General features: G+C 38.6%; 1 protein-coding gene across 2 annotated transcripts; it reads right to left on the bottom strand.

The window, feature by feature from the left end:
• Positions 1-22,725: 22,725 nt before the first annotated feature.
• LOC133651710 (actin-related protein 2/3 complex subunit 1A-A-like) lies at positions 22,726-68,977 on the bottom strand. 2 transcript variants are annotated; one of them, XM_062049752.1, is made up of 12 exons: positions 68,709-68,813; positions 67,820-67,859; positions 67,614-67,717; positions 57,836-57,940; positions 57,627-57,765; positions 56,487-56,570; positions 55,560-55,667; positions 43,424-43,630; positions 43,246-43,321; positions 29,488-29,681; positions 24,190-24,277; positions 22,726-22,916 (listed from the first exon to the last, which is right to left on the bottom strand). In XM_062049752.1, the coding sequence occupies exons 3-12, from the start codon at positions 67,675-67,677 to the stop codon at positions 22,911-22,913; spliced, it is 1,071 nt and encodes a 356-aa protein (XP_061905736.1). In that variant the 5' UTR covers positions 67,678-67,717; positions 67,820-67,859; positions 68,709-68,813; the 3' UTR covers positions 22,726-22,910. The 2 variants fall into 2 exon arrangements, with proteins under 2 accessions (XP_061905736.1, XP_061905735.1); XM_062049751.1 differs by lacking the exon at positions 67,820-67,859 and having other exon boundaries at positions 68,709-68,977.
• Positions 68,978-72,089: the final 3,112 nt, after the last annotated feature.

The raw sequence follows: 72,089 nt of genomic DNA, 5'->3' as shown, positions 1-72,089 counted from the left end.
CAACTATCACTCCAGTGTTCTAATGGTACAATGTGTTTGCTCATTGGTTCAGAAGGCTAATTGATGATTAGAAAACCCTTGTGCAATCATGTTTAGCTTGTTACAGGAGCTACAAAACTGACCTTCCTTTGAGCAGATTGAGTTTCTGGAGCATCACATTTGTGGGGTCAATTAAACGCTCAAAATGGCCAGAAAAAAAAACTTTCATCTGAAACTCGACAGACTATTCTTGTTCTTAGAAATGAAGGCTATTCCACAAAATTGTTTGGGTGACCCCAAACTTTTGAACGGTAGTATATATATATATATATATATATATATATATATATATATATATATATATATAAATACACCAATAATTACATGTATAATATATATATATAAATACACCAATAATTACATGTATAATATATATATATAAATACATTATTAATACATTAATAATTATATGTATATTTGCAATTAATAACATGAATTAATACATGTAAATTTCCAATTATAAACATGAAATATAACAGGTACATTTACAATTAAAAACATGAATTATCATACGTATATTTACAATTAATAATATGGATTATTACATGTATATTTACAATTAAAAACATTAATTATTACATGTATATTTACAATTAATAACATGGATTATTATATGTATATTTACAATTAATAACATGAACTATTACATTTATATTTACAATTAATAACACTAATTATTACATGTATATTTACAATTGATAACATGAAATATTACACGTATATTTACAATTAATAACATGAATAATTACATGTATATTTACAATTAATATTGATTAATCAAACATGTGTGTTGTTGTGTGGACATGTCCAAGTGGGTCCTGGACCACAACTTTGATGTGGACATCCTAGTTGTATTCATTCATTCATGTATTTATTTATTTATTTCTTAAATTTATTTTTTGTTTGTTTATTTATTCATCTATTTGTTTTTAAATGTATTAATTTAATTATTCATTCATTTATTTATTTATGTATTTAAATGTTTAAATGTATTTACTTATGTTTAAATGTATTTATTCATGTTTAAATGTAATTATATATGTTTAAATGTAATTATATATGTTTAAATGTATTTTGTATATGTTTAAATGTATTTACTTATGTTTAAATGTATTTATATATGTTTAAATGTATTTATATATGTTTAAATGTATTTATTTATGTTTAAATGTATTTATATATGTTTAAATGTATTTATTTATGTTTAAATGTGTTTATATATGTTTACATTTTTTTATATATGTTTAAATGTATTTATATATGTTTAAATGTATTTACTTATGTTTAAATATATTTATATATGTTTAAATGTATTCATATATGTTTAAATGTATTTATTTATGTTTAAATTTATTTATATATGTTTAAATGTATTTACTTATGTTCAAATGTATGCACAAGAAGGATTTGATGTTTATTGACAGATTATTTAAATTATGCAACATTACTAAGTGTACAGACACACACACACACACACACACACACACACACACACACACACACGCACACACACACACACACACACACACACACACACACACACACACACACACACGTTACAGTGCGTGTTGTACATAATAATATTAATGATATGTAGATTAATCTGCATGGACTTCCATTGCAAGCAATAATGACTGTGGTATGAAAGTAGCAATGTTTGCTGTGAGTACAGTATAATACTTGCTGTGAGTACAGTATAATATTTGCTGTGTACAGTATAATATTTGCTGTGTACAGTATAATACTTGCTGTGAGTACAGTATAATATTTGCTGTGTACAGTATAATATTTGCTGTGTACAGTATAATACTTGCTGTGAGTACAGTATAATATTTGCTGTGTACAGTATAATACTTGCTGTAAGTACAGTATAAAGTTTGCTGTGAGTACAGTATAATATTTTCTGTAAGTACAGTATAACATTATCTGTGAGTACAGTATAATATTTGCTGAGTACAGTATAATATTATCAGAGTAAAGTTAAATTTCTGAATACAGTATAATATTATCTGTGAGTACAGTATAATATTTGCTGAGTACAGTATAATATTACCTGTGAGTACAGTATAATATTTTCTGAGTACAGTATAATATTATCTGTGAGTACAGTGTAATATTTATCTGAGTACAGTGTAATATTATCTGTGAGTACAGTATAATATTATATGAGTACAGTATAATATTAAATGAGTACAGTACAATATTTTATTTACAGTAGTGTGAGTGTGTGAGTGTGCACTTGCATGTGCACTAACAAAAGCATGCAGGAGAAAAAAAAGAGACGACAGGAAGTAACGCATGATGCTAGGTCACATGACCATGATGCTAGGTCACATGACCGGTGTAGGATGCCGGGTCACATGAGCAGGTGGTCACATGATCAGGTGAGGGTATGTAGCGTAACAAGCGGGGTGGGAAAGTTTATTTTTGACAGGCTGGGAGGGTTTGTAGAAGTTGTGCTGCTATGACTAGATGGACTAAGAGGTGCTCCTCACATCTATGAGAGGTGCAGGTGCTCCTCACATGTATGAGAGGTGCAGGTGCTCCTCACATGTATGAGAGGTGCAGGTGATCCTCACATGTATGAGAGGTGCAGGTGCTCCTCACATGTATGAGAGGTGCAGGTGCTCCTCACATGTATGAGAGGTGCAGGTGCTCCTCACATGTATGAGAGGTGCAGGTGCTCCTCACATGTATGAGAGGTGCAGGTGCTCCTCACATGTATGAGAGGTGCAGGTGATCCTCACATGTATGTACACCACAACTATGTGCTCTTCAATGTTGGAATGTGAAGAACAAACATGAATAAATCCATCTTCTTCCATCAATGTTTCTGCTACTCTTCTTAAAGTCTGAAAATCTTCTTCTTCCTCAAGACACTCAACTTTTTCTTCTTCTTCTTCTTCTTCTTCTTCTTCTTCTTCTCCTTCTCCTTTTTCTCCTTCTCCCATTCCTCATCCTTCTCCTTGTTCTTCTCCTTCTACTTCTTCTTCTTCTTGACCTTCTCCTTTTCCTTCTTCTCCTTTTTGTTCTTCTTCTTTTTATTCTTCTCCTATTCCTCCTTCTTTATCTTCTTCTTCTCCTATTCCCCCTTCTTCTACTTCTCCTTCTCCTTCTTCTTCTTCTTCTTCTAGTTCTCCTTCTTCTCCTTCTACTTCTTCTTCTTGTCTTTCTTCTTCACCTTTTCCTTTTCCTTCTTCTCCTTTTTCTTCTTCTTCTTTTTATTCTTCTCATATTCCTCCTTCTTTTTCTTTTTCTTCTTCTTCTCCTACTCCTTCTTCTTCTCCTCCTTTTTCTTTTTCTTCTTCTTCTTTTTCATCTTATTCTTCTCCTATTCCTCCTCCTTCTTCTACTACTCCTTCTTCTTTCTCTCCTACTTCTCCTTCTTCTTCTCCTTTTTCTCCGTCTTTTTCATCTTCTTCTTCTTCTTTGTCTTCTTTTTCTTCTTCTACTCCTTCTTCTCCTTCTCCTTTTTCTTTTTCTTCCTCTTTTTCATCTTATTCTTCTCCTATCCTTCCTCCTTCTTCTACTTCTCCTTCTTCTTCTCCTTCTTCATCTTCTTCTTCTTCTTCTTCTTCTCCTTCTTTTTCGTCTTCTTCTAAATCTTCTCATCTTCCTTCTTCTTCTTCTTCTTCTCCTTCTTTTTCGTCTTCTTCTAAATCTTCTCATCTTCCTTCTTCTTCTTCTTCTTCTTCTTCTTCTTCTTTTTCATCTTCTTCTTCTTCTTCTACTTCCCCTTCTCCTTCTTTTTCTTCTCTTTCTTCTTCTCCTTCTTGTGTTCTTCATGTTGTGATGACAGCATGTAACTTTTATTTCCCACATCTTGTTTTAAATAAATCCTTAAAATGCACTTCGATCAAGAAACTTGTGTGACTTCTATGACTGATGCAAACACACAACAACACACAACCATAACAACACGCAACAAGAACAACACAACAAATCAACAATGCAACACAACAATACAACAACACAACTATACAACAACAATACAACACAATACAACAACACAACAATAACACAACAACACATTAGCAACAAAACAAGGCAGAGTAGACCCTGGACAAGGAAGGTGGTGTACATCCTGGACAAGGAAGGTGGAGTACACTCTGGACAAGGAAGGCGACGTACACCTGGACAAGAAAGGCGGGGTACACCCTGGACAAGGAAGGTGGGGTACATCCTGGACAAGGAAGGCGGGGTACACCCTGGACAAGGAAGGTGGCGTACACCCTGGACACGGAATGTGTGATTACACCCTGGACAAGGAAGGTGGCGTACACCTGGACAAGGAATCTGGGGTACACCCTGGACAAGGAAGGTGGTCTACACCTGGACAAGGAATCTGGGGTACACCCTGGACAAGGAAGGTGGTCTACACCTGGACAAGGAAGCTGGGGTACACCCTGGACAAGGAAGGTGGTCTACACCTGGACAAGGAAGCTGGGGTACACCCTGGACAAGTGTCCACCTCACAGCAGGGCCAACACAGATAGACAACATTCACACTCACATTCACACATTAGGGACCATTTAGTGTTGCCAATCAGCCTATCAGGTGCATGTCTTTGGAGGTGAGAGGTGCCTATCCCCAAGTGCATGTCTTTGGAGGTGGGAGGGGCCTATCCCCAGGTGCATGTCTTTGGAGGTGGGAGGGAACGCCCGCAGAAAGACCCCGAGCCCGGGGATCGAGCCCGGGGATCGAACCCAGAACCTTCTTATAATCCTGGAGTGAATTTAACAGTTCCCTGAGCCCTGGCTAGGATAGACTGTGTACAAAACAAAGCATGCCTGATATCTGACCTTGTTATGGAGAAGGGTATCGACAGCCTGTGTCTTACAGAAACATGGCAAAAACCAGGCGTATTCTCAGTTTTGAACGAGTCCTGCCCTCATGGCTTTGCCGACACTGAGAGGGCACGCACCACTGGCAAAGGTGAGTGTTACTGCTACCCTTGCTTCAAAAAAGGTTCGAAAAAATACAAATAAAGATAGCAGAGTAGTCCTGAGGAGGAGGTATTTGACTCACTAAATTCCTTAATAAGCACTCACGAAGATATGTCGAGATTCCAAATGATCATAATTTATTTTCACAAACAAAAAATATTCTCCGTGGTTGACTTCATAATAATCAAAATTAATTATTTAGCGTTAAATAAACTGTTTCACTCCTCACTCCTTCAACATGATAGACAGGCAAAAAGGAGAACCCAGCTGCCCTGTCTTCTTAATTATAGGAGGAGGAAGTGGGTCACCAGGAGGACCGTGAGCAGCTGAAAACAATCAGTCAATCATAATTAATCTAAAACATCCAATAATTCATCAACATTATCATTGGCATTATTTGATTTAATTGTCAAAACAATTAATAAATAAATAATATAGATAGGCTCCAACAGTGAGGAACTGGCCTTAAGACAAGGTATGGTATGGTATGGTATGCTCTTTGTTGTCATTGCACAAATACAACAAACATTTTCACCACAAACCGGTTCAAGATTAGACAAACATTGTTCAGGAACAGAACAGGAACGCCGATGGGTTGCCACTTACGACTCCCCATAAAAGGAGAAGGCAGACGCTGGGTGAGTAAAACTTGATAGTCGATAAGCACACATACACATGTTGACCCAGAAGCCACAAGACTTGCAACAGGAGTGGAGGGGGCAGGCATCCGGCCAGAAGCTGCCAGTCACTACAGCGCTACTCCGTTGTCCGTCATACCACGTGGGGTGAAGCAATGGCAAAGGAGTGGGGTGGGTGTGGGGGGTATGTGTGCATAGGTAGCCATGGTCCATGGTGTTAAGAGTGTAGGCTTGGAGTCGCCGTGCAAGCGATGGGAAAGGAACAAAGTTTACCTTTCCAGGTGTTGTTGACAGGGAAAGAGTTTGTTTCATCTTCGCTGCCCTGTCTTCGAGGGGAATCTTGAAGTAATGACCTTGCCAGGTCGCAGACGGGGAAAACAACCAAGATTAGAACGGTTGTGTTAGAGCAAGTGAAAACCAATTTAAACTTCTTCGTTTTAGTTGTCTGTTTCTGGTCTATTTCCGGTCCTGAAATGTATCTAAAATCACACAATTCTGAGTGTCCAGAGTTCTGCTTGCATCCTCCAATCATTTGTGGCAGCTTTGGGGTGCTTTGAATGGCTGCCAGCACATACTTGCCAACCCTCACAAATTTTCCGGGAGACTCACGAATGTCAGTGCCTCTCCCGAAAATCTCCCAGGACAACCATTCTCCTGAATTTCTCCCGATTTCCAGCCGGACTTAAGGCACGCCTCCTCCAGGTCCGTGCGGACCTGAGTGAGGACAGCCTGTCGTCACGTCCGCTTGGCCAACCAAAAAGTAACCACAGAACAATAGTGTTCTGTGGATACTTTTTGGTAGGCCAGCTGTTTACGTTGTATTGCGCACCCTGACTGCAAGTGTGGGAGTCGGTTCGGAAGTATGAAGTAAAGAGACGTAATTTCGTCACCTCGCCTGGTTATTGACTCCAATTCAGAATATTACATTGCCCATACCTACGCTCCTTCAAAGGCTGTGCTACTGACTGCAAAGCATTGCACTTTCAAATACAACAATGAGTAGAGGAGTGTTATGTGTGTGTACATGTGTTAATAAATGAACACTGAAATTTAAGTATTTATTGTATATATATATATATATATATATATATATATATATATATATATATATATATATATATATATATATATATATATACATATATATATATATATATATATATATATATATATATATATATATATATATATATATATATATATATATATATATATATATATATAATAAAATACATATATATATATATAATAAAATACATATATATATGTATATATATATATATATATATATATAGCTAGAATTCACTGAAAGTCAAGTATTTATTTTATATATATATATATATATATATATATATATATATATATATATATATATATATATATATATATATATATATATATATATATATATATATATATATATAAAACAAATACTTGAATTTCAGTGAATTCTAGCTATAAATATACTCCTTCCCCTTAAACCTGAACATAATCCCTCTGACCACTTTGCAGCAAGATCTCTGGACCTCCTAGACTGTCTTGAGTTCACAGCAGCATGTGGAGGTTCCGTCCCATAGCAAAGGCCGTATTTTGATCTTGTCATCACTGACACTGTTCTGATCTCAAAACCCCAATTGTATGACTATGGTGTCTCAGATCACAGAGTTATCTCCATAACCTCCCCCCAAACAACATCTCAAAGCCACAACACTGTCTAACATCCATCCATTTTCTTCCGCTTATCCGGGTTCGGGTCGCGGAGGCAGCAGCCTAAGCAAAGAAGCCCAGACTTCCCTCTCCCCAGCCACTTTGTCCAGCTCCTCCTGGGGGATCCAAGGCGTTCCCAGGCAAGCTGGGAGACATAGTCTTCCCAACATGTCATGGGTCTTCACCGTGGCTTCCTACCGGTCGGACCTACCCTAAACACATCCCCAAGGAGGCGTCTGGGTGGCATCCTGACCAGATGCCCAAACCTTCTCATCTGGCTCCGCTCCATGTGGAGGAGCAGCGGCTTTACGCTGAGCTCCTCCCGAATGACAGATATTCTCACCCTATCTCTAAGGGAGAGCCCCGCCACCCAAAGGCGGAATCTCCTTTCGACCGCTTGTACCCGTGATCTTGTCCTTTCGGTCATAACCCAAAGGACATGACCATAGGTGAGGATGGGAACGAAGATTGACCGGTACATTGAGAGCTTTGCCGTTCGGCTCAGCTCCTTCTTCACCACAACGGATCGATACAGGGTCCGCGTCACTGCAGACGCCGCCCAATCTGCCTGTGGATCTCACGATCCACTCTTCCCTCACTTGTGAACAAGAGTTTGAGATACTTAAACTGCTCAACTTGGGGCAAAATTTCCTCCCCAACCCGGAGATGGCATGTCACCCTTTTCCGGGTGAGAACTATGGACACTTTCACTAAATCAGCGCGATGGTGCACCTGTAAGCTTCGGCAGATGGACGTGGTCTAGAACGTCGTACAGTGAAAAGCAGTTTAACTGTTGACAATCTGGTGCATAGGGAACATCAAAGCTTCTAGTCAGGAACACGAAGTATTGCAGATCATAAAAGCATTCTAACGCAATGAACAACAACTTCTTCCACAGTGAATACATGGATCCAACCAAAAACCAATGCTTGCAATAATGAATCCGAGCAGGAGTGAAATTACTTCATGGCATTCTTCACTTCAAAGGCAGACAACATCTGCTCCTCCCTCTCTGCTCCTGGACATCATCAGCTGAGGTTCAGGTCCAGAAGGTGGCTTCAGCTCTGAGTTGACCAATACTACCAATAACCAAGTGGAGGGTATTGTCCAGAAGATGAGACCTTCATCTCGTCCTTTGGACCCTCTTCTTAACCCCTGGTTAAATCCAATGTTTCTTCACATATATTGGACATAAATACAGGTTGTAAGATAGCATTTAGCATGCTAGCTAATAGCCACAAATTAGCATCAACATTTGTGTCTAGTGTCTAAAAGCTACCAAGTTGTTTAGCAACATTTATGCTAGTGAGTATTGTTGTTGCTATTTTTAATAATGTTTTTGTTGTTGTGAACACTTTCCTGCAGCACCCTCTAGTGGACACTCCTGTAACTGAACAGGAACTCTCAGTGTTTATTAAAGAGACAGTACACTTTAGTACCATGGAGTGGACACTCCTGTAACTGAACAGGAACTCTCAGTGTTTATTAAAGAGACAGTACACTTTAGTACCCTCTAGTGGACACTCCTGTAACTGAACAGGAACTCGCAGCGTTTATTAAAGAGACAGTACACTTTAGTACCCTCAAGTGGACACTCCTGTAACTGAACAGGAACTGTCAGTGTTTATTAAAGAGACAGTACACTTTAGTACCCTCTAGTGGACACTCCTGTAACTGAACAGGAACTGTCAGTGTTTATTAAAGAGACAGTACACTTTAGTACCCTCAAGTGGACACTCCTCTAACTGAACAGGAACTCTCAATGTTTATTAAAGAGACAGTACACTTTAGTACCCTCTAGTGGACACTCCTGTAACTGAACAGGAACTCTCAGTGTTTATTAAAGAGACAGTGCACTTTAGTACCATCTAGTGGACACTTCTGTAATTGAACAGGATGTGTCAGTGTTTATTAAAGAGACAGTACACTTTAGTACCCTCTAGTGGACACTCCTGTAACTGAACAGGAACTGTCAGTGTTTATTAAAGGCCTACTGAAACCCACTACTACCAACCACGCAGTCTGATAGTTTATATATCAATGATGAAATCTTAACATTGCAACACATGCCAATACGGCCGGGTTAACTTATAAAGTGCAATTTTAAAATTCCCGCCACACTTCCGGTTGAAAAACTCCTTTGGATATGATTTATGCGCGTGACGTCACGAAAGCAACGGAAGTGGTTGGACCCCATCGGACCCGATAGAAAAGCCTCTTGTTTTCTTCGACAAAATTCCACAGTATTCTGGACATCTGTGTTGGTGAATCTTTTGCAATTTGTTTAATGAACAATGGAGACTGCAAAGAAGAACGTTGTAGGTGGGATCGATCGGTGTCTTAGCGGCTAAGTACAATACTGTAATATCTGTGATATTTGCATTAGTGTACTGTGTCTTTAAGGGTTTGGGGAACGCGCATGCGCGAGTGAGTTGGCAGAGAACTTGAGTGTGTGTGAGCGTGACTTTTGGCTAACAGCAGCTCGTGTATGTGTGTGCGTTACTTTTTGAACTACAACCAGTTACCGCTTGTTAATAAAGCGATTGAGCAATTTGTTTAATGGACAATGGAGACTGCAAATAAGAAAGTTGTAGGTGCGATCGGTGGAGCGGCAGACTACAGCAACACCAACACCAGGAGGTTGTGTTGTGTTTTGAGCAGGATAACAGACGCACTACGGTGAGTCTAGCTTTGGATTCCAAACATTTGATCGCTTGCCCATACGTGCGTGTCGATATGTGCATGTGACGTACGTAACTTTGGGGAAATATATGTTTCTTGCCGACTCTGATGGCGGCCGGGGTGTCGTCAAAAGCGTACAACGCCCGCCGCCGCATCTAAGTTAGCTACGCAGCTAGGTTAGCTTCTGTTTTTTTAGCTTCGCCAAGCAGAATATTATTAATCGTGTATTTACATGTTCATGGTTTAATAGTATTATTGATCTTCTGTCTATCCATCCAGTCAGGGTTTTTTTTTTATTTAGTTTCTATCTGTTTTTGAGACTGCTATGCTATCACGTTGGCTACGCAGCTAGGTTAGCTTCTGTTTTTTTTAGCTTCGCCAAGCGGAATATTATTAATCGTGTATTTACATGTTCATGGTTTAATATTATTATTGATCTTCTGTCTATCCATCCAGTCAGGGTTTTTTTTAAATTTAGTTTCTATCTGCATTTGAGATTGCTATGCTATCGCGTTGGCTACGCAGCTAGGTTAGCTTCTGTTTTTTTAGCTTCGCCAAGCGGAATATTATTAATCGTGTATTTACATGTTCATGGTTTAATAGTATTATTGATCTTCTGTCTATCCATCCAGTCAGGTTTTTTTTTAATTTAGTTTCTATCTGCAATTGAGACTGCTGCTATCAAGTTGGCTACGTAGCTAGGTTAGCTTCTATTTTTTTAGCTTTGCAAAGCTGAATTATTAATCGTGTATTTACATGTTCAGTCACTGTGAATGTACATTTCGCGTTCTCGACTCTCATTTTCAAGAGGATATAGTATCTGAGATGGTTTAAAATACAAATCTGTGATACACAATAGAAAAAGGAGAGAGTGTGGAATCCAATGAGCCAGCTTGTACCTAAGTTACGGTCAGAGCGAAAAAAGATACGTCCATCACTGCCTCTCAAGTCCTTCGCTGTAACGTTCCTCATCTACGAATCTTTCATCCTCGTTCAAATTAATGGGGTAATCGTCACTTTCTCGGTCCGAATCTCTCTCGCTCCATTGTAAACAACGGGGAATTGTGAGCAGCACTACCGCTTGTGACGTCACGCTACTTCCGGTACAGGCAAGGCTTTTTTTTTTATCAGCGAGCAAAAGTTGCGAACTTTATCGTCGATTTTCTCTACTAAATCCTTTCAGCAAAAATATGGCAATATCGCGAAATGATCAAGTATGACACATAGAATGGATCTGCTATTCCCGTTTAAATAAAAAAAAATTCATTTCAGTAGGCCTTTAAAGAGACAGTACACTTTAGTACCCTCTAGTGGACACTCCTGTAACTGACTATCGCCCCATAGATCTTCTGTGCCAGTGCATTGAGCAAGTCAAATACTGGATGTGCCAAAATTTCCTACAACTAAATGAAGATAAAACTGAGATAATTGTTTTTGGTGCTAAAAAAGAAAGGTTTAAAGTCATCCAACACCTTCAATCACTGTCCCTGAAAACCTCAAATAAAGCCAGAAATCTTGGGGTTATTTTAGATTTTGATTTACATTTCGACAGTCACATCAAATCAGTAACAAAATCGGCCTACTATCACCTCAAAAATGTAAAAAGACTTAGAGGGCTCATGTCAGCTCAAGACTTTGAAAAACTTGTACATGCCTTTATTACCAGTAGGCTAGACTATTGTAATGGTCTACTTGCAGGTCTTCCCAAAAAAACTGTCAGGCAGCTACAGCTTGTTCAGAACGCTGCTGCTAGAGTTCTAACAAAGACCAAAAAATGTGAGCACATTACACCAATTCTTAAATCCTTACATTGGCTCCCTGTACATCAGAGAATATATTTCAAAATCCTCCTGCTCACATATAAATCACTACATGGTCTAGGGCCCAAGTATATCACTGATATGCTCCCACTATATAAGCCCTCTAGATCACTAAGATCTTCTGAGACCAATCTGTTAGCGGTTCCAAGAGTAAACTCAAATCAAGGGAGATCATCATTCAGTCACTATGCAACAAATAGCTGGAATAAACTTCTTGAAGATGTCAGACTCTCCCCAACTCTCACTACTTTTAAAACTAGACTGAAGACTTTTATGTTCACCTTAGCTTTCAGCTAAATCTTTTAATCTTTTAACTTTTAACGTCTGCACTGTTTTTATTTTTATTGTCTGCATTTTAATTTTGCTTTTATTTTCTTTCATTTCACTTTGTTGTCTGTGAAGCACTTTGAGTCTGCCTTGTGTATGAAAAGCGCTATACAAATAAAGTTGCCTTGCCTTGCCTTGCCTTGAACAGGAACTGTCAGTGTTTATTAAAGAGACAGTACACTTTAGTACCCTCTAGTGGACACTCCTGTAACTGAACAGGAACTGTCAGTGTTCATTAAAGAGACAGTACACTTTAGTACCCTCTAGTGGACACTCCTGTAACTGAACAGGAACTGTCAGTGTTTATTAAAGAGACAGTACACTTTAGTACCCTCTAGTGGACACTCCTGTAATTGAACAGGATGTGTCAGTGTTTATTAAAGAGACAGTATACTTTAGTACCCTCTAGTGAAGTGAAGTGAAGTGAATTATATTTACATAGCGCTTTTCTCTAGTGACTCAAAGCGCTTTTACATAGTGAAACCCATTATCTAAGTTACATTTAAACCAGTGTGGGTGGCACTGGGAGCAGGTGGGTAAAGTGTCTTGCCCAAGGACACAACGGCAGTGACTAGGATTGCGGAAGCGGGGATTGAACCTGGAACCCTCAAGTTGCTGGCACGGCCACTCTACCAACCGAGCTATACCGCCCCTCTATATACCCTCTAGTGGACACTGCTGTAACTGAACAGGAACTGTCAGTGTTCATTAAAGAGACAGTACACTTAAAATAATTCATATTCATGATTGTGTTTAGTAAAGAGCAGGATAGTCAATGATTACGTGATTTGTTTGTGTAACGAAGAAGTGGAGCAAAGTCCTGCCAGGAGGACAAATAAATGTGTGTATTAATACTCAACAACACTTAAATTAAGTAGTTTTTATACTCATGTATATGAATATGTTGAATGCAATAAAACAGGATGAATGAACTAAACAATGAAATAAGCGCAAATTAAATCAGAGTAGGAAAAGGAAAATGATTATTATGACTGGTATGAACCCAGAATAAATAATTTTAACTTATTTCATGAAAGACGTTGAAACATGGAAAAGAGAAATTGCCCAATCCAAAATTGGACCACTGGACAGCATATCAAATACATCTCACAAATCAAAGTCTGCCACTGGATCAAAAGCCTCTAGATCTTCCTCAGTATCCTCAGAAGTCAAAAAAGCCAAAGCGGAACAGGCTGCTGCAATGACTCGAGCTGCTGCACTGAAGGAAAAACTCACCTTGCAACTGGAGGAAACAAAACTTAAAGCAAAGATGGAGCAAATGGAGTTGGAAGCAGACCTCGCAGCATCAACTGCTAAAATACAAATCCTTCGAAGTGATTTAATTCATAAAAGTAATGAGGTGGCTCAGGAACCCATGACTGAGTATTATGATTTTCACCATGAAAGAGAAACTATGGAGAGCAATGTGGACTCTATGGAGTTCGGTGCAATACCCAAAAACCCACTTCACTAAACCATCTCAAGTCTCCACAGACCTTTACTTAAAAGGAACACCAACACATCAGAAGATCTAAATAAACGTCAAAACAAAAACGCAACTGAAAAACACAAGACCCAGAGTGTAAATCAGACTCAAATAATAAATCACTCTGCACAAGACAATGTGGTTATTAATGCTGCTCAGGATAACTTGGAAACGGTTATTCAAAGACAAAATGACATTGCAGAACTAATTGTCTCACAGCAAAAACTGTCTCTACTACCAGCAAGAGAGATTTCTGTGTTTGATGGTAACCCACTGGCATATCAGTCTTTTATCCATGCATTTGAACACTTGATTGAAGACAAGACTGATAATAATCAAGACCGACTCTACTACCTTGAGCAGTTTACCTCTGGTTTGCCAAGAGACTTGGTCCGCAGCTGTTTGCACATGGAAGCCAGTAGGGGCTATAATGAAGCTGTTGTGGTTGGAGGGAGTTGTGACGGCACAGTTCCACAAGGGGGCAGTAAAGCTCTATGCTTTATTATATATATATATATATATATATATATATATATATATATATATATATATATATATATATATATATATATATATATATATATATATAAATATAATAATTAAACATCAATAATACAAACTAAGGAAGTGGAGTGTGGACTAATATCCAAGAGTGTGTGGTGTAGACTAGGTGTGGGAATTACTTGAGTGTTTTACCGTAGTGTTGAATCGAGAGCGGGGACAAGGCAGAGGAAGGTCCGTGAGACAAGTGGGAGGTCCGTGAGGCTGAGAGAGAGGCGTCAAGAGGGCCGTGTCCAAGCTGGAGTTCGAGATCCAAGAGGCAGTCCCGGAAGCAGGGGGAGGAACGAGGAATGACGAGACACACAGCAACGTCAATATGGGAATGGAGGTCAGCAGTAGGATCGACAAGGTGGACAAGAGACAATTAAAATGACGGGGGAACAAAAACAGAGACAGAGACCAAGATTGCTTAAGGCACGATGATCGCTTACTGTTCGCCAACAGAAGATTATGTTCCGGCAAGGATCCTTGGGTCCACTGATCTTTATTCAGCTCGCACTCATCAGTCCTAGGTGTGCTGATTGCCGGTGATTGATTGCAGCTGTTCGCTGCCGCTGGTCTGGGGCACGCTTTGCGCGCTCTTGGAGCTGCGCTCGGTGCAGTGCACAGATGAATGCGCACTGACGCGCGCCCGGACTGTGACAGAAGCAAGGCGCCTCTTAAAAGAACACTTTGGAAATTAGATGAAAATTTTGAGAGCTTACTTGGGAAAAGCCTTGAATTGGGAAGCGATTAAAGCTGAGAATGGATAAATGCTGCATGCATATGGATTGTAGGATGCTGTAAAGTAATGCAAGATTTACAGTATTTGGAGGAACTTGATATCCCATCGAACCTAAGGCTAATTGCATCCAAACTACCCTACAAACTCAGAGACAAGTGGCGAAGCACAGTTTATGAGACACAACAGAGAACTGGCAGGAGAATCAGATTTAACAACTTTGTAGATTTTTTGGGAAAAACATGCCAAGATTTTGGATCCGTTGTTTGGAGACATTCAGGACCAAATAACAACAGAAAGGCCTCTCCCAAGAAGCAAAAGTGAACTAAAACCAATCAGAGGCAGAAACAGCAGCTTTGCTACTTCAGTAGCTGTGAATACAGAGCCAGCAGGATGCACTGTAAAACAATCATCTGTTCCACAACAACCTGCTCAAACCACACCCAGTGTTAGCATCCAATTATGTGGATATTGTCATGGCAAACATGCTCTGACTGACTGCTCACAATTCAAAACACAGTCACATGACAAAAAGGTTGAATTTTTAAGAAGGCAAGGATATTGTTTTGGTTGATGAAGCAAAGCCTACTGCTGAGACAGAAGAAACCCCTGTAAGCAGTGCTCTTGTTTCAGCCGGTGATGCAACCGGGGCCAGGAAAGACTGTGCACTTGCAATCGTTCCAGTTAGAGTTAAAGCGGGGAAAGGGAACAGGTATGTTCAGACCTATGCCTTCCTTGATCCAGGCAGCACAGCAACATTTTGCACGGAGAATCTAATGAACAAACTGAATGTGAAAGGACGCAAAACACAAATTATTTTGCGAACAATGGGACAGGAAAAGCCTGCGAAGACCTATGAGGTCAGAGGACTGGAGGTTGGAGACTTGAAAGGGTTCACATACACTATATTGCCAAAAGTATTTGGCGTCCTGCCTTTACTCACATATGAACTTGAAGTGCCATCCCATGGAATTGTCCAAAATGTTTTGGTATCCTGGAGCATTCAAAGTTCCTTTCACTGGAACTAAGGACAATCTCTGAAAGAGTTATGTGGAAAATGTTCCACCTCAGCAGCTTCACAGAGAGGATGGACGGATGTGGTATATCCCGCATCATGGCGTTCGCCACAAGCGGAAGCTCAAACTGAGGGCGGTGTTCGTTTGCACGTCCTCATTTCAAGTAACATCTCTGAACAAGGAGCTACTCCAAGGGCCAGACTTAACGAACACCCTCATTGGAGTGCTATTTAGGTTTCGCCAGGAACAAATTGCAGTGATGGCAGACATTGAGGCAATGTTTTACTAAGTAAATGTTGATAAAAAGGACAGAGACTTCCTGAGGTTTTTGTGGTGGCCAGAGGGTGACATCAGCAAACCGCTTAAAGTTTACAGGATGAAAGTTCACCTCTTTGGCGCCGGATCGTCCCCAAGCATTGTCAACAGAGGATGAAGCTATGAAGCTCATTACAGATCTCACTGAAGCCTGCAGCCAGGGAGGCTTCACATTGACAACATGGGTCATTATTATACTCATGTATATGAATATGTTATTATGTTTATGTTAGTATATTATTATACTTATGTTAGTATATTATTATACTTATATATATGAATATGTTATTATGTTTATGTTAGTATATTATTATACTTATGTTAGTATATTATTATACTTATGTATATGAATATATTATTATACTTATGTATATGAATATATTATTATACTTATGTTAGTATATTATTATACTTATGTATATAAATATATTATTATACTTATGTTAGTATATTATTATACTCATGTATATGAATATGTTATTATGTTTATGTTAGTATATTGTTATACTTATGTTAGTATATTATTATACTTATATATATGAATATGTTATTATGTTTATGTTAGTATATTATTATACTTATGTTAGTATATTATTATAATTATGTATATGAATATATTATTACACTTATGTATATGAATATATTATTATACTTATGTTAGTATATTATTATACTTATGTATATAAATATATTATTATACTTATGTTAGTATATTATTATACTCATGTATATGAATATGTTATTATGTTTATGTTAGTATATTATTATAGTTATGTTAGTACATTATTATACTTATGTATATGAATATATTATTATACTTATTTTAGTATATTATTATACTTATGTATATGAAAATATTATTATACTTATGTATATGAATATATTATTATACTTATGTTAGTATATTATTATACTTAAGTATATGAATATATTTTTATACTTATGTGTGTTAGTATATTATTATACTCATTTATAGAAATATTATTATACTTCCATCCGTCCATCCATTTTCTACCGCTTATTCCCTTCGGGGTTGCTGGAGCCTATCTCAGCTACAATCGGGCGGAAGGCGGGGTACACCCTGGACAAGTAGCCACCTCATCGCAGGGCCAACACAGATAGACAGACAACATTCACACTCACATTCACACACTAGGGCCAATTAGTGTTGCCAATCAACCTATCCCCAGGTGCATGTCTTTGGAGGTGGGAGGAAGCCGGAGTACCCGGAGGGAACCCACGCAGTCACGGGGAGGACATGCAAACTCCACACAGAAAGATCCCGAGGCCGGGATTGAACTCACGACTACTCAGGACCTTCGTATTGTGAGGCCGACGCACTAACCCCTCTGCCACCGCACTGCCTATTATTATACTTATGTTAATATATTATTATACTTATGTTAATGTATTATTATACTTATTTTAGTATATCATTATACTTATGTATATAAATATATTGTTATACTTATGTTAGTATATTATTATACTTATGTTAGTATATTATTATACTCATATATATGAATATATTATTATACTTATGTTAGTATATTATTATACTTATGTATATGAATATGTTATTATGTTTATGTTAGTATAGTATTATACTTATGCATATGCATATGTTATTACACTTATGTATATTAATTTATTAGTATACTTATGTTAGTATATTATTATACTTATGTATGTGAATATATTATTTTACTTATGTTAGTATATTATTATACTTATGTGTATGAATATATTATCATACTTATGCTAGTATATTATTATACTTATGTATATAAATATTATTAAAATTATGTATTTATTTATTATTTATGTATATGAATATATTTTTATACTTGTGTGTTAGTATATTATTATACTCATGTATATAAATATTATTAAAATTGTGTTAATATATTATTATACTTATGTTAGTATATTATTATACTTATGTTAGTATATTATTATTATACTTAATATAGGAATATATTATTATACTTAATATAGGAATATATTATTATACTTATGTTAGTATATTATTATACTTATGTATATGAATGTATTATTATACTTATGTTAGTATATTATCATACTCATATATATGAATATATTATTATGCTTATGATACTATATTATTATGTTTATGTTAGTATATTATTATACTTATGTTAGTATATTATTATACTTATGTATTTTAATATGTTATTATACTTTTGTATTATACTTATGTATATGAATATATTATCATACTTATGTTAGTATATTAGTATACTTATATATATGAGTATATTATCATACTTATGTTAGTATATTATTATACTTATGTGTATGAATATATTATGATACTTATGTTAGTATATTATTATACTAATGTATATAAATATTATTATACTTATGTATATACATATTATTATACTTATATTATGCTTCTCCAGATTCTCTGAACCCTTTGATGATATTAAGGACCGTAGATGGTGAAATCCCTAAATTCCTTGCAATAGCTGGTTGAGAAAGGTTTTTCTTAAACAGTTCAACAATTTGCTCACGCATTTGTTGACAAAGTGGTGACTCTCGCCCCATCCTTGTTTGTGAATGACTGAGCATTTCATGGAATCTACTTTTATACCCAATCATGGCACCCACCTGTTCCCAATTTGCCTGTTCACCTGTGAGATGTTCCAAATAAGTGTTTGATGAGCATTCCTCAACTTTATCAGTAATTATTGCCACCTTTCCCAACTTCTTTGTCACGTGTTGCTGGCATCAAATTCTAAAGTTAATGATTATTTGCAAAAACGTTTGAACATCAAATATTCAACTGAATATGGGTTGAATATGATTTGCAAATCATTGTATTCCGTTTATATTTACATCTAACACAATTTCCCAACTCATATGGAAACGGGGTTTGTAAAACAAAGTCAACCCTGCTCGTGACAATGTCCTTCCTTGGTGGTCCTGCGAACCCGCACGACAGCTGGAGACTGTCACATTTGGCGCCCAACCGGGAAGGACCACCAGAGGCGGGGGAGGAAGATCCCCTGTGGGCTATCATAGCCTCGCTCACGAAGCTCGCGGCAAGCAGCCGACCGCAAAGTCGGCTCTTGCAAGCATAGGCGGACCAGATTGGGGGGAGGGGGGGGGGGAGCGGCGAGTGGCCCCCCCGAACGAGTAGAAGAAGAAGCACGGGAGGAAAACCATAGGTGTGCTCAACAAGGAAAAGATACAGAAGAAGAACAAGAAAAAGACAAAGAAGAAGGAAAAGACAAAGAAGAAGAAGAAGACAAACAAGAAGAAGAAAAAGACAAAGAAAAAGACAAAGAAGACAAAGACAAAGAAAAAGACAAAGGTAAACAAAGTACAGAAGAAGAAGAAAAGGATACAGAAAAAGAAGGAAAAGATACAGAAGAAGAAAGAAAAGGTACAGATGAAGAAAAAGAAAAGGACACAGAAGAAGAAAAGGACACAGAGGAGGAGAAGACCGGGGCCACAGGGGGACCTGGCCGTCCCCACTTCCCGCTCCCTCGAAATGGGGGCTCGGGGGGAGTAGGCTCAGCCGGTCGGAAGCCCGGCTTACGTACGGCGATGGAGGACTGTGGGGAGGCGGGGCCGGCAGTCCGGCAACGAGGCAAAGCACACTCCAAGATGGCAGCGAGAAGGCGTGGCCGGCGGACCCGCGTCCAAATGGACTGCAGGTGCGTGGATCGGGCAGCTTGGCACAATCAGGTAATCTCCTCTCTGTGTATAAAAGCGTGACAGCCGAGAGAGACAGAGAGAGAGTTGGAGAGCCAGCAGTGGATGCAGAGCGGAAGCGACCGAGAGCGAGACGGAGATGACGTGGAAGGCTGAACGGAGAGAAGAGTCAGCAGCAAGACACGCAGCTGAGCGAGAAGCGGATGCTGAGCGCAAGAGGCAGAGAGCAAGAGGGAGCCGACGACGCGGAAGGCTGAAAAGCAGAAGCGGAGGAGGGAACAGGTGGAGCCGGAGCTGAAAAGCGACCGACACTGAGGTTTATTGAATTAAAAAAACAAAGTCAACCCTGCTCGTGACAATGTCCTTTCTTGGTGGTCCTGCAAACCCGCACGACAGCTGGAGACTGTCACAACAGCCACACCACATCTTTCAGCCTACAGCACTTACTTTCTCAAAGTGGAGAAGCATGAGGTGAGACGCACGCTGAGGGCAGTGAAGCCGAGGAAAGAAAGAAAAATACTACTACATTTCTTCCTGACAAATACTACTACACCTCTTCCTGACAAATACTACTACACCTCTTCCTGACAAATACTACTACACTTCTTCCTGACAAATAGTACTACACTTCTTCCTGACAAATACTACTACACTTCTTCCTGACAAATACTACTACACTTCTTCCTGACAAATAGTACTACACTTCTTCCTGAAAAATACTACTACACTTCTTCCTGACAAATACTACTACACTTCTTCCTGACAAATAGTACTGTACTTCTTCCTGACAAATACTACTACACTTCTTCCTGACAAATACTACTGCACACACGCACACGCACACACACACACACACACACACACACACACACACATGAACATGCATATTATATTATAGTATTACTACTGCTATAGTATTATAGTATTAATATTATGAATATAATATTATAGCTGTAATAGTACTACTACTCTTGTAACTGTACTTTACTACAGTGTAACTGTAACTGTACTATCATTCTACTGTAATACTACTCTATTGTAACTGTACTTTACTACATTGGAACTGTATTGTACTGTAACTGCACTATAATTCTACTGTAGCACTACTCTATTGTAACTGTACTTTACTACAGTGTAACTGTAACTGTACTATCATTCTACTGTAACTGTACTATCATTCTACTGTAGTACTACTCTATTGTAACTGTACTTTACTACAGTGTAAATGTTTTGTACTGTAACTGTATTATCATTCTACTGTAGCACTACTCTATTGTAACTGCATTTTACTACAGTGTAACTAACTGTACTATCATTCTACTCTAGTACTACTCTATTGTAACTGTACTTTACTACAGTGTATGTGTACTATCATTCTACTGTAGTAATACTTTATTGTAACTGTACTTTACCACAGTGTATTTGTACTATCATTCTACTGTAGTACTACTCTATTGTAACTGTACTTTATTACAGTGTAAATGTATTGTACTGTAACTGTACTATCATTCTACTGTAGTATTATTCTATTGTAACTGTACTTTACTACAGTATAACTGTAACTGTACCATCATTCTACTGTAGTACTACACTATTTTAACTGTATTTTACTACAGTGTAAATTTATTGTACTGTAACTGTACTATCATTCTACTGAGTACTACTCTACTGTAACAGTACTTTACTACAGTATAACTATAAATGTACTATAATTCTACTGTAGTACTACTCTATTGTAACTGTACTTTACTACAATGTAACTGTATTGTACTGTAACTGTAATATCATTCGACTGTAGTACTATTCTATTGTAACTGTACTTATTACAGTATAACTAACTGTACCATCATTCTACTGTAGTACTACACTATTTTAACTGTACTTTACTACAGTGTAAATGTATTGTACTGTAACTGTACTATCATTCTACTGTAGTACTACTCTACTGTAACAGTACTTTACTACAGTATAACTATAACTGTACTATAAGTCTACTGTAGTACTACTCTATTGTAACTGTACTTTACTACAGTGTAACTGTATTGTACTGTAGCTGTGCTATTCTACTGTAGTACTACTCTATTGTAACCGTACTTACAGTATAACTGTAACTGTACTATCATTCTACTGTAGTACTATTGTACTGTAACTGTACTGTACCACAATATAACTGTCATTGTACTGTACTGTTAATAATTATTTTACATCATGTCGATTAATCCAAATGCCATGAGTGGATCTACACCTGACATCCACTGTAATTATACCAAGTACAAGAGCGCATCTAATCGATACTACTATGATTACATTGATATTTTTTGGCATCACAAAATGTTCTTTCATTTTTAATATGTATATAATATGAATACAAGAAATACGTCCCTGGGCACATGAGGACTTTGAATATGACCAATGTATGATCCTGTAACTACTTGGTATCGGATCGATACCTAAATGTGTGGTATCATCCAAAACTAATGTAAAGTCTCAAAGAAGAGAATAACAAGTGATTATTACATTTTAACAGAAGTGTAGATAGAACATGTTAAAACAGAAAGTAAGCAGATATTAACAGTAAATGAACAAGTAGATTAACAATCAATTTTTACAGTTTGTCCTTTTTACAAATATTGAAGTACTTCAAATGTGTATTATTTATGTAGTAATAACTTGAACTATTTCTACAACTAAATATACATATATTGAAGTACTTCAAATGTGTATTACTCTTATCAGACTACTAATACTTCAAATACTACCAAGAATACTGCATGTTGTTTCAAATGTAGTTTTTATTGACAATTTGTGATCACATTTTACTTCATCAAAGCCAATTGTGTACCGCAGTTGTAATCCACAGCAAGGTACTGTAGTACTGTAGCACTGTAGTACTGTAGTACTGTAGTACTCTGGTGTTGGAGTATTGCAGTATTCATTTGTCGAAGCAGGACCACCACTGTCTTTATTTCAGGGCTGTAAATGAAGAACACATGTGAGAGTACACCTTAGTAAGTAGTACTTTTAAGTATTACAATACTCATGATACACATTTACTTCAACCACAATACTAATTAATGGTATATTCTATATTGTGTGATTGTTCATTCTATATTGTGTGATGGTATATTCTATATTGTGTGATGGTACATTCTATATTGTGTGATGGTATATTCTATATTGTGTGATGGTACATTCTATATTGTGTCATGGTATATTCTATATTGTGTGATTGTTCATTCTATATTGTGTGATGGTACATTCTATATTGTGTGATGGTACATTCTATATTGTGTGATTGTTCATTCTATATTGTGTGATGGTACATTCTATATTATGTGATGTTATATTCCATGTTGTGTGATGGTATATATTCTATATTGTGTGATGGTATATTATATATTGTGTGATGGTACATTCTATATTGTGTGATGGTACATTCTATATTGTGTGATGGTATATTATATATTGTGTGATGGTACATTCTATATTGTGTAATGGTACATACTATATTGTGTGATGTTACATTCTATATTGTGTGATGGTACATTCTATATTGTGTGATGGTACATTCTAAATTGTCTGATGGTACATTCTATATTGTGTAATGGTACATACGATATTGTGTGATGTTACATTCTATATTGTGTGATGGTACATTCTATATTGTGTGATGGTACATTCTAAATTGTGTGATGGTACATTCTAAATCGTGTGATGGTACATTCTATATTGTGTAATGTTACATACTATATTGTGCGATGGTACATTCTATATGATGTGATGGTATATTCCATGTTGTGTGATGGTATATATTCTATATTGTGTGATGGTATATTCTATATTGTGTGATGGTATATTCTATATTGTGTGATGTATATTCCATATTGTGTGATGGTACATTCTATATTGCGTGATGGTACATTCTATATTGCATGATGGTACATTCTATATTGTGTGATGGTGTATTCTATATTGCGTGATGGTATATTCTATATTGTGTGATGGTACACTCTATATACCATACTAGTCCTAGGACTAGTACTAAAATCCCCTGTGGTCCCATAATACGGTGTGTCACATCTGAAGTTGTGCAACATGTCGGACGAAGGGTCTTGCCTGTGGACCAACCTGGGTGTCACCATTCAGCAGGAAACTTTCAATTAGAAAATTGAGGGTGTAACACAGTGGTACATTTTCTCCAAGATGACTTTGTGAAGGCACACAATAAGTCTTTTATCTCCTGTACCTTAAAATCCCAGATGACCATGGCTCCGTCCAGACCCACACTGCTGTACTTGTCCACAGTGGATGTTCCCTTTAGAGCACACAGCTGCCTGCAGAAGACAAACAAACACAGAAAGAAAAGACACAGGTGAAGGTAGCAGGAAAAAGGTAGTGATGTAGCAAGTGTCTCCAAGGACAAACCAATCAGGATTGGAGAAGAAGGGCCTCCCCGGTCTAAACCCATTAGGTTAGTGGACTAGCTAAAACAGACACCATGTTGGAACACGAGGAGGTCCATAAGTGCACCTGGCACCAGGTCTTAGGATCTCATCTCTGCTGTTTGCAGAAGATGTGGTCCTGATCACCTCTTCAAGCTGTGACCTCCAGCGTTGGTTGGATCGATTCACAGCTGAGTGTGAAGCTTCTGGGATAAGACTCAGCACTTCCAAGTCTCATGTCAGGCTCCTCAGTCGGACAAGGGTGGATTGTACCCTTAAGGTTGCAAGATAGTTCCTGTCCTAGGTGGTGGACTTCAGGTATCTTAAGGTCATGTTCACAAGTGAGGTAAGGCAGGAGTGCCAGCTCCACAAGTAAATCAGTGCGGTATTTTCAGTAATGTGTTCACTGGACTGTTGTGGTGTAGAAAGATCTGAGCCTCAGCAAACTTCATGATTTGACGGTCGATCTGCTTTCGTACCATCAAATACTGCATGACCACAGGCTTTGAAGAAAGACTGAAAGATCAAGATCGCAGTTACAATATCACTCAAGAAACCATCGTCATTACTCAAGAAATCATATTTATCACTCAAGAAACCATATTTACCACTTAAAAAAACATATTTACCACTTAAGAAACCATTTTTACCACTTAAGAAACCATCATCATTACTCAAGAAACCATATTTATCACTCAAGAAGCCAAATTTATCACTCAAGAAATCATATTTATCACTTACGAAACCATATTTATTACTTGAGAAACCATATTTATCACTCAAGAAACCATCGGCATTACTCAAGAAACCATAGTTATCAATTAAAAAAACATTGACATTACTCAAGAAACCATAGTTATTACTTAAACTATTGACATTACTCAAGAAACCATAGTTATTACCGTATTTTCCGCACTATAAGGCGCACCGGATTATAAGGCGCATCTTCAATGAATGGCCTATTTTAAAACTTTGTTCATATATAAGGCGCACCGCATCATAAGGCGCATAGAATAGACGCTACAGTAGAGGCTGGGGTTACGTTATGCTTCCATTAGATGGAGCTGCGCTAAAGGGAATGTCAACAAAACAAATAGTGATTGTACTGACACTTCTACTTGCTGCTCTCTGTTCAACAACCCACTGTTCGAGTTTGTCCTCCAACTATAGCCATCTAGCTTTGTTCCCTCAGAAACTCTGTTTAGTCTTCTTTACTTGGCGCAGGTCATCATGTTGCTTCCTCCACTTCCGCACCATTGAATCGTTAATATTAAATTCTCTCGCTGCTGCTCTATTCCCGTGTTCTACTGCGTGACTGATCGCCTTGAGTTTAAACTCTGCGTCGTAAGCGTGTCTCTTAAAGGCCTACTGAAATGAAATTGTTTTATTTAAACGGGAATAGCAGATCCATTCTATGTGTCATACTTGATCATTTTGCGATATTGCCATATTTTTGCTGAAAGGATTTAGTATAGAACAACGTCGATAAAGTTCGCAACTTTTGGTCTCTGATAAAAAAAAACCTTGCCCCTACCGGAAGTAGCGTGACGTTGTCAGTTGTTCACTCCCTCATATTTTCCTATTGTTTTCAATGCAGCTAGATTACCCCATTAATTTGAGCGAGGATGAAAGATTCGTGGACGAGGAACGTTAGAGTGACGGACTAGAATGCAGTGAAATACATATTTTTTTTCGCTCTGACTGTAACTTAGGTACAAGCTGGCTCATTGGATTCCACACTCTCTCCTTTTTCTATTGTGGATCACGGATTTGTATTTTAAACCACCTCGGATACTATATCCTCTTGAAAATGAGAGTCGAGAACGCGAAATGGACATTCAGTGCCTTTTATCTCCACGACAATACATCGGCGAAACGCTTTAGCTACGAGCTAACGTGATAGCATCGTGCTTTAACTGCATATAGAAACAAAAAAATAAACCCCTGACTGGAAGGATAGATAGAAAATCAACAATACTATTAAACCGTGGACATGTAAATACACGGTTAATGCTTTCCAGGTTGGCAAAGGTTAACAATGCTGTGCTAACGACGCCATTGAAGCCTACTTAGCAACCGGACCACAAAGAGCTATGCTAAAAACATTAGCTCTCCACCTACGCCAGCCAGCCTTCATCTGCTCATCAACACCCGTGCTCACCTGCGTTCCAGCGATCGGCGGAAGGACGAAGGACTTCACCCGATGCGTTTGGCGGCCCGGAGACGTAGGAAGTCAAGGTGAGGTCGCCGGCTAGCGAGTCTGCTCTCCAACAAAGTCCTCCTGGTTGTGTTGCTGTAGTCCGCTGCTAATACACCGATCCCACCTACAACTGTCTTCTTCGCAGCCTTCATTGTTCATTAAACAAATTGCAAAAGATGTCCAGAATACTGTGGAATTGTGAATTATGAAATGAAAACAGAGCTTTTTGTATAGGATTCTACGGGGTACCAGAACTTCCGTTTAACTGACTACGTCACGCGCATACGTCATCATACCGCGACGTTTCAGCCGGATATTTCCCGGGAAATTTTAAATGTCACTTTATAAGTTAACCCGGCCGTATTGGCATGTGTTGCAATGTTAAGATTTCATCATTGATGTATAAACTATCAGACTGCGTGGTCGGTAGTAGTGGGTTTCAGTAGGCCTTTAATAAGAGCCATTTTTGGGTCTTTACATAAAGTTTAGGTCTCACAACAGTTGTGAGACCTAAGATGTTCTTCTTCTACGGTAAGCAGCCGCCGACTTCATTTTCCCCTGTAGAAGAAGAAGTTCTTCTTCTACGTAAGCAGCCGCCGACTTCATTTTCTCCCGTAGAAGAAGAAGCGCTTCTTCTTCTTCTACGGTAAGCAGCCGTAGAAGGGGGAAAATGAAGTCGGCGTAGTTACCGTAGTTGCGAGACCTATTGAGGCTCAATATTGGTCCATATATAAGGCGCACCGGATTATAAGGCGCACTGTCAGCTTTTGAGGAAATTGGATGTTTTTAGGTGTGCCTTATAGTGCGGAAAATACAGTACTTAAACTATAGACATTACTCAAGAAACCATAGGTATTACTTTAACTATTGACATTACTCAAGAAACCATAGGTATTACTCAAACTTTTGACATTACTCAAGAAACCATAGGTATTACTCAAACTATTGACATTACTCAAGAAACCATAGGTATTACTTTAACTATTGACATTACTCAAGAAACCATCGTTATCACTTAAGAAACCATAGTTATCACTTAAACTATCGACAATACTGAAGAAATTATATTTATCACTCAAGAAACTATTGACATTACTCAAGAAACCATATTTATCACTTAAAAAAACATTGCCAATATTCAAGAAACCATACTCATGACTCAAGAAACCATATTTATCACTCAAGAAACCAAGGACATTAGTCAAGAAACCATATTTATCAATTAAGAAACCATCGTCATTACTCAAGAAACCATGGTTATGACTTAAGAAACCATCGTCATTACTCAAGAAGCCATAGTTTTTACTTAAGGAACCATATTTATCACTTAAGAAACCATCGCCAATACTCAAGAAACCATAGTCATGACTCAAGAAACCATCGACATTACTCAAGAACCATCTACATTAATCAAGAAACCATATTTATCATTTAAAAAACTATCGACATTACTCAAGAAACCAAAGTTATTGCTTAAACTATCGACATTGCTTAAGAAACCATATTTATCTATTGACATTACTTAAGAAACCATAGTTATCACTTAAGAAACCATCAACATTACTCAAGAAACCATAGTTATCACTCAAGAAACCATCAACATTACTCAAGAAACCATAGTTATCACTTGGGAAACCATCGACATTACTCAAGAAACCATAGTTATCACTTAGGAAACCATTGACATTACTCAAGCCATTGTTAAGCATAGTTATTGCTTAAACCAGTGGTCCCCAACCACCGATTGGTACCGGGCCGCGCAAGAAATAAAAAAAATAAAAATAAATAAAAATAAACTTTTTTTTGTTTTTTTGATTAAATCAACAAAAAAACCACAATATATACATTATATATCAATATAGATCAATACAGTCTGCAGGGATACAGTCCGTAAGCACATATGATTGTATTTCTTTATGAAAAAAAAATTTTTTTTAAACCCCCCACCCCTTCGGTCCATGGGACAAATTTTCAAGCGTTGACCGGTCCCCAGCTACAAAAAGGTTGGGGACCACTTAGGAAACCATCGACATTACTCAAGAAACCATAGTTATCACTTAGGAAACCATTGACATTACTCAATAAACTATAGTTATTACTTAAACTATTGACATTACTCAAGAAACCATAGTTATAACTTAAACTATTGATATTACTCAATAAACCACAGTTCTTACTTAAAACTATTGACATTACTCAAGAAACCATCGTTATTAGTTAAAATATTGACATTACTCAAGAAACCATTGTTATTACTTAAGAAACTATTGACATTTATCAAGAAACCATCGTTATCACTCAAGAAACAATCGTTAACACTCAAGAAACTATTGACATTACTCAAGAAACCATCTTTATTACTTAAGAAACTATTGACATTACTCAAGAAACCATAGTTATCACTTAAGAAACCATCGGCATTACTCAAGAAACCCTAGTTATCACATAAGAAACTATTGTCATTACTCAAGAAACCATAGTTATCACTTAAGAAACTATTGTCATTACTCAAGAAACCATAGTTATCACTTAAGAAACTATTGTCATTACTCAAGAAACCATAGTTATCACTTAAGAAACTATTGTCATTACTCAAGAAACCATAGTTATCACTTAAGAAACTTTTGACATTACTCAAGTCCCTTGCAGCTTTGACAACCGAGACCTTCTACGAAAGTTAGGACCAACTTTTGGTAAAACAATTCCAATTGAGATTGAATCACACGTAAAGTGGGTGGTACTACTGTAATTCTTAACTTGTAGTTGAATTGAAACACTATTTATGAAATGTATTTGATTTGACTCCTCTAGAATACTTCAATATAAATCTATATTATGATATAAAGGGTAGATGACAATATGAATCGAGTGGCCACAAAGTTCTTGTAGAAAGAGGTCTTACGTGATGCTGTTCTGGTGAAGCGTGCCCAACTCGTTGCTGCTGTCGTCGTCAGTCGCCTTCTTGTCCAAGTTCCTGAAGTGCTGCATGGCTGAAATGCCACTTTTGGAAGACTGTTTTGGAATGTCCAGCTTCTTGACAAACTCCAGACCACCTGCTCCCTTGTAGGAGAACTGGTAAGGACAGCAGTCATGTCCCTGAAAGACACACACGTTGACTTGTTAGTCTGCAAGACAGACTCTAGTCCACAATGGACTCCATTTCAATTGGTCTGGGCCTAAGTGTAGTTGTAGGACTCGTGTGAAGTATGTGTGAGTACTTGTAAGACTCGTGTGAAGTATGTGTGAGTACTTGTAAGACTTGTGTAAGTATATGTAAGTACTTGTAAGACTAGTGTGAAGTATATGTGAGTACTTGTAAGACTCGTGTGAAGTATATGTGAGTACTTGTAAGACTTGTGTGAAGTATATGTGAGTACTTGTAAGACTCGTGTGAAGTATATGTGAGTACTTGTAAGACTCGTGTGAAGTATGTGTGAGTACTTGTAAGACTCGTGTGAAGTATGTGTGAGTACTTGTAAGACTTGTGTGAAGTATGTGTGAGTACTTGTAAGACTCGTGTGAAGTATGTGTGAGTACTTGTAAGACTCGTGTGAAGTATGTGTGAGTACTTGTAAGACTTGTGTGAAGTATGTGTGAGTACTTGTAAGACTTGTGTGAAGTATGTGTGAGTACTTGTAAGACTCGTGTGAAGTATGTGTGAGTACTTGTAAGACTTGTGTGAAGTATGTGTGAGTACTTGTAAGACTTGTGTGAAGTATATGTGAGTACTTGTAAGACTCGTGTGAAGTATGTGTGAGTACTTGTAAGACTTGTGTGAAGTATATGTGAGTACTTGTAAGACTCGTGTGAAGTATGTGTGAGTACGTGTAAGACTTGTGTGAAGTATATGTGAGTACTTGTAAGACTTGTGTGAAGTATGTGTGAGTACTTGTAAGACTTGTGTCAAGTATGTGTGAGTACTTGTAAGACTTGTGTGAAGTATATGTGAGTACTTGTAAGACTTGTGTGAAGTATATGTGAGTACTTGTAAGACTTGTGTGAAGTATATGTGAGTACTTGTAAGACTCGTGTGAAGTATGTGTGAGTACTTGTAAGACTTGTGTGAAGTATATGTGAGTACTTGTAAGACTCGTGTGAAGTATGTGTGAGTACGTGTAAGACTTGTGTGAAGTATATGTGAGTACTTGTAAGACTTGTGTGAAGTATGTGTGAGTACTTGTAAGACTTGTGTCAAGTATGTGTGAGTACTTGTAAGACTTGTGTGAAGTATATGTGAGTACTTGTAAGACTTGTGTGAAGTATATGTGAGTACTTGTAAGACTTGTGTGAAGTATATGTGAGTACTTGTAAGACTCGTGTGAAGTATATGTGAGTACTTGTAAGACTAGTGTGAAGTATATGTGAGTACTTGTAAGACTCGTGTGAAGTATATGTGAGTACTTGTAAGACTTGTGTGAAGAATGTGTGAGTACTTGTAAGACTCGTGTGAAGTATATGTGAGTACTTGTAAGACTCGTGTGAAGTATATGTGAGTACTTGTAAGACTTGTGTGAAGTATGTGTGAGTACTTGTAAGACTTGTGTGAAGTATGTGTGAGTACTTGTAAGACTTGTGTGAAGTATATGTGAGTACTTGTAAGACTTGTGTGAAGTATATGTGAGTACTTGTAAGACTTGTGTGAAGTATATGTGAGTACTTGCAAGACTTGTGTGAAGTATATGTGAGTACTTGTAAGACTAGTGTGAAGTATATGTGAGTACTTGTAAGACTCGTGTGAAGTATATGTGAGTACTTGTAAGACTTGTGTGAAGTACGTGTGAGTACTTGTAAGACTTGTGTGAAGTATATGTGAGTACGTGTAAGACTTGTGTGAAGTACGTGTGAGTACTTGTAAGACTTGTGTGAAGTATATGTGAGTACTTGTAAGACTTGTGTGAAGTACGTGTGAGTACTTGTAAGACTTGTGTGAAGTATATGTGAGTACTTGTAAGACTAGTGTGAAGTATATGTGAGTACTTGTAAGACTCGTGTGAAGTATATGTGAGTACTTGTAAGACTTGTGTGAAGTATATGTGAGTACTTGTAAGACTTGTGTGAAGTATGTGTGAGTACTTGTAAGACTCGTGTGAAGTATATGTGAGTACTTGTAAGACTTGTGTGAAGTATGTGTGAGTACTTGTAAGACTTGTGTGAAGTATGTGTGAGTACTTGTAAGACTTGTGTGAAGTATATGTGAGTACTTGTAAGACTTGTGTGAAGTATATGTGAGTACTTGTAAGACTTGTGTGAAGTATATGTGAGTACTTGTAAGACTCGTGTGAAGTATGTGTGAGTACTTGTAAGACTTGTGTGAAGTATATGTGAGTACTTGTAAGACTCGTCTGAAGTATGTGTGAGTACTTGTAAGACTCATGTGAAGTATGTGTGAGTACTTGTAAGACTTGTGTGAAGTATATGTGAGTACTTGTAAGACTCGTGTGAAGTATATGTGAGTACTTGCAAGACTTGTGTGAAGTATATGTGAGTACTTGTAAGACTCGTGTGAAGTATATGTGAGTACTTGTAAAACTTGTGTGAAGTACGTGTGAGTACTTGTAAGACTTGTGTGAAGTATATGTGAGTACTTGTAAGACTTGTGTGAAGTAAATGTGAGTACTTGTAAGACTAGTGTGAAGTATATGTGAGTACTTGTAAGACTCGTGTGAAGTATATGTGAGTACTTGTAAGACTTGTGTGAAGAATGTGTGAGTACTTGTAAGACTCGTGTGAAGTATATGTGAGTACTTGTAAGACTCGTGTGAAGTATATGTGAGTACTTGTAAGACTTGTGTGAAGTACGTGTGAGTACTTGTAAGACTTGTGTGAAGTATATGTGAGTACTTGTAAGACTTGTGTGAAGTATATGTGAGTACTTGTAAGACTCGTGTGAAGTATGTGTGAGTACTTGTAAGACTAGTGTGAAGTATGTGTGAGTACTTGTAAGACTCGTGTGAAGTATATGTGAGTACTTGTAAGACTCGTGTGAAGTATGTGTGAGTACTTGTAAGACTTGTGTGAAGTATGTGTGAGTACTTGTAAGACTTGTGTGAAGTATGTGTGAGTACTTGTAAGACTCGTGTGAAGTATGTGTGAGTACTTGTAAGACTTGTGTGAAGTATGTGTGAGTACTTGTAAGACTTGTGTGAAGTATATGTGAGTACTTGTAAGACTCGTGTGAAGTATATGTGAGTACTTGTAAGACTTGTGTGAAGTATGTGTGAGTACTTGTAAGACTTGTGTCAAGTATGTGTGAGTACTTGTAAGACTTGTGTGAAGTATATGTGAGTACTTGTAAGACTTGTGTGAAGTATATGTGAGTACTTGTAAGACTTGTGTGAAGTATATGTGAGTACTTGTAAGACTCGTGTGAAGTATATGTGAGTACTTGTAAGACTAGTGTGAAGTATATGTGAGTACTTGTAAGACTCGTGTGAAGTATATGTGAGTACTTGTAAGACTTGTGTGAAGAATGTGTGAGTACTTGTAAGACTCGTGTGAAGTATATGTGAGTACTTGTAAGACTCGTGTGAAGTATATGTGAGTACTTGTAAGACTTGTGTGAAGTATGTGTGAGTACTTGTAAGACTTGTGTGAAGTATGTGTGAGTACTTGTAAGACTTGTGTGAAGTATATGTGAGTACTTGTAAGACTTGTGTGAAGTATATGTGAGTACTTGTAAGACTTGTGTGAAGTATATGTGAGTACTTGCAAGACTTGTGTGAAGTATATGTGAGTACTTGTAAGACTAGTGTGAAGTATATGTGAGTACTTGTAAGACTCGTGTGAAGTATATGTGAGTACTTGTAAGACTTGTGTGAAGTACGTGTGAGTACTTGTAAGACTCGTGTGAAGTATATGTGAGTACTTGTAAGACTTGTGTGAAGTACGTGTGAGTACTTGTAAGACTTGTGTGAAGTATATGTGAGTACGTGTAAGACTTGTGTGAAGTACGTGTGAGTACTTGTAAGACTTGTGTGAAGTATATGTGAGTACTTGTAAGACTTGTGTGAAGTACGTGTGAGTACTTGTAAGACTTGTGTGAAGTATATGTGAGTACTTGTAAGACTAGTGTGAAGTATATGTGAGTACTTGTAAGACTCGTGTGAAGTATATGTGAGTACTTGTAAGACTTGTGTGAAGTATATGTGAGTACTTGTAAGACTTGTGTGAAGTATGTGTGAGTACTTGTAAGACTCGTGTGAAGTATATGTGAGTACTTGTAAGACTTGTGTGAAGTATGTGTGAGTACTTGTAAGACTTGTGTGAAGTATGTGTGAGTACTTGTAAGACTTGTGTGAAGTATATGTGAGTACTTGTAAGACTTGTGTGAAGTATATGTGAGTACTTGTAAGACTTGTGTGAAGTATATGTGAGTACTTGTAAGACTCGTGTGAAGTATGTGTGAGTACTTGTAAGACTTGTGTGAAGTATATGTGAGTACTTGTAAGACTCGTGTGAAGTATGTGTGAGTACTTGTAAGACTCATGTGAAGTATGTGTGAGTACTTGTAAGACTTGTGTGAAGTATATGTGAGTACTTGTAAGACTCGTGTGAAGTATATGTGAGTACTTGCAAGACTTGTGTGAAGTATATGTGAGTACTTGTAAGACTCGTGTGAAGTATATGTGAGTACTTGTAAAACTTGTGTGAAGTACGTGTGAGTACTTGTAAGACTTGTGTGAAGTATATGTGAGTACTTGTAAGACTTGTGTGAAGTAAATGTGAGTACTTGTAAGACTAGTGTGAAGTATATGTGAGTACTTGTAAGACTCGTGTGAAGTATATGTGAGTACTTGTAAGACTTGTGTGAAGAATGTGTGAGTACTTGTAAGACTCGTGTGAAGTATATGTGAGTACTTGTAAGACTCGTGTGAAGTATATGTGAGTACTTGTAAGACTTGTGTGAAGTACGTGTGAGTACTTGTAAGACTTGTGTGAAGTATATGTGAGTACTTGTAAGACTTGTGTGAAGTATATGTGAGTACTTGTAAGACTCGTGTGAAGTATGTGTGAGTACTTGTAAGACTAGTGTGAAGTATGTGTGAGTACTTGTAAGACTCGTGTGAAGTATATGTGAGTACTTGTAAGACTCGTGTGAAGTATGTGTGAGTACTTGTAAGACTCGTGTGAAGTATGTGTGAGTACTTGTAAGACTTGTGTGAAGTATGTGTGAGTACTTGTAAGACTTGTGTGAAGTATATGTGAGTACTTGTAAGACTTGTGTGAAGTACGTGTGAGTACTTGTAAGACTTGTGTGAAGTATATGTGAGTACTTGTAAGACTTGTGTGAAGTAAATGTGAGTACTTGTAAGACTAGTGTGAAGTATATGTGAGTACTTGTAAGACTTGTGTGAAGAATGTGTGAGTACTTGTAAGACTCGTGTGAAGTATATGTGAGTACTTGTAAGACTCGTGTGAAGTATATGTGAGTACTTGTAAGACTTGTGTGAAGTACGTGTGAGTACTTGTAAGACTTGTGTGAAGTATATGTGAGTACTTGTAAGACTCGTGTGAAGTACTTGTGAGTACTTGTAAGACTTGTGTGAAGTATGTGTGAGTACTTGTAAGACTTGTGTGAAGTATATGTGAGTATTTGTAAGACTCGTGTGAAGTATATGTGAGTACTTGCAAGACTTGTGTGAAGTATATGTGAGTATTTGTAAGACTCGTGTGAAGTATATGTGAGTACTTGTAAGACTTGTGTGAAGAATGTGTGAGTACTTGTAAGACTCGTGTGAAGTATATGTGAGTACTTGTAAGACTCGTGTGAAGTATATGTGAGTACTTGTAAGACTTGTGTGAAGTACGTGTGAGTACTTGTAAGACTTGTGGGAAGTATATGTGAGTACTTGTAAGACTCGTGTGAAGTATATGTGAGTACTTGCAAGACTTGTGTGAAGTATATGTGAGTACTTGTAAGACTCGTGTGAAGTATATGTGAGTACTTGTAAGACTTGTGTGAAGTACGTGTGAGTACTTGTAAGACTTGTGTGAAGTATATGTGAGTACTTGTAAGACTTGTGTGAAGTAAATGTGAGTACTTGTAAGACTAGTGTGAAGTATATGTGAGTACTTGTAAGACTTGTGTGAAGAATGTGTGAGTACTTGTAAGACTCGTGTGAAGTATATGTGAGTACTTGTAAGACTCGTGTGAAGTATATGTGAGTACTTGTAAGACTTGTGTGAAGTACGTGTGAGTACTTGTAAGACTTGTGTGAAGTATATGTGAGTACTTGTAAGACTCGTGTGAAGTATATGTGAGTACTTGTAAGACTCGTGTGAAGTATATGTGAGTACTTGTAAGACTTGTGTGAAGTATGTGTGAGTACTTGTAAGACTTGTGTGAAGTATGTGTGAGTACTTGTAAGACTTGTGTGAAGTATATGTGAGTACTTGTAAGACGTGTGTGAAGTATATGTGAGTACTTGTAAGACTTGTGTGAAGTATATGTGAGTACTTGCAAGACTTGTGTGAAGTATATGTGAGTACTTGTAAGACTAGTGTGAAGTATATGTGAGTACTTGTAAGACTCGTGTGAAGTATATGTGAGTACTTGTAAGACTTGTGTGAAGTACGTGTGAGTACTTGTAAGACTTGTGTGAAGTATATGTGAGTACGTGTAAGACTTGTGTGAAGTACGTGTGAGTACTTGTAAGACTTGTGTGAAGTATATGTGAGTACTTGTAAGACTTGTGTGAAGTACGTGTGAGTACTTGTAAGACTTGTGTGAAGTATATGTGAGTACTTGTAAGACTAGTGTGAAGTATATGTGAGTACTTGTAAGACTCGTGTGAAGTATATGTGAGTACTTGTAAGACTTGTGTGAAGTATATGTGAGTACTTGTAAGACTTGTGTGAAGTATGTGTGAGTACTTGTAAGACTCGTGTGAAGTATATGTGAGTACTTGTAAGACTTGTGTGAAGTATGTGTGAGTACTTGTAAGACTTGTGTGAAGTATGTGTGAGTACTTGTAAGACTTGTGTGAAGTATATGTGAGTACTTGTAAGACTTGTGTGAAGTATATGTGAGTACTTGTAAGACTTGTGTGAAGTATATGTGAGTACTTGTAAGACTCGTGTGAAGTATGTGTGAGTACTTGTAAGACTTGTGTGAAGTATATGTGAGTACTTGTAAGACTCGTGTGAAGTATGTGTGAGTACTTGTAAGACTCATGTGAAGTATGTGTGAGTACTTGTAAGACTTGTGTGAAGTATATGTGAGTACTTGTAAGACTCGTGTGAAGTATATGTGAGTACTTGCAAGACTTGTGTGAAGTATATGTGAGTACTTGTAAGACTCGTGTGAAGTATATGTGAGTACTTGTAAAACTTGTGTGAAGTACGTGTGAGTACTTGTAAGACTTGTGTGAAGTATATGTGAGTACTTGTAAGACTTGTGTGAAGTAAATGTGAGTACTTGTAAGACTAGTGTGAAGTATATGTGAGTACTTGTAAGACTCGTGTGAAGTATATGTGAGTACTTGTAAGACTTGTGTGAAGAATGTGTGAGTACTTGTAAGACTCGTGTGAAGTATATGTGAGTACTTGTAAGACTCGTGTGAAGTATATGTGAGTACTTGTAAGACTTGTGTGAAGTACGTGTGAGTACTTGTAAGACTTGTGTGAAGTATATGTGAGTACTTGTAAGACTTGTGTGAAGTATATGTGAGTACTTGTAAGACTCGTGTGAAGTATGTGTGAGTACTTGTAAGACTCGTGTGAAGTATATGTGAGTACTTGTAAGACTCGTGTGAAGTATGTGTGAGTACTTGTAAGACTCGTGTGAAGTATGTGTGAGTACTTGTAAGACTTGTGTGAAGTATGTGTGAGTACTTGTAAGACTTGTGTGAAGTATATGTGAGTACTTGTAAGACTTGTGTGAAGTACGTGTGAGTACTTGTAAGACTTGTGTGAAGTATATGTGAGTACTTGTAAGACTTGTGTGAAGTAAATGTGAGTACTTGTAAGACTAGTGTGAAGTATATGTGAGTACTTGTAAGACTTGTGTGAAGAATGTGTGAGTACTTGTAAGACTCGTGTGAAGTATATGTGAGTACTTGTAAGACTCGTGTGAAGTATATGTGAGTACTTGTAAGACTTGTGTGAAGTACGTGTGAGTACTTGTAAGACTTGTGTGAAGTATATGTGAGTACTTGTAAGACTCGTGTGAAGTACTTGTGAGTACTTGTAAGACTTGTGTGAAGTATGTGTGAGTACTTGTAAGACTTGTGTGAAGTATATGTGAGTATTTGTAAGACTCGTGTGAAGTATATGTGAGTACTTGCAAGACTTGTGTGAAGTATATGTGAGTATTTGTAAGACTCGTGTGAAGTATATGTGAGTACTTGTAAGACTTGTGTGAAGAATGTGTGAGTACTTGTAAGACTCGTGTGAAGTATATGTGAGTACTTGTAAGACTCGTGTGAAGTATATGTGAGTACTTGTAAGACTTGTGTGAAGTACGTGTGAGTACTTGTAAGACTTGTGGGAAGTATATGTGAGTACTTGTAAGACTCGTGTGAAGTATATGTGAGTACTTGCAAGACTTGTGTGAAGTATATGTGAGTACTTGTAAGACTCGTGTGAAGTATATGTGAGTACTTGTAAGACTTGTGTGAAGTACGTGTGAGTACTTGTAAGACTTGTGTGAAGTATATGTGAGTACTTGTAAGACTTGTGTGAAGTAAATGTGAGTACTTGTAAGACTAGTGTGAAGTATATGTGAGTACTTGTAAGACTTGTGTGAAGAATGTGTGAGTACTTGTAAGACTCGTGTGAAGTATATGTGAGTACTTGTAAGACTCGTGTGAAGTATATGTGAGTACTTGTAAGACTTGTGTGAAGTACGTGTGAGTACTTGTAAGACTTGTGTGAAGTATATGTGAGTACTTGTAAGACTTGTGTGAAATATATGTGAGTACTTGTAAGACTTGTGTGAAGAATGTGTGAGTACTTGTAAGACTCGTGTGAAGTATGTGTGAGTACTTGTAAGACTTGTGTGAAGTATGTGTGAGTACTTGTAAGACTTGTGTGAAGTATATGTGAGTACTTGTAAGACTCGTGTGAAGTATATGTGAGTACTTGCAAGACTTGTGTGAAGTATATGTGAGTACTTGTAAGACTAGTGTGAAGTATATGTGAGTACTTGTAAGACTCGTGTGAAGTATATGTGAGTACTTGTAAGACTTGTGTGAAGTACGTGTGAGTACTTGTAAGACTTGTGTGAAGTATATATGAGTACTTGTAAGACTTGTGTGAAGTATATGTGAGTACTTGTAAGACTAGTGTGAAGTATGTGTGAGTACTTGTAAGACTAGTGTGAAGTATATGTGAGTACTTGTAAGACTTGTGTGAAGTATGTGTGAGTACTTGTAAGACTTGTGTGAAGTATATGTGAGTACTTGTAAGACTCGTGTGAAGTATATGTGAGTACTTGCAAGACTTGTGTGAAGTATATGTGAGTACTTGTAAGACTCGTGTGAAGTATATGTGAGTACTTGTAAGACTCGTGTGAAGTATATGTGAGTACTTGTAAGACTTGTGTGAAGTATGTGTGAGTACTTGTAAGACTTGTGTGAAGTATATGTGAGTACTTGTAAGACTCGTGTGAAGTATGTGTGAGTACTTGTAAGACTTGTGTGAAGTATGTGTGAGTACTTGTAAGACTAGTGTGAAGTATATGTGAGTACTTGTAAGACTCGTGTGAAGTATGTGTGAGTACTTGTAAGACTTGTGTGAAGTATATGTGAGTACTTGTAAGACTTGTGTGAAGTATATGTGAGTACTTGCAAGACTTGTGTGAAGTATGTGTGAGTACTTGTAAGACTTGTGTGAAGTATGTGTGAGTACTTGTAAGACTTGTGTGAAGTATATGTGAGTACTTGTAAGACTCGTGTGAAGTATATGTGAGTACTTGCAAGACTTGTGTGAAGTACGTGTGAGTACTTGTAAGACTTGTGTGAAGTATATGTGAGTACTTGTAAGACTTCTGTGAAGTAAATGTGAGTACTTGTAAGACTAGTGTGAAGTATATGTGAGTACTTGTAAGACTTGTGTGAAGAATGTGTGAGTACTTGTAAGACTCGTGTGAAGTATATGTGAGTACTTGTAAGACTCGTGTGAAGTATATGTGAGTACTTGTAAGACTTGTGTGAAGTACGTGTGAGTACTTGTAAGACTTGTGTGAAGTACATGTGAGTACTTGTAAGACTCGTGTGAAGTACGTGTGAGTACTTGTAAGACTTGTGTGAAGTATGTGTGAGTACTTGTAAGACTTGTGTGAAGTATATGTGAGTACTTGTAAGACTTGTGTGAAGTATATGTGAGTATTTGTAAGACTCGTGTGAAGTATATGTGAGTACTTGTAAGACTTGTGTGAAGAATGTGTGAGTACTTGTAAGACTCGTGTGAAGTATATGTGAGTACTTGTAAGACTCGTGTGAAGTATATGCGAGTACTTGTAAGACTTGTGTGAAGTACGTGTGAGTACTTGTAAGACTTGTGTGAAGTATATGTGAGTACTTGTAAGACTCGTGTGAAGTATATGTGAGTACTTGCAAGACTTGTGTGAAGTATATGTGAGTACTTGTAAGACTCGTGTGAAGTATATGTGAGTACTTGTAAGACTTGTGTGAAGTACGTGTGAGTACTTGTAAGACTTGTGTGAAGTATATGTGAGTACTTGTAAGACTTGTGTGAAGTAAATGTGAGTACTTGTAAGACTAGTGTGAAGTATATGTGAGTACTTGTAAGACTTGTGTGAAGAATGTGTGAGTACTTGTAAGACTCGTGTGAAGTATATGTGAGTACTTGTAAGACTCGTGTGAAGTATATGTGAGTATTTGTAAGACTTGTGTGAAGTACGTGTGAGTACTTGTAAGACTTGTGTGAAGTATATGTGAGTACTTGTAAGACTTGTGTGAAATATATGTGAGTACTTGTAAGACTTGTGTGAAGAATGTGTGAGTACTTGTAAGACTCGTGTGAAGTATGTGTGAGTACTTGTAAGACTTGTGTGAAGTATGTGTGAGTACTTGTAAGACTTGTGTGAAGTATATGTGAGTACTTGTAAGACTCGTGTGAAGTATATGTGAGTACTTGCAAGACTTGTGTGAAGTATATGTGAGTACTTGTAAGACTAGTGTGAAGTATATGTGAGTACTTGTAAGACTCGTGTGAAGTATATGTGAGTACTTGTAAGACTTGTGTAAAGTACGTGTGAGTACTTGTAAGACTTGTGTGAAGTATATGTGAGTACTTGTAAGACTTGTGTGAAATATATGTGAGTACTTGTAAGACTAGTGTGAAGTATATGTGAGTACTTGTAAGACTCGTGTGAAGTATATGTGAGTACTTGTAAGACTTGTGTGAAGTACGTGTGAGTACTTGTAAGACTTGTGTGAAGTATATGTGAGTACTTGTAAGACTTGTGTGAAGTATATGTGAGTACTTGTAAGACTAATGTGAAGTATATGTGAGTACTTGTAAGACTCGTGTGAAGTATATGTGAGTACTTGTAAGACTTGTGTGAAGAATGTGTGAGTACTTGTAAGACTCGTGTGAAGTATGTGTGAGTACTTGCAAGACTTGTGTGAAGTATATGTGAGTACTTGTAAGACTCGTGTGAAGTATATGTGAGTACTTGTAAGACTTGTGTGAAGTACGTGTGAGTACTTGTAAGACTTGTGTGAAGTATATGTGAGTACTTGTAAGACTTGTGTGAAGTAAATGTGAGTACTTGTAAGACTAGTGTGAAGTATATGTGAGTACTTGTAAGACTTGTGTGAAGAATGTGTGAGTACTTGTAAGACTCGTGTGAAGTATATGTGAGTACTTGTAAGACTCGTGTGAAGTATATGTGAGTACTTGTAAGACTTGTGTGAAGTACGTGTGAGTACTTGTAAGACTTGTGTGAAGTATATGTGAGTACTTGTAAGACTTGTGTGAAATATATGTGAGTACTTGTAAGACTTGTGTGAAGAATGTGTGAGTACTTGTAAGACTCGCGTGAAGTATGTGTGAGTACTTGTAAGACTTGTGTGAAGTATGTGTGAGTACTTGTAAGACTTGTGTGAAGTATATGTGAGTACTTGTAAGACTCGTGTGAAGTATATGTGAGTACTTGCAAGACTTGTGTGAAGTATATGTGAGTACTTGTAAGACTAGTGTGAAGTATATGTGAGTACTTGTAAGACTCATGTGAAGTATATGTGAGTACTTGTAAGACTTGTGTGAAGTACGTGTGAGTACTTGTAAGACTTGTGTGAAGTATATGTGAGTACTTGTAAGACTTGTGTGAAGTATATGTGAGTACTTGTAAGACTAGTGTGAAGTATATGTGAGTACTTGTAAGACTCGTGTGAAGTATATGTGAGTACTTGTAAGACTTGTGTGAAGTACGTGTGAGTACTTGTACGACTTGTGTGAAGTATATGTGAGTACTTGTAAGACTTGTGTGAAGTATATGTGAGTACTTGTAAGACTAATGTGAAGTATATGTGAGTACTTGTAAGACTCGTGTGAAGTATATGTGAGTACTTGTAAGACTTGTGTGAAGAATGTGTGAGTACTTGTAAGACTCGTGTGAAGTATGTGTGAGTACTTGTAAGACTCGTGTGAAGTATATGTGAGTACTTGTAAGACTCGTGTGAAGTATATGTGAGTACTTGTAAGACTTGTGTGAAGTATATGTGAGTACTTGTAAGACTCGTGTGAAGTAAATGTGAGTACTTGTAAGACTCGTGTGAAGTATATGTGAGTACTTGTAAGACTTGTGTGAAGAATGTGTGAGTACTTGTAAGACTCGTGTGAAGTATGTGTGAGTACTTGTAAGACTCGTGTGAAGTATATGTGAGTACTTGTAAGACTTGTGTGAAGTATGTGTGAGTACTTGTAAGACTTGTGTGAAGTATGTGTGAGTACTTGTAAGACTTGTGTGAAGTATATGTGAGAACTTGTAAGACTCGTGTGAAGTATATGTGAGTACTTGTAAGACTTGTGTGAAGTATATGTGAGTACTTGTAAGACTTGTGTGAAGTATGTGTGAGTACTTGTAAGACTCGTGTGAAGTGTGTGAGTACTTGTAAGACTCGTGTGAAGTATGTGTGAGTACTTGTAAGACCTGTGTTAAGTATGTGTGAGTACGTGTAAGACTTGTGTGAAGTATGTGTGAGTACTTGTAAGACTTGTGTGAAATATGTGTGAGTACACACACACACACACACACACACACACACACACACACACACACACACACACACACACACACACACACACACACACACACACACACACACACACACACACACACACACACACACTAACTTGTTCATCGGTCCTCATATGGACAGTACTTTTCCTTGTTGGTGTCTCAAGAAGGTTAGAAATACAAGAACACGCACACACACACACACACACACACACACACACACACACACACACACACACACACACACACACACACACACACACACACACACACACACACACACACACACACACACACACACACATTAACTTGTTCACCGGTCCTCATATGGAAGGTACTTTTCCTTGTTGATGTCTCAAGAAGGGTAGAAATACAGGAACACACACACACACACACACACACACACACAACACACACACACACACACACTTCTAGCAGCAACCACGTACTTACAGCAGCAACAATGTGGGCGGGGCCTACATAGAGGATGCTGAGCAGTGGAAGAGTGTTTAAAGTCAGCTGACTGGTCCTGTGAAGAAGGGAGGAAACATTAAAAAGAGTAAAGCTGTATTTGATGGTAAGGAGCACATTGAAGATGTAGTGGACTATTGAAGTGACATCAACCACGTACTCCTTGTTCCTGGTGGCATCGGCCACACTGATGATGCTGTTGTGAGCCACCCAGGCCAGCTGGTCGCCACTTGGGGAGAAAGACACGCTGTGCACCCATCCCCCGCAGTCCTTCTTCTCCAGCATCATCTCCCCAAAAGGCATCTTGGAACCCCAAGAACTTGGTCCTGGCTTGTCCTCAATGTCTTTGATGTAGGTGGAGAAGATCCTTCAAGTTGGAAGAGTTTCACTGCTTTGTCTACAAACCAACTTATATATATATATATATATATATATATATATATATATATATATATATATATATATATATATATATATATATATATATATATATATATATATATATATATATATATATATATATATATATATATATATATGTACATATATATACATTTACATATAAATATATATGTATATAAATATATATATATAAACACACATATAAACATACATATCTACATATATACATATATATATATATATATATATATATATATATATATATATATATATATATATATATATATATATATATATATATATATATATATATAAATATATTTAGATAATACTTACATATAGTATATACATTCATATACACATATATACATACATGTATACAAAACCCCAAAAGCAGTGAAGTTGTCACGTTGTGTAAATGGTAAATAAAAAGAGAATACAATGATTTGCAAATCCTTTTCAACTTACTGCAAAGACAAGATATTTCATGTCCACACTGAGAAACTTTGTTATTTTTTGCAAATATTAGCTCATTTGGAATTTGATGCCTGCAACAGGTTTCAAAAAAGCTGGCACAAATGGCAAAAAAGAGTGAGAAAGTTGAGGAATGCTCATCAAACACGTATTTGGAACATCTCATTAATGGGTATAAAAGCCGCTTCTGTGAAATGCTCAGTCATTCACAAACAAGGATGGAGCGAGGGTCACCACTTTGTCAACAAATGCCTGAGGAAATTGTTTAAGAACAACATTTCTCAACCAGCTATTGTAAAGAATTTAGGGATTTCACCATTTACGCTCTGTAATATCATCAAAAGGTTCAGAGAATCTGGAAAAATCACTTTACGTAAGCCATAATATTACGCACCTTCGATCCCTCAGGCGGTACTGCATCAAAAAGAGACATCAGTGTGTAAAGGATATCACCACATGGGCTCAGGAACATTTCAGAAAACCACTATCAGTAACTACAGTTGGTTGCTACATCAGTAAGTGCAAGTTAAAACGCTACTATGCAGAGCCAAAGGCATTTATCAACAACACCCAGAAACGCTTCGCTGGGCCCGAGCTCATCTAAGATGGACTGATGCAAAGTGGAAAAGTGTTCTTAAAGTTAAAGTTAAAGTACCAATGATAGTCACACACACACTAGGTGTGGTGACATTTTTCCTCTGCATTTGACCCATCCCCTTGATCACCCCCTGGGAAGTGAGGGGAGCAGTGGGCAGCAGCGGTGGCTGGGCCCGGGAATCATTTTTAGGGAATTAACCCCCAATTCCAACCCTTGATGCTGAGTGTCAAGCAGGGAGGTAATGGGTCCCATTTTTATAGTCTTTGGTATGACTCGGCCGGGGTTTGAACTCACGACCTACCGATCTCAGGGATGACACTCTAACCACTTCTGTGGTCTGACAAGTCCACACTTCAAATTGTTTTTTTGTTTTTGTTTTTTTGTTGTTTTTTTAAATGTCCTGCCTAGCTTCTCGGGCAAATCATATAGCAGATGTAGATGCCCATATCGGCTGTTCAGATTTACTTTACAAAAGAGAAGTGTAGGATACTTCTCTTGTTGCCTTACTTGTATTTTGACTTTATTAAATGTATTTATATTATCATTTGGTGCAGCCGGGCCGGAGCAGGAGGGGATAGAAAGAGAGAAAAAGGAAGACAGGGGGGAATTGTGGGGACAAGAGGGGGATTAGACAGAGAGACAAAAACAACAACAGCAAACACAACAACAACAACAACAACAGAGCAACATCAGCAAATACGACATGTACAAATATGATGGTAAAAGTAATAGCAAGTAAGCAGTTAGCGAAAATAAAAATAAAAAATACAGAAATGACAATGAGCATTATTACACTAAAAATGGAGCAATATGAATACCAATAGAAATAGTGCTATTGATAATAAACAATACCAATACTTTACCTTTATTATCAACAATACAATTGTTCAAATGCAACAATACATATACGTAATGATAACTTGAGATACGAAAGAATGCAGAAAAATGGAGGGGAAGAAAGAGAAGCAACCTACATTAACCTTGTAGATTGTTATAGTAACAATAGGTTAAGCTTTGTCAGTGTGCCATGTGTTATACCCAGTTTACCCTAGGGCAACAACATTAATATATGTTTGATGAAACGTGATTATGTGCATGAGTGTATGTGTGCATATGTACTTGTATATGTACAGTATGTGTATGTGTGCTTGTACAGTGAATGTATATGTACAGTATGTGTATATGTGTGTACAGCGAATGTATATGTACAGTATGTGTATACAGTATGTGTGTTTGAACAGTGAATGTATATGTACAGTATGTGTATATGTGTGTTTGTACAGTGAATGTATATGTACAGTATGTGTACATGTGTGTTTGTACAGTGAATGTATATGTACAGTATATGTATGTGTGTGTTTGTACAGTGAATGTATATGTGTAGTATGTGTATGTGTGTGTTTGTACAGTGAGTGTATATGTACAGTATGTGTATATGTATGTTTTTACAGTGAATGTATATGTACAGTATGTGTATACAGTATGTTTGTATAATGAATGTGCGTGTGGATGTACGAACTTTGAGTGTGTAAATATGTACTGTATTTATTTGTATATGTATGTGGGAGCGTAGGTACCTATGTATGTCTGTATGTATGTGTGTGAGTATATGTGAATTTGCATGTACAATACATTTGACTCCCAGTGTGTGCGGGAGCCAGAGTACGGCCCCAGCCTCCCCGAGAGCCCATCCCACAAACAGTAGGTGTGGTGCCCAGGGAACCAGGGACCACCGCCCCCACGCAGCCAAGCCGGACAGCGACAGGAACCCCATAGCCTGGTCCACCGCGCCGCCCACAAGGGCCAGCAACAGGCCGCAGACAGACGCACCCGGCAGAGGACAAGGCACGAGAAAAGCAGGGGGCAGCCAGACCCCAAACCAGCGAGAGACCACACCCCACACGGACAGAAAGGCGGGACGCCCCGCCCGAGGGGCCCGGAGACCCCCCGCAACCGGACGGGAAGACCGCCCCCGCCCCACCGGCAACAGGGCCCCCACGAGCCCCCCCCCACCCCCGGAGAGCGCGGCGAGGCCAGCCCACGGCCACCCCACCCAAGCCGGCCGCCACAGGACCACCCAGCACGGGGCCACAGGAACCACCCACCCCACCCGCAGGGACCCCAACGATGGAGATGGAACAACCAGCAACCGCCCCGCCGAGTACCCCCCCCCCCCCCCCCCCCTGAGGTAGGGGAATAAATAAATAAAATAAATAAATACATAATAATAATAATAGTAATAAAAAAATTTTTTTTTAAAAGAATAAATAAATAATTAAATCTATTTATAAAAATTAAAAAAAAAATGAATTAAAAGAAGATCACAGATATGCTACACACAAGGTCGCTACCCCAACAACTGGCCGACTCGCAGCACCTCGGAATACCCTGCAGCACCAAGCTACCACAGTAGACGCAGGGACCAGACCCAGCAGGCCCCAACCAAGACGGGCACCCGGAAGGGATGGACGGTGGGACCCAGGAGCTCCAGACACGCAGTCCAGATGCAGTAGCCTGAGGCGCCGACCCCCACCCGACAGGCAGGCCCAGAACGTACCCCCAGAAATATACATACATATATATATACATACACATAAACATACACATGTACACATACACACACATACACATGCATACACATACACATATATATACATACATACATACATACATACATACATACATACATACATACATACATACATACATACACACACACACATACACATACATATACACAGTTTGTCAGCCCCGACAACCACCACGCGCGCGCGCTGCCACCAGTCACAACATCAGCCACCCCCCTGCACCAGACCCAGCAGCCACGGGCGCCCACACCACAAACAAACGGCAGCAGAAACAGCAGCCACAACACCCCCAGACAGCCAGCACCACCCAATCAAATCAAAGCGATCAAAAAAAAAAACGCGACCGGCAACCACACACCAACAGGATCACAGAGACCAGCCAGCGCCAGCCCGCCAGCAAGCCCAAACGCCAACACGCAAACAAGAGACACCAACACCCCCCCCCACCAAAAGACCCCACCACCCCAACCCAAACCCGCACAAACACACCACCGCCCAAACAACCGAGACACAGTATCCAGACCAGACACGGGCGCCGCGCCGCCACCACATCAAGTCGCCAACAGAGACCCCACAGCGCAAGGTCGGGCCACACGGGCACGGACCCCACCCAACAGGAAGCGAGACCCGCGCGACGCCACACACAAATAAATAATAAGATTAAACAAAAATAATAATAATTTAAAAAAAATAATAATAATAATAAAATGAAATACAAATTAAATTAAATAAAAAATAAAAAATACAAATAATTAAATAAAATAAAGTAAGTAAATAATAAAAATTATTAAAAAAAAAAAAAAAAAAAAAAAAATACATATATATATATATATATATATATATATATATATATATATATATATATATATATATATATATATATATAAAAAATAATAATAATAATAATAAATTAATAAAAGCCTGGCAGGCCACCAGAACGCAGTCCCCGGAATCCGCGCCGGCCGACGAGGCAATGAGGGGTGCGCCGAACCCCAACCCCCCCACATGCATGTGTACAAGGCCCCCAGAGTGTCTACTGTGTAGTTAAAATTAGGAGGTCAGCCATTACAGCCGACCTCCAGTCCCTATTGATGCGTGTACTGTAGCGTGAGTGAGATATGTATGCTTGTGGGAACTAATAATGCGATTAAAATTGGGGGACATCAAGGTCTTGGTGGGTCCCAACCAAGCCGAGCCCTCCAAATCCTAAGTGTCTAATATGCAGCTAAGATTGAGGGATGGACGAGCAGGGGACAAGACAGGAGGACTGGAGCCCCATAGGAGGCATCCTCAACCCCCTGCCATGCCTCCCCGCAGGACAATCCCCCAAAGTCCTATATTTGTGTGACTGTGTGTGCTATAAGTAGGAGGAGTAGAGGGCCCGGACATCCCCCCCAGTCCATGTGGCCGACAACCAGGAACTACGGCCAGGAAGCCGCCCCCCCCCCCCGGGCCGTGACCCACACCAGACCACTTTAGCGTGACGCCACGCGAGCCCACCCCCCGCCAAACAAAGCCATCCCCCGCCCGCCCCAACCCAACCCCGCAGAGCCCATACCAGCAACCAAACGCAGAAAAAATGCACAGCCCCATGCCCAATGCAAACACCGCATCCCGGCCATCCACACAGCAACGTACCCATACGAGTTCCGGCCAGGGGATGGCGCCCCCCAACTGGGGAAGAAGTCAATGCACCCCGTCCGCACGCCAGCCCCCAAACCAGCCGGCAAGCCAACGCCAGCCAGCCCCCACAACCCCACAAGCGCACAGATACCAGCCACAGTCCCCCAACCACTCCAACCCAACACAGCGACGCCAACCGCCGGCAGTACCACAGCAACCATCACCACCACCGCCCGTCCGCAGTACAAACACCCGCGGCCGCCGAAACCGAAACAAAAAAAAGCGACCTACCCCGTAAACCACAACAACGCACACCCCCAGCTACCACAGAGGCCACCAACCCACCTACCCCAACTCATCCACATACAGGCCAATCGATCCACCGGACATCCACACCCATACACACACCTACACATACATACACACATACATACACACATATACATACATATATGTATATACACATACATACACATACACACATGCATGCATATACATATATACACCTACATACATATACATATGCACACATATACACACACATACATACACCAAAACAAAACAAAAACAAAACACAAAAATAAAAAATAAAAAAAATAAAAATAATAATAATAATAATAATAAATAAAATAAAATAAACCCTTTTAAATAAAATAAAATAAAAATAAACATGAGGCCTGGTTGCCAACAGTGTCCAGCGCCACCAAACCCCGCAGCCTTACCCGCACGTCCAGGCCCCCCGCCCACCACCCACCAGGCACCCCATCCGGCAAAAAGCCATAAGGGCCCAGCCCCACGCCCACAGCCGGCATGCCATGGCATCTCTGCAGGCCTGGTGCCGCGATCAGCAATGCACACCGGGGCAGCGACACACACACATGTACCTACATACATACACACAGATTCCACCATACATACATACAAACGTGCACACACACACACACACACGCACACACACACACACACACACACACACACACACACACACACACACACACGCACCTATATATACACGTATATAATTTAACAGAATAAATAAAATGTATTAAATAGATAATTTAAAAAATATATATAAGTATATATATAAATAAAATTAATAAATAAATAAGGGCGGAGTAAAACACAGGAGGGAGACCCCGCAGGGCAGTCGGGCAGCACCGCCGGGGCCCCAACAAGGGAGGCAAGCAGCCCCCCCAACCCGGCACCAGGCGGGCCCGCACAGCCGCAGCGTAGGGCGACCCCGGGCAGACCCCGCCCCGCGCCCCAGGGGAAGGAGGAAGCCCACGGACACCCGAAGCCAGAGGGGCACGAGCCGACCCCCGCCCGACAGCGGCAAGGCCCTGGCCCCACGGGCGCAACCCCCTGCCCAACCACCCACGAGAGGGGAAGCCCCCCACCCAACCCAAGGCGGCCGCCCCCAACAGCTCCACCCGCACCCCAACCCCCGCCCAGGCACCCCCATTCACCCCCATCCCCCAGACCACTCACGGATCGGCCCGCCAGGCTGGCACCAGGGAACACACCCCAGGCCCACTCAAACGAGAAGTATTGAGGCATATTTGTTTCCAGATTTCTGGGTCAAGGCTTGTGGATACGTCTGAGTGCCATTTGGAAGTTAGGATACTTATTGTGTTATCTATTTTTGATAAGAGAGCATATAATTTGGATAAAGCTTTGGGGGCAGATGTTTTGAAGAATTTAACGGTCGTAGGATTACTTTCCCATGTTGTTTTGTTGAATCTTGCGCTAATTACAGATTTGATTTGTATATATTCTAGGAATTTATTAGGATTGATTGCATATTGTGTAATTAAACTTTTAAAAGAGATAAAACTGTTTGCATTGATGATATCCCCAAGACATCTGACTCATTTATCATACCATGTTGGAAAGTTCAATGGCTTCTTGTTTAAAAGAAAATCAGGATTATTCCAAATAGGCGTAAATTGACAGAGAGTGAGCGGGGATCCAGTTATTTTCAAAAACTCCCACCAAGCTGTTAAGGTAGTGCGTATATTAATACTTTTGAAGCAGTTGTGTTTTCGGAGAATTTGGCTAACAAAGGGCAAGTTAGAAATTGGGATCTCCTGGCTAAGTGATTGTTCAATCTCTAACCATAAACTATCTAATAAAGTGGGATTGGTCCATTTTAATAGATATTGTAGTTTATTTGCAAGGAAGTAATATGAAAAGTTTGGGAGTTCTAGACCCCCGTATTCTTTTGGTTTTTGTAAAGTTTTAAGGCTGATTCGTGCTGGTTTACTCTTCCAAAGAAACTGATTGATGTGTGAGTCTAGTGATTTAAACCAGATTTGAGAAGGTTTGGTTGGAATCATTGAAAAGAGATAATTAACCCTAGGCAAGACCATCATTTTCACGGTAGAAACCCTTCCCATAAGTGAGATTGGCAGTGCTTTCCAACGCGCCAGATCATCCTCAATCAATTTTAAGATTGGGGAGTAATTCAAGCGATTCAGATCTGACAATGTGGAGGAAATATTGATTCCCAGGTATTTAATGTTCCCTTTATGCAGTGGAATCGATGAGGTGCTCTGAAAGTCCAAATTAATTGGTAACACAGTAGATTTGGACCAGTTGATTGAGTAATCTGAAATAGAACTGAATTTATTGATAAGTGAGATTGTATCTTGAAGAGAAGAATGTGGATTTTGTAAGAAAAGTAATACATCATCAGCATAAAGGCTTATTTTATGATGAACGGTTGCGGTATGGATGCCTTTAATATTTGCATGCTGTCGAATTGCGGTTGCAAGAGGTTCAATAAATATAGCAAACAGTGACGGAGAAAGTGGACACCCTTGCCTTGTGCCCCTCATAAGATTAAACCTTGGGGAGATTTGGCTATTCGTTCTAACCGAGGCTGTAGGGAAACTATATAGGACCTTGATCCATTCTATAAATGAGTCTCCAAATCCAAATTTCTGTAGAGTAGCTAAAAGAAAATTCCAATTCACTCTATCAAATGCTTTTTCAGCATCTAATGAAACAACAGCTGTTTTTAAATTATGAATAACAGAATAGTCTATCACATTGAGTGGACGGCGAACATTGTTGGACGATTGTCTCTCTTTGATGAAACCTGTTTGATCAGGATGTACTATATATGGAGTGACTTTTTCTAATCTTTGAGCTAATACTTTGCAGATAATTTTAAGATCAGCATTAATCAGGGAGATTGGCCGGTAACTGGATGGAAGTGTTGGGTCTTTATCAGGTTTTAGCAAGAGACTGATTGTGGCAGAGTTCATATTTGGAGGAAGGAATGAGTTTTCTTTAATCTCTAAAGCCATTTTCGTAAATATCGGAGCTAGCAGTGACCAGAATGTTTTGTAGAACTCCACAGGGAACCCATCAGGCCCTGGTGCTTTATTGTTTGGCATCTGTTGAAGAGCATCGTGAAGTTCATCTACAGAAATAGCAAGATCTAAATTTGATACCTGCCTTGTATTTAATTTAGGTAAGTCTATACCATTGAGAAATGTCTCAATGTCTGAAAGAGATGGGTCAATCTGGGGTGTATATAAGTTTCTGTAAAAGTCTCTAAATATGGAGTTAATTTCCTAAGGAACGTGAGTAATGTTCCCAGCTGAATCCTTAATGGATGGTATGGAGTTTTTTTCTTTGTTTAATTTTAGTTGGTTAGCCAAATATTTGCTTGGTTTATTGTCATGTTCAAATTTTTCTAAGCGTAACCTCTAGAGCAGGAATTGACTTTTCTTATCAATAATTTCTCTTAAATGTAATTTGAGTTTTCTCAGTTCGTTCAGAGTATGTTCATTTTGTGAGTTCGCATAAGCTATTTCTAATATTTTTATTTCATTTTCAAGTTCCTGCTCTAGTAAACGTTCCTTTTTTTTCTTGTATGATGAATAAGAAATTATTTTTCCTCGCATAACTACTTTTGCGGCCTCCCAGAGAATGCACGCCGTGATTTCTGGTTGATCATTAAAATCTAAAAAATCTGTCCATTCTTTCTCAAAATAGTTGAGGAAGTCTGGGTCCTTTAGTAATGATGTATTAAGTCTCCATTGTTTTATAGGTGCAGTTATAGTTTTGTTAGTGAGGGAAAGTGAGACAGGTGCATGGTCACTGATGATGATAGGATGAATGTGAATGTTTGCGATATCAGATAAAATTGAGCTACTAGTTAAAAAGTATTCAATGCGAGAGAATGAGTGGTGAACTGGGGAAAAATAAGTGCATTCCCTAAGAGTGTGGTGATAAGAACGCCAGGCATCGCAAAGACCATAATCGTTCATATATTGCTTAAGTATTACCACTGATTGAGACTCACGGTGACTCCCAGTCACTCTGGACCGATCTATATTTGGATTAAATACTAAGTTGAGGTCCCCTCCTAGAATCAAGCAGTGGTTTGAGTGAGGAGAAAGTGAAGAGAAGAAAGTGTGAAAAAAGGAGGGGTCTTTAACATTTGGACCATAAATGTTGGCGATACATAAGTTTCTCCCGTCAACAGAAATATTAAGAATGATGTATCTTCCCTCTATGTCAGTAATGGAGTTATGGAATGTAAAGTTGACCTTTCTACTAATGAGAATGGCTACGCCTCTCTGTTTGGAGTTGTAACTAGCAAAGTATGTGTGTGGGTATTGCGATGAATGCAGTTTTGAGGTATCGGACTTGGAGAGGTGAGTCTCTTGTAGTAAAGCAATGTCTGCTTGCATGCTCTTCAAATGATTAAGAATTTTTATATTTTTTTCCTTTGACCCGACTCCATGCACATTCCAAGTGACAAACTGCACAGTGGACATACTAAACTAGACTGTAACTAAGTGTGTGGATGTATGTGTGTACTTTATGTGTAAATAATGCATGTCTGTATCTAAATGTAAGCCTATCATGCAAATGTGTAGGTGTGTATAGTGTGTATAGTTGTGCATGTATTAGCTGTGAGTGTAAATGCTGATGACGACAAGGGGACACACACAACAGGTGGAGAAATAGAAAGAGAAAAACAAAACAAAAAACATAAAAGAAAAAGAAAAGAAGAGAGTGGTGGATTAAACAGGTAGTGAAATAAGTAACATAAAAAGGAAAACAAAAAAGTAAAACAGTAAACATGTTGGTTTACCAAAAGAGTTCCCAAACCTTTACTGAGTGTTGTTAAAAGGAAAGACCATGTAACATGGACGGCGTGGCGAAGTTGGTAGAGTGGCCGTGCCAGCAATCGGAGGGTTGCTGGTTACTGGGGTTCAATCCCCACCTTCTACCATCCTAGTCACGTCCGTTGTGTCCTTGGGCAAGACACTTCACCCTTGCTCCTGATGGCTGCTGGTTAGCGCCTTGCATGGCAGCTCCCGCCATCAGTGTGTGAATGTGTGTGTGAATGGGTGAATGTGGAAATACTGTCAAAGCGCTTTGAGTACCTTGAAGGTAGAAAAGCGCTATACAATTATAACCCATTTATCATTTATTATCATTTAACACAGTGGTAAAAATGCCCCTCTGACTACTTTTTTGACATGCGTTGCTGCCATTAAATTCTAAGTTCATGATTATTTGCAAAAAAAATTTAGTTTCTCAGTGTGAACATGAAATATCTTGTCTTTGTAGTCTATTCAATTGAATATAAGTTGAAAAGTATTTGCAAATCATTGTATTCTCTTTTTATTTACCATTTACACAACGTGACATCTTCACTGCTTTTGGGTTTTGTACATATATACATACATACTGTATAAACATATATACACATATTAATACATCTACACATATATACATACACATATATAAACATGCACATATATGTCTACATACACACACACACACATTTTATATATATATATATATATATATATATATATATATATATAAAATATATATATATATATATATATATATATATATATATAAAATGTGTGTGTGTGTGTATGTAGACATATATATGCATGTTTATATATGTGTATGTATATACATATATATATATATATATATATATATATATATATATATATATATATATATATATATATATATATATATATATATATATATATATATATATATATATATATATATATATATATATTGTGGGCACCCAAACATTTTGATACAAAGCAGATTGGGGGGTTGTTTACAGCCTCAGGGACATAAAATACAAGTTCATATCAACATTTCTGCAGAAAAGTCACCTTTTATCACACATTTGCTTGTTTTTATTTTTTATGTTGCTGTGTTGTTAATTAAGACTTCATACTTTCAAACATAATCATCATCAAAATTAAATAAGTAAAGAATAAAAGAATGAAATCAGAGAATAATAAAATAAGAGAAGAATAAAGTATTATATACCTGCAGTGAAAGTCTGCAGAGCCAGCAGCAGAAAGAGTATTATCATTTATCATGGTTGTTATCATTAAGAAAATACTAAAATAAGCAGAGAATGAAAGAATAAAGTAATATTTACCTGCAGTGGAGGTCTGCAGAGCCAGCAGCAAGCAGAATATTATTATTAAGAAAAGAATAAGAGATTGACATCATAGAAAAATTGAATAATACAATAAGTAAAGAATGAAAAGAGAGAAGAATACAAGAATAAAATAGGAGAAGAATAAAGTAATAATAGTTACCTGCAGTGGAGGTCTGCAGAGCCAGCAGCAAGCAGGATATTGTTTGGATGCCAATCCAGGCTGAGGACAGTGGAGCGAATGTTCTTCTTGATGTGTTTACTCAGCCACCTGGTGGTCATCAATATTGTAGTACTTTACATATATATACTACAGTTTTACAATACTAGTACTTTAAAGTATCAACTCCTTACTCAGCCACCTGGTGGTCATCAATATTGTAGTACTTTACATATGTATACTACAGTTTTATAATACTAGTACTTCACAGTATCAACTCCTTACTCAGCCACCTGGTGGTCATCAATATTGTAGTACTTTACTTTTTATATATATATACACACATTATATATACTACAGCTTTACAATAGTGATACCAGATACAATACTACACACTGTATATACTGCATACAATAATACATACTGTATGCACCAGATGTAATACTACACACTGTATATACTGCATACAATAATACATACTGTATGTACCAGATGTAATACTACACACTGAATAATCTGCATACTATACATAGTGTGTGTACCAGATGCAATACTACACACTGTATATACTGCATACAATAATACATAGTGTGTGTACCATATGCAATACTACACACTGTATATACTGTATACAATATTACATACTGTATGTACCAGATGCAATACTACACACTGTATATACTGCATACAATAATACATACTGTATGTACCAGATGCAATACTACACACTGTATATACTGCATACAATAATACATACTGTATGTACCAGATGCAATACTACACACTGTATATACTGCATACAATATTACATACTGTGTGTACCAGATGCAATACTACACACTGTAAATACTGCATACCATAATACACACTGAATATACTGCATACAATACTACATCATTTGCTTGTGCTGTATGCTTTATAAATGCGTACCAGTCGTTGTCCTTCTCGAAGTAGCAGACGGAGATGAGTCGAGCGCTGCTGCCTAAAGCAAACTTGTTCTCCATAGGTGACCACCTGACACACGTAACAGCACTGAGTATAGACAACACCTATAATACATTGACATATAATACATATACACATATAATACATATACACATACAATACATATAAACCTATACATATATACGTATAATACATATACACATAGACATACTGTATATATGTATGTGTAAATATATATGTAGTGTAAATCAGTGGTCCCCAAAGATTCACAGCCCTAATATATATATAGACAGACATATAGACAGACATATACACATAGACATAGACATATAAAGATAGACATATAGACATAGACATGTAGACATAGACATATAGACATATAAAGATAGACATGTAGACATAGACATATAAAGATATACATATAGACATAGACATGTAGACATAGACATATAGACGGACATATAAAGATAGACATATAGACATAGACATATACAGATAGACATATAGACATAGACATATAAAGATAGACATATAGACATAGACATGTAGACAGACATATAGAAATAGACATATAAAGATAGACATATAGACATAGACATATACAGATAGACATATAGACACAGACATATAAAGATAGACATATAGACATAGACATATAAAGATAGACATATAGACATATAAAGATAGACATATACATATACAGATAGACGTGTAGATATATACATGTAAAGATAGACATAGACATGTAGACATAGACATAGACATATAAAGATAGACATAGACATATAAAGATAGATATATAAACATAGACATGTAGACATAGACATATAGACATAGACATATAAAGATTGACATATAGACATAGACATATACAGATAGACATATAGACATATAAAGATAGACATATAGACATAGACATATACAGATAGACATATAGACATATAAAGATAGACATATAAACATAGCCATGTAGACATAGACATAGACATATAAAGATAGACATATAGACATAGACATATACAGATAGACATATAGACATAAAGATAGACATATAGACATAGACATATAGACATAGACATATAAAGATAGACATATAGACATAGACATATAAAGATAGAGGATCACCTGACGCAGGTAGCAGCACGGTTAATGCGTACGAGCACCAAGGTGGGTTTCCAGGAGCCATCCTTCAGAGTCCACACGTAAGCGTTACGGTCCGAGGCGCACGTCACGATGCGATTGGACACAGGTGCCCAATCAATTCCTGGGAATGTGATGATGTCATTTAAATCTTCATTATCCCAACAGGTGTGCTGCAGGAGAGCTCCTGCTACCTGTGATTCTTCCACTGTGCTCGTTCAGCTCATGGATTTTACTCCATTCTCTTCCTCTCTTCTCATAAATGTTCACCACGTTGTTGTTGGGACTCACTGCAATCTCTAAAAGTACACGTACATACACTTATTACTGCATGCAAGTACACATCAATACACATACTACTGCATGGAAGTACACATCAATACACATATTACTGCATGGAAGTACACATAAGGGCAGCACGGTGGCAGAGGGGTTAGTGCATCTGCCTCACAATACGAAGGTCCTGAGTAGTCCTGAGTTCAATCCCGGGCTCAGGATCTTTCTGTGTGGAGTTTGCATGTTCTCCCCGTGACTGCGTGGGTTCCCTCCGGGTACTCCGGCTTCCTCCCACCTCCAAAGACATGCACCTGGAGATAGGTTGATTGGCAACACTAAATTGGCCCTAGTGTGTGAATGTGAGTGTGAATGTTGTCTGTCTATCTGTGTTGGCCCTGCGATGAGGTGGCGACTTGTCCAGGGTGTACCCCGCCTTCCGCCCGAATGCAGCTGAGATAGGCTCCAGTGACCCCCCGCGACCCCAAAAGGGACAAGCGGTAGAAAATGGATGGATGGATGGAAGTACACATAAATACACTTATTGCTGCATGGAAGTACACATCAATACACATATTACGGCAAGTACACATAAATACACTTACTACTGCATGGAAGTACACATAAATACACTAATTACTACAATCTCTGTAAGTACACATACACATGTATATACACTTATCACTACATGTAAGTACACATAAATATACTTATCACCGTAAGTACACAAAAATATACATATTACGGCAAGTACACATAAATACACTTATTACTGCATGTAAGTACACATAATTACACTTATTACTGCAAGTACACATACATACACTTATTACTGCATGTAAGTTCACATAAATACACTTATTACTGCAAGTACACATAAATACACTTATTACTAAAATTTCTGTAAGTACACATAAATAAACTTATCACTACATGTAAGTACACAGAAATTCACTTATTACTACAATCTCTGTAAGTACACATGAATACACTTATTACTACAATCTCTGTAAGTACACATAAATACACTTATAACTACAATCTCTGTAAGGAAGTAAACATATCAATCTTTAGGTGTTGAATCACACCTACGCATAAACATATACACATGAATAATTACACCTATATGCATAAACATATATACATAAATAAATACACTTATACGCATAAACATATACACATGAATAAATACACTTATACACATAAACATATACTCATAAATAAATACACCTATACACATAAACACATAAATAAATACACTTATACACATATACATATACTCATAAATGAATACATCTATACAGATAAACATAAACACATAAATAAATAAATATATACACTTGAATAAATACACTTATACACAAACATATATTCATAAATAAATACACCTATACACATAGACATATACACACAAACATATACCGTATTTTCCGCACTATAAGGCGCACCGGATTATAAGGCGCACCTTCAATGAATGGCCTATTTTAAAACTTTGTTCATATATAAGGCGCACCGCATTATAAGGCACATAGAATAGACGCTACAGTAGAGGTTGGGGTTACGTTATGCATCCATTAGTCTTCTTTACTTGGCGCAGGTCATCATGTTGCTTCCTCCACTTCCGCACCATTGATTCGTTAATGTTAAATTCTCTCACTGCTGCTCTATTCCCGTGTTCTACTGCGTGACTGATCGCCTTGAGTTTAAACTCTGTGTCGTAAGCGTGTCTCTTAATAGGAGCCATTTTGGGGTCTTTACATAAAGTTTAGGTCTCGCAACTACGGTGCAGCCGCCGACTTCATTTTCCCCCGTAGAAGAAGAAGTTCTTCTTGTACGGTAAGCAGCCGCCGACTTCATTTTCCCCCATAGAAGAAAAAGCGCTTCTTCTTCTACGGTAAGCAGCCGCCGACTTCACTTTCCCCCGTAGAAGAAAGAGTGCTTCTTCTTCTACAGTAAGCAGCCGCCGACTTCATTTTCCCCCGTAGATGCAGCCGTAGGAGGAAAATGAAGTCGGCGTAGTTACCGTAGTTGCGAGACCTGTTGTGGCTCAATATTGGTCCATATATAAGGCGCACCGGATTATAAGGCGCACTGTCAGCTTTTGAGGAAATGGGAGGTTTTTAGGTGTGCCTTATAGTGCGGAAAATACGGTACACATAAACATATATTCATAAGTAAATACACCTATAAACATAGACATATACACATAACATATACACAGACATATACACATAAAAAATACACAAACATATACACATTAAGATATACCGTAATTTCCGGACTATAAGCCGCTACTTTTTCCCCTCGTTCTGGTCCCTGCGGCTTATACAAGGGTGCGGCTTATTTACGGCCTGTTCTTCTCCAACACCGACGAAGAGGATTTCGGTGGTTTTAGTACGCAGGAGGAAGACGATGACACAATGATTAAAGACTGACTTTTCATATACCGGTAGGCTGGTTATTTTGATAACGTACAGGCGAGCACTTTGTATTACTTTGCACCGTTGTATTATTTGTACTCTGCACGAATGCTGTTCGCCATGTCAAAGATGTGAAAGTTTGATTGAATGATTGAAAGATGTATTGTTGATAAATGGGACGCTTTGCGTTCCCAAACAGTCATCTCTGTCCCGACAATCCCCTCCGTGGTAGCAGGAACCCCTATATACTACGGTAATTACACATCAAAACCCTGCGGCTTATAGTCGGGTGCGGCTTATATATGGAGCAATCTGTATTTTCCCCTAAATTTAGCTGGTGAGGCTTATAGTCAGGTGCGGCTTATAGTCCGAAAATTACGGTACTCATAAATAAATGCACTTATATACATAAACATATACACGTAGACATATACACGTAAACATATACACATAAACATATACACATTGACATATACACATTCAAATATACACATAAACATATACACATTAACATATACTCATAAATAAATACACCTATACACATAAACATGTACACGTAGACATATACACATAAACATATACACATAAATAAATAAACATATACACATAAATAAATAAACATGTACACATAAATAAATACACGTATACACATAGACATATACACATTAACATATACACATTGACATATACACATTGAAATATACACATAAACATATACACCTAATTAAATACACATTAATACACACTTAAAACATATACACAGACATATACACATAAACATATACACATTACATATACACATAAACATATACTGTAAAGACGGGGACTATGGGATGGTTTGTTTTCCCGGAATGCAAAGTAAAGTTGGAGCGGGCAAGGCATGAAGGTAAGGACATATTTATTTAAACACTAACAAAAGGAACAAACGAAAAGCGCGCACAAGGGCGGAAGTACAAATGAAAACAAAAGATTAGCACAAAGGCAAAAACTATGAACATGAACTATACAACGCTTACTGTGGCATGAAAAACGTATACTTAAACATATACACTTAAAGGACCAAGATCTCCAGAAGCGGTGTAATCGAGTACGGAACAAGTGATCACTTCATCATTTTCTGCACACGTAAAATTTAGAAATCTGTATCAGATTGTCACAACACAATAAGATTCAGATTGATGAAAAAGTACACCAGCGAAGCTCTGACAGCAGCCCTGGAGAGACTGGACTGGTCAAATGTACTAAATTGCTCATCGGTTGAATAAGCATAGGCATGCTTCAAATCCAACTTCTTGCATGTATCTGACAAGCTAGCACCCATGAAAGCTTCCAGGGTCAAATCCAGAACAGAACCCTGGATCAATGCAGACATAATAGAAGCCATGAAACTTAGAAATGACAAACACGATAAGTTCACTAAAAACTGGACTGAACAGCTCCTTAAAGAATACAAAAAGCTAAGAAATTAAGTAACTAATATGATCAGGAAGGCCAAATCCAGTTACTTCAACGAAAAAATAGCGGAAATTAAAAATAACCCGCAAAAACTCTGGAAGACGCTGAAACAATTTGGTCACAGTAGTCTCAAAACAATAACCACCAACCTCAACTTGAAAATAAACGGCTCACTCATCACAGACAAACTGAATGTGGCAAGTTGCTTTAACAGATTTTACTCAACCATCGCTTCCACGTTGGTAAGCAAATTTCCCTCAAATTCAGGCCACTACGGTGAACAGCACATCCAAGACTTTTACTAGGGGTATGCAAGGATGACTTCAAGTTTGTCGAAGTTAAAACTGATGATGTGTTAAAGAAACTCAGCTCGCTGCAGCCAAACAAAGCCACAGGACATGATACTATTCCCAGCAGATTTCTCAGACGCAGCTGTCACGATTGCCCCAATGGTTGCTCATATCACCAACTTGTCTATCAATCGGTGTCATATCCCACAAGAATTCAAGCTGGCGAGAATATCGCCTCTGTATAAAAAAGGAAACAAATTAGACCCCGGCAACTACCGCCCTGTTTCCATCCTTTGCTCCATCTCAAAGGTTATAGAGAGGTTAATATATGAGCAAATAGATATCTATCTATCAAATTGCGAGCTCCTATTCGAATTTCAATTAGGATTCAGAAAATCACATTCCAGCGAAACATGCCTACTGTACTTAAGTGACTACATCAGGCAAGAGATAGACATAGGCAAGTACTGTGGAATGGTTATGCTGGACCTTCAAAAGGCATTCCACACAGTTAACCACTCAATACTGTTAAACAAGTTGAGGGCAATCGCTTTTGACAGCGCAGTCACAAACTGGATGAAATCTTACCTTGAGGATAGAGAACAGGTGGTCGAGGTGAACGGATCACTGTCCTCTCCCCTCAAGGTGAGCTGTGGTGTCCCACAGGGGAGCATTCTGGGACTATTGCTATTCTGAAATTAAATCAGCATGTAACAGCAAGTTCTTCCTATTCGCGGACGATTCTGCGATCCTGGCCTCGGACAGGGACAAATTGAAGGTTGAAAGTGCACTCAGCACCGAACTAAGTAATCTCTGTCTCTGGCTTTCCGATAACAAACTGTCACTACACCTGGGTAAAACAGAGTCCATCCTATTTAGGTCCAAGCACAACCTAGGGTTTTACGATTAAAGCAGGTGATACCATAATCACCAGCAAAGACAAGATCATTTACCTAGGTTGTATATTGGACAACACACTCTCGGGTGAAAAAATTGCATTGAAAGCAATCACCAAGACCAATAATAAAACTAGATTTTTGGGCAGGATTTCTGCGTTTATCAACAGGGATACACTTAAGACCCTTGCCGGTGCCCTCATATAGTGTCATTTTGACTACGCCTGCACCTCATGGTTCACCAGTATCCCCAGTATCCACAAAACTGCAAACTTCCCAAAACAAGCTGGTGAGACTCCTGCTCAACCTCCCATACAGGACTCACCTAACTCAAGCCCACTTTACCAAATTGGGATGGCTTAGAGTTGAGGAAAGCATACACCAAATCGCAATGTGCATGGTATTCAAAATACTCAGAGAAACTGTCCCCAAGTACCTGTCAAACTATTTCATCAGAGTAAGTGATGCTCACAGGTAATACACCAGAGGGAGTTCCTCAGACCTCGTCCCCCGTCCCCCCCTCCCCCAAATTCAAGACTCTCATGGGAAAAAATGCACTCTACTATTTTGCCACCACACAGTGGAATGCACTACCAACAGACCTTAAAATTCAAACTTCCCTACTAAATGTTAAAACTGCCATAAAATCATGGCTCAGCTCAACCTCTAGCTGATCTGAACCTAAATTGATCCCCAGCAACTTTCCGAAGCATCAAACAGGTTAATATGTGGTTATAGTGTATATATATTTATATGTGGTTGTAGTGTATATATATTTATATGTGGTTATAGTGTATATATATTTTCTCATTCTGTTTTGCACACTCTTGGAGTCAACATGTGCATAGTCATGTACATAGTGTCATGTACATAGTGTATATACCCCCCCCCCCACACACACAAACGTTTTTTGTATATAGAATAGAATAGAAAATGATATATCTTTATTGTCATTGTACAACGAAATTGCAAGCAAACTAATTTAGTGCAAATTCATAATGACACATAAAAAACATAAGAACATGGTACTCAGATAAATAGATACAAATAATACATAAAAACACCAAGCACACAGCTCACATGCACAGTCATTCTTTTTTATGCCTTGTGTTCAGTGACACTAATGCTCTCGGGTAAAAAGTGTTCTTAAGTCTGTTTGTCCGGCATTTTATTGTCCTGTATCTCCTGCCCGAGGGCAACAGTTCAAAAAGTTTATGTCCGGGGTGAGATGGATCCCTTATGATGTTTTGGGCCTTTTTGAGGCACCTGGCACTGTACGGTTCATCAAGGGAGGGGAGAGAGCAGCCAGTGATCTTCATGGCAGTTTTTATGACCCTCTGAAGTGCGTTTCTCTCTGCCACCGTGCAGCTGGCATACCATACACACATGCAGTATGTCAGCACACTCTATTGAGCAGAGATAGAAAGACACGAGCAGTTTTTGTGACAGGTGGTTCTTTTTGAGGAGTCTCAGAAAGTAAAGTCTCTGCTGTGCCTTTTGGTGGTCACTGAGGTGTTGCACTCCACGACAGGTCTTCCTCGATCTGGATGCCCAGGAACCTTAAGTTAGAGACCCTTTCCACATAGTCCCCATTGATGTACAGTGGTTGGATGTTTATCGTTTTTTTCTTCCGGAAGTTCATGATCAGCTCCTTCGTCTTGGTGGTGTTAAAGACCAGGTTGTTTTCCCTGCACCACCCAGTCAGCCGCTCCACTTAATTTCTGTAGGAAGACTCATCCCTCCCAGGAATGAGTCCCACTACTGTGGTGTCGTCTGATAATTTAATAGTGGTATTGCTGGCATGAGCAGGGGTGTAGTCATGAGTGTAGAGGGTGTAGAGTAGAGGGCTTAGCACGCAGCCCTGGGGGGAGCCGGTGCTGATGCTGATGGATGCTGAGAGGTGGGAGCCTACTCTCACCCTCTGAGAGCGATTTGTCAGGAAGTCCAGGATCCAGTGGCAGATGGAGGAAGACAGTCCCAGCCCCGTCAGTTTGGGTACCAGTCTGTGGGGGAGGATAGTATTGAACGCAAAGCTAAAATCAACAAAGAGTAGCCTTGCATAGCTCCCCTGCTGCTCTAGGTGGCTCAGAGCAGTGTGGAGGGCTGTTGCGATAGCCTCCTCTGTAGATCTGTTGGCCCTGTACGCAAACTGGTGAGAGTCCAATGCAGGTGGCAGATTGGAGGTGATGTGCCAGAGTTTCAAAGCACTACATAATGATTGGTGTAAGTGCCACTGGACGGTAGTCATTCAAGCTGTTTACTGCAGGTTTTTTTGGCAGTGGGACAATAACAGAGTCCTTTAGACAGGGTGGGACGATGTACTGGGACAAGGACTGGTTGGAAATCCTTGTAAAGACAACAGTCAGCTGGTCTGCACAGGTCTTTAGTACACGTCCAGGTACACCATCTGGTCCAGCAGCTTTCCTCGGGTTCACCCTCCTTAGTGTGCGCTGCACCTCATGTTCCTCCAACATGAGGATGTTGTCACAGGTTGAGGGTTGTGATGCGACTGCATGTGGTTGCTCCACCTCGAAGCGTGTGAAGAAGATGTTTAGTTCCTCCGCCAGCGAGGCGTCTCCTTCAGCCACAGCGAGGTTGTTGGATTTGTAGCCGGTGATGTGCTGCACCCCCTGCCACACTTGCCTTGTGTTGTTGCTGCTGAGGTGTCCCTCTATTCTCTTCTGATATGCTGTCTTGGCCTCTCTGATGCCTCTCCTCAGGCTGGCTTTGGCAGCATTGTACTGTTGTTCCTCTCCTTCAGCAGGGTCCTGACCTCACCAGTCATCCAGGGCTTTTGGTTTGGATAGTCCCGGATGCGCTTCTCGGTCATAGCAATATCCGTGCAGAACTTGATATAGCTCAGCACAGATAAAGTGTAGTCCTCCAGGTCCTGCTGTTCAAAAATGTCCCAGTTTGTTCTTTCAAAGCACGCCTGGAGCTGCTGAGAGGCGCCCTCAGGCCAGATTTTAACAGTTTTAGTTGTCGGGGGAACACTTTTCCTGAGGGGCGTGTATGCTGAGATTAACAACACTGACACTTGGCCGGACTGGCCCAGGTGTGGTAGTGGCTTAGCCCTGTAGCTACTCTTGATATTAGAGTATGCCTTGTCCAGAGTGTTTTTTTTTATGTGCTGGTGGAATTTAGGGAGCACAGTTTTCAGTTCTGCATGATTAAAGTCCCCAGCAATGATGTGCACCGCCTCAGGATACGCGCTTTGTTGACTGCTAATGAAGTCATGTAACACCCTGAAGGCCATACTAGCATTAGCTGCCGGTGGTATGTATACAGCCGTTTGCATGACAACATTAAACTCCCGTGGAAGGTAGATGGGTCTGCATTTCACAGTAACATACTCCAAATCTGATGAGCAGTTACTGGTAACAGTCTTGGTGTTGGTGCACCAGCTGTTGTTGACGTAGATGCATAGCCCCCCTCCTCTGCTCTTCTCGGAGTCTTTGGTACGGTCATGCCAATGTGTTGTGCGGCCCGCTAGCTCGATAGCCGTCTCCGTGATGAGCAGAATGCAGCTGTCCCCAACGATCTTATTTGTCGCAATCTGCAGCTTCAGCTCGTCCAGCTTGTTGGCGAGCGATCTTGCATTTGATAAAAAAAATGCTGGGAAGCGATGGTTTGAATGGCAGCTTGCGGAGCCTAGCTAGCGCACCAGCTCTGCAGCCCCGTTTTTGCTTCCTGTCCCTCCGCCTCCTTCTCCTGGGGAATGTAATCCAAGGAGAGCCCGGTGTCCTGGCTATGTCCGCCGGTATCTCGTGTAAGCGAAGAAACTCAGCTGTGACGTCTTGCTCACTCAGTAGTTCCAATTTTACAAGTTCGGGTCGACTGTAGATGTTAGTCGCCCGGCATAATGTGGACAGACACACACACCACACAAGCAAAAATATAAAAAAACTTGCACCAAAAAAAAGAGAGCTCTGAACCGCTGCGTCTATGCGCGCCACCATCTTGCCTTATAAGAACACACAATGCTTTGCCAAGTCAGCTAGGTATATATTGTTTTTCAAATCACCTGACATGTATACTGTGTATATGTACATAATTTTTTCATTTTTGAAACATATTTTTTTATATACATGTTACAGGTTATATATCTTTTATTATTGAATGTATCAAATGTGATGAATATTTAATGGGACACAATGGAAACAAGCCTTTTGTCTTTTTGTGCCATCCATTTGACTTTTTAAAGCATTTCATGGATTCAATTCTTTAAGATGTCAATAGACTTCTCAATCAATCAATAAACACAGCACTTAGTGTTGAGTGGGGTCTTCAGGTGGGTTGTGTTTGTTGGTGTGTTTGTTGATAGGCCCACGACACCTCCGGAGGACATCTGGCGTCCCAGGTGTGATGTTGAGGTGTGATGATGATATTATTTTTATGGTATTAGAGTAGTTGAAGCATGATGATGATGTTATTTTATGCTTATTAGAGTAGTTCAAGTGTGATGATGATGTTATTTTATGGTTATTAGAGTAGTTAAAGTGTGATGATGATGTTATTTATGCTTATTAGAGTAGTTAAAGTCTGATGATAATGTTATTTAATGGTTATTAGAGTAGTTGATGCATGATGATATTACTTTTATGGTTATTTGAGTAGTTGAAGTGTGATTGCACCTACGTGTTTTGTCTCTGTTCCAGGTGTGGCAGGAGAGCGGCTCCAGTCCAAAGCTGTAACGAGACATGTCTGAACAAAGGTGCAGGAATGCGGCTGCTGCAGGTGAGCTGAGGGCGGAGCACAAGCACAAAGCAAACATGTACTTTTGAGTAAACACCCCGGTATAGACAACATATATTCCTGTATTCTGTATGTGACTAGTACTTCACCTGCTAGATGAAGTACTCTTATCAAGTAGAAGGTGATCGACTTGAAAGCAGGAACAACAAGAATCATATGAAGATGCCATTGAAAGAAATACTCGTCTGCATTAGCTGCTTTAGTCCTTAGCTGCTTTAGTCCTTAGCTGATTTAGTCCTTAGCTGCTTTAGTCCTTAGCTGCTTTAGTCCTTAGCTGCTTTAGTCGTTATCTGCTTTAGTCCTTAGCTGATTTAGTCCTTAGCTGCTTTAGTCCTCAGCTGCTTTAGTCTTTACCTGCTATAGTCCTTACCTGCTTTAGTCGTTAGCTGCTTCAGTCCTTACCTGCTTTAGTCCTTAGCTGCTTTAGTCGTTAGCTGATTTAGTCGTTAGCTGATTTAATCCTTACCTGCTATAGCCCTTACCTGCTTTAGTCCTTAGCTGCTTTAGTCCTTAGCTGCTTTAGTCCTTAGCTGCTTCAGTCCTTAGCTGCTTTAGTCGTTATCTGCTTTAGTCCTTAGCTGATTTAGTCCTTACCTGCTTTAGTCCTTAGCTGCTTTAGTCGTTAGCTGCTTTAGTCATTAGCTGCTTCAGTCCTTAGCTGCTTCAGTCCTTAGCTGCTTCAGTCGTTATCTGCTTTAGTCCTTAGCTGATTTAGTCCTTAGCTGATTTAGTCGTTAGCTGATTTAGTCGTTAGCTGCTTTAGTCCTTAGCTGATTTAGTCCTCAGCTGATTTAGTCGTTAGCTGCTTTAGTCGTTAGCTGATTTAGTCATTAGCTGATTTAGTCCTTAGCTGCTTTAGTACTTAGCTGCTTTAGTCCTTAGCTGCTTTAGTCCTTAGCTGCTTTAGTCCTTAGCTGATTTAGTCCTTAGCTGCTTTAGTCTTTACCTGCTATAGTCCTTAGCTGATTTAGTCCTTACCTGCTTTTTTTGTTAGCTGCTTTATTCGCGGACTCTGGACAGTCGACACGAATGCAGCAACCAGGAAGTGTCTGGCTTATGTAGCGTGTGTGTGTGTGTGTGTGTGTGTGTGTGTGTGTGTGTGTGTGTGTGTGTGTGTGTGTGTGTGTGTGTGTGTGTGTGTGTGTGTGTGTGTGTGTGTGTGTGTGTGTGTGTGTGTGTGTGTGTGTGTGTGTGTGTGTGTGTGTGTGTGTGTGTGTGTGTGTGTGTGTGTGTGTGTGTGTGTGTGTGTGGGCGTGTCCCACTGTCTTTAAGCACAAATGCAGCAACCAGGAAGTGACTTGCTCTTATGTAGTGTGTGTGTGTGTGTGTGTGTGTCAGGAACAAGTGTAGTAGTATTTGTCAGGAAGAAGTGTAGTAGTATTTGTCTAGAAGATGTGTAGTAGTATTTGTCTAGAAGAGGTGTAGTAGTATTTGTCAGGAAGAAGTGTAGTAGTATTTGTCAGGAAGAAGTGTAGTAGTATTTGTCAGGAAGAAGTGTAGTAGTACTTGTCAGGAAGAAGTGTTGTAGTATTTGTCAGGAAGAAGTGTAGTAGTATTTGTCAGGAAAAAGTGTAGTAGTATTTGTCAGGAAGAAGTGTAGTATTTGTCGGGAAGAGGTGTAGTAGTATTTGTCAGGAAAAAGTGTAGTAGTATTTGTCAGGAAGATGTGTAGTAGTATTTGTCTGGAAGATGTGTAGTAGTATTTGTCTGGAAGAGGTGTAGTAGTATTTGTCAGGAAGAAGTGTAGTAGTATTTGTCAGGAAAAAGTGTAGTAGTACTTGTCAGGAAGAAGTGTAGTAGTATTTGTCAGTAGTATTCGTCAGGAAGAAGTGCAGTAGTATTTGTCAGTAAAAAGTGTAGTAGTATTTGTCTGGAAGAGGTGTAGTAGTATTTGTCAGGAAGAATTGTAGTAGTATTTGTCAGGAAGAAGTGTAGTAGTATTTGTCAGGAAGAAGTGTAGTAGTACTTGTCAGGAAGAAGTGTTGTAGTATTTGTCAGGAAGAAGTGTAGTAGTATTTTTCAGGAAGAAGTGTAGTAGTATTTGTCAGGAAAAAGTGTAGTAGTATTTGTCAGGAAGAAGTGTAGTATTTGTCGGGAAGAGGTGTAGTAGTATTTGTCAGGAAAAAGTGTAGTAGTATTTGTCAGGAAGATGTGTAGTAGTATTTGTCTGGAAGATGTGTAGTAGTATTTGTCTGGAAGATGTGTAGTAGTATTTGTCTAGAAGAGGTGTAGTAGTATTTGTCAGGAAGAAGTGTAGTAGTATTTGTCAGGAAAAAGTGTAGTAGTACTTGTCAGGAAGAAGTGTAGTAGTATTTGTCAGTAGTATTTGTCAGGAAGAAGTGTAGTAGTATTTGTCAGGAAGAAGTGTAGTAGTATTTGTCAGTAGTATTCGTCAGGAAGAAGTGTAGTAGTATTTGTCAGGAAGAAGTGTAGTAGTATTTGTCAGAAAAAAGTGTAGTAGTATTTGGCAGGAAAAAGTGTAGTAGTATTTGTCAGGAAGAATTGTAGTAGTATTTGTCAGGAAGAATTGTAGTAGTATTTGTCAGGAAGAAGTGTAGTATTTGTCGGGAAGAGGTGTAGTAGTATTTGTCAGGAAAAAGTGTAGTAGTATTTGTCAGGAAGATGTGTAGTAGTATTTGTCTGGAAGATGTGTAGTAGTATTTGTCAGGAAGAAGTGTAGTAGTATTTGTCAGGAAGAAGTGTAGTAGTACTTGTCAGGAAGAAGTGTTGTAGTATTTGTCAGGAAGAAGTGTAGTAGTATTTGTCAGGAAAAAGTGTAGTAGTATTTGTCAGGAAGAAGTGTAGTATTTGTCGGGAAGAGGTGTAGTAGTATTTGTCAGGAAAAAGTGTAGTAGTATTTGTCAGGAAGATGTGTAGTAGTATTTGTCTGGAAGATGTGTAGTAGTATTTGTCTGGAAGAGGTGTAGTAGTATTTGTCAGGAAGAAGTGTAGTAGTATTTGTCAGGAAAAAGTGTAGTAGTACTTGTCAGGAAGAAGTGTAGTAGTATTTGTCAGTAGTATTCGTCAGGAAGAAGTGCAGTAGTATTTGTCAGTAAAAAGTGTAGTAGTATTTGTCTGGAAGAGGTGTAGTAGTATTTGTCAGGAAGAATTGTAGTAGTATTTGTCAGGAAGAAGTGTAGTAGTATTTGTCAGGAAGAAGTGTAGTAGTACTTGTCAGGAAGAAGTGTTGTAGTATTTGTCAGGAAGAAGTGTAGTAGTATTTTTCAGGAAGAAGTGTAGTAGTATTTGTCAGGAAAAAGTGTAGTAGTATTTGTCAGGAAGAAGTGTAGTATTTGTCGGGAAGAGGTGTAGTAGTATTTGTCAGGAAAAAGTGTAGTAGTATTTGTCAGGAAGATGTGTAGTAGTATTTGTCTGGAAGATGTGTAGTAGTATTTGTCTGGAAGATGTGTAGTAGTATTTGTCTAGAAGAGGTGTAGTAGTATTTGTCAGGAAGAAGTGTAGTAGTATTTGTCAGGAAAAAGTGTAGTAGTACTTGTCAGGAAGAAGTGTAGTAGTATTTGTCAGTAGTATTTGTCAGGAAGAAGTGTAGTAGTATTTGTCAGGAAGAAGTGTAGTAGTATTTGTCAGTAGTATTCGTCAGGAAGAAGTGTAGTAGTATTTGTCAGGAAGAAGTGTAGTAGTATTTGTCAGAAAAAAGTGTAGTAGTATTTGGCAGGAAAAAGTGTAGTAGTATTTGTCAGGAAGAATTGTAGTAGTATTTGTCAGGAAGAAGTGTAGTAGTATTTGTCAGGAAGAAGTGTAGTATTTGTCGGGAAGAGGTGTAGTAGTATTTGTCAGGAAAAAGTGTAGTAGTATTTGTCAGGAAGATGTGTAGTAGTATTTGTCTGGAAGATGTGTAGTAGTATTTGTCTGGAAGATGTGTAGTAGTATTTGTCTAGAAGAGGTGTAGTAGTATTTGTCAGGAAGAAGTGTAGTAGTATTTGTCAGGAAAAAGTGTAGTAGTACTTGTCAGGAAGAAGTGTAGTAGTATTTGTCAGTAGTATTTGTCAGGAAGAAGTGTAGTAGTATTTGTCAGGAAGAAGTGTAGTAGTATTTGTCAGGAAGAAGTGTAGTAGTATTTGTCAGGAAAAAGTGTAGTAGTATTTGTCAGGAAGAAGTGTAGTAGTATTTGTCAGGAAGAAGTGTAGTAGTATTTGTCAGGAAGAAGTGTAGTAGTACTTGTCAGGAAGAAGTGTAGTAGTATTTGTCAGGAAGAAGTGTAGCATTATTTGTCAGGAAGAAGTGTAGTAGTATTTGTCAGGAAAAAGTGTAGTAGTATTTGTCAGGAAGAAGTGTAGTAGTACTTGTCAGGAATAGGTGTAGTAGTATTTATCAGGAAGAAGTGTAATAGTATTTGTC

The sequence above is a fragment of the Entelurus aequoreus genome, linkage group LG06 (genome assembly GCF_033978785.1).
Source record: "Entelurus aequoreus isolate RoL-2023_Sb linkage group LG06, RoL_Eaeq_v1.1, whole genome shotgun sequence".
In the NCBI taxonomy this organism is placed as follows: Eukaryota; Metazoa; Chordata; class Actinopteri; order Syngnathiformes; family Syngnathidae; genus Entelurus; species Entelurus aequoreus.
Note: the sequence above shows the minus strand (reverse complement) of the source record. Positions and strands in the feature narration are given on the sequence as shown.

Bases quoted from the DNA above. Each gene is read 5' to 3' on its own strand.
- LOC133651710 (XM_062049751.1), bottom strand. From the start codon at position 67,677: ATGTCTCGTTACAGCTTTGGACTGGAGCCGCTCTCCTGCCACACCTGG. The intron at 57,941-67,613 runs GTAGGTGCAATC...GTGTACTTTTAG, and splicing joins CTGGAACAGAGACAAAACAC to AGATTGCAGTGAGTCCCAAC. The intron at 24,278-29,487 runs GTAAGACCTCTT...TGTCTTCTGCAG, and splicing joins CTTCACCAGAACAGCATCAC to GCAGCTGTGTGCTCTAAAGG.